Below are 70,314 nucleotides of genomic sequence, written 5' to 3' on the forward strand. Positions count from 1 at the left end.
TTATCTTGTCCATCAATGTTCCATACTTTTATTTCTCAATAAAAATGAGCGTCCCCTCTACAACACACTCATTCTTTTCTCATCTGTATCTCCCTGTGCTTTCATGATTCTCCCTTCCTCCAGGAAGCTTTCCCTGATCGCTACTGCATGTCCTTATCTCGTGGTCTTGGTGTGTAACCCCCTGAGCTGACTTATGTCAAGGCCTTCATCAAATGTTGTCACCATCTTTTCACTTAGAAGCTCCTTGAGGATAAGGATGCTGTCTTTTCATCCCCAAATGACTACTGCCTGGCTCACAGTGAGGCCTTGTGGAAGGGAGGACACTAGTGACTCAGAGGGAAGCACTCAGTTTGGGACTGGGTGAGGCTGACCTTGTGTGCCACTTGGCCAAGCAAACACTCTAGGCCACCAGAGTCACCCCCAGGCACACATTCATCTAGACAACCTGGTGCACACACACACACACCCGCCAGTCAGCACCCTCTCCCTCACACTGTGAGCCCCCACATGGGGTGGGATGGGGGGTGGGGGAGGGGTGGAGGGGACTGCCCTCCAGATGTTGTTGGAAATCCAACACGTCCCCTCCACCCCTCCCTCTCCCACTTCCTGCTCCATTTCCCCTAAATATTTACTGATTTTTATTTACATTCTTTACCCGAGGTGCCCGGCCCCTGTCAGGTCCTATTTGCTTGCCCCTGTTCTCTCCTGCCTGCTCCCCTCCTCCTCCCTCAAATCTGGAGCCAAGAGTTGTGTGTGGTTGGCAACAACCTCCTCCAGGCCCATAGGGTGTTGGGGGTGGTGAAGCCAGTGGGTTGGTAGCTCCAGGCAGGGCTTGCTCACACGCTCCGCCTGCCCCCAATCTGGGAACACTTTAGCTACCCGCCTCGTTTCACGGGGACTTCTGGAAGGGACTGATGGATGCCAGATGCCAGGAGCACCCTCACCCAGAGAGGACTCAGGAGGGAAGGAGGAGGGAGAGCTGGGACAGACTTGACAGGACAGTACTGTTCCTGGCATGCTGGGTGGGTAGTCATGACCTGGACACCCACCCTGACCCTCTTCACCCCCAGCTGACCATAAGCCTGAAAAAATGATTTTCTACACCATTCCCGGTCCCACATACACCCTTTACTCCTCTTAACCAGTTACTCAACCAATATTTATTGAGCACCTACTGTGTGCCAGGCACTGTCCTTGGTGCTGATGATCTATAAACCAACAGGCAAATTATTCTGGCCCTGTAAAACTTGCTTTCTCATGAGAGAGAATAGTGCATTTTGGAATATGTTAGAAGAATGTAAGAGCTATGGGGAGGGGGAAGGAGCAAAGTAAAGGGAATGAGGAGTGCCGAGGGTGGGGCTGGGGGAGGAGTGTGACATAAAGTAATAGCTTCAGGGGAGGTTTCATTGAGAAAGTTACAGTTGAATAAAGCCTTGCAGGAGGTGTGGAAGTGAGCCATGGAGCTGTCTAAGGAAACGGTTCCAGGAGGAGGGAATAGCCTAAGGAACACGTTTTTGAGGACTGGGGAGAAGGCCAGTGTGATCGAGCAGTGGGAGTCAGGGAAGGTGGAGAGAAGGAGATGAGGGCAGGGAGGATGGTCTTTGGTTTTTCAGGGTGAGATGGGAGCGTCTGGAGGGTTTTGAGTGATGTGACCAAACATATTAATACAACAGGGTGGTTCCTGCCTCCCTTGCACTCTTCCCTCCACCTTGGTCACACCAACTTTTTTAGCCTGCTGCCTTCTATGAAGCTTTTCTACTCCAGGAAGCCCTCCAGGATTGCTCACAGGAGCCTTCCCGGTTCTGTCTGGATAGTAGATATCCTTTGCTTTCTTTCTTCCCTTCCCCTGGGAGAGATGCTATAAAGAGGGAGATAATAGGTCCCCTGGGGCAATCCAAGAACCAGAGAAGGCGAATCACTTTGGAAGGTGTCTCGCCAATGGCCAACATCCTGCCTCCCATTAGCTTTTCTCCCGCCACCCTGAGTGTTTCATGGATGCTCTGTTTTCCTGTTCCTTCCTCCGCATGCTTCTCCTTCCCACCAGGTCTCTCCACCTCAAGTAATGACTGAAGCCTCCCACTTGACTCTGTTTTGGGGTGAGCCTGGGGAGGCCCCTTTCAAAGGTGAAGATGGAGCAAACACTGGGCTCCCAAGGCCACTGAGAAGGAACAGCAGTAGTGGGGACTGTGGTAGGATTCAGCACTCTAATTGGCACTCTCCTCCGCACCCGGTCCCTGGAGGACTGCTTGTTATGTAGCAAACTCTGTTTTCAAACAGGGACCGATTGCTTGCCAAGCAGAAATGTCTTCATCCAGTAGGGCACAGGATGGTGGCTTCCCCAATAGGGGGAGATCTTGGTCCTGGCTTGGTTAAAGCCTCACTGGGTGACATTCCCCTGGGTGCATCATTCATCTGAGTCTCAGTCATTCAAGCAGCAAGTATTTATTGAGGGTCTACTATGTGCAAGGTGCTGGGATAGCCATGCAGACACAGAGAGAGCAAAGCCAACTTGGCTCTTGCCCTTATGAAGCCTGCAATCTAATGGGGAGTAAACATCAATTAAATAGCCACACAAATGCAGTCAGAATGGCAACCATGGCTACTGTGAAGAAAAGTTAGATCATTACGCTCTGAGAATATATAGGAAGTCCCTCACCAGCCAGGGAAGTCAAGGGGCTTCCTTAAGGAGGTGATGATGTTCAAGCTGAAACCTCACAAAATGGAAGAACAGTCCAGGCAGAGAAAATAACATATGCAAAGGCCCTGTGGCAGGAGGAGGCATGTACAGGGAGCTCTGAGAAGGTAGATGTGGCTGGAGTGCAAAGAGCAAAGGGAGTGAGTTGAGTGAGGGGTGGGCGGAGACTGACCATGTGGAAGCTTCTAGGTCATTTTTAAAGCTGTGACCTAAGACAGAGGCAGCCACTTAAGCATTTGGGGACTGTGTGTGTGTGGGGGGCTGACGTGATGATCTCAGGTTGGCTGCAGATCGGGGATGAGGGGAGTGGAGGTGGGAACCCTGTTAGGAGCGATGGCAGTGGTCCAGGTGAAAGCTGATGCAGGCTTGAACTAGCAGTTGGCAGGGGATTAAGAAGGGGAGGAGGAGGATGGCGTCAAGGGTGACTCCTGGATTCCGGCCTGTAGGGTTCCCCACCTGTAAAAGAGGCTAAAACAGCTCTACTTCCTCCTGGCAATAAGTTCACGGAGACAGAATTTCTCCTCCTGGCAAAGGCACTGGGGTGCACTGTAAGGCTAGCATAAAAATACTCCCCAGCCAGACAGCCATCCCTCGGCTCCACCCCAAATCCCTTAGGCGATCCGTACCCTGCAGAACCTGGAAACGAAGAAAATGCGCACCTACAACTGCAGAGGAAAGGATTCAGAGCAGAGGCTGCCAGTAGGGCGGGAGGAGCAATGGTAAGAACCATGGGCAGGGGATGCAAGAGGAGCCGGGATCCAGGTGGAGAGCCGTGTGCCAGGAGCACGGGAGAGAGGCGGTAAACACGTGTGGGGCAGGCAGGACCTGGCGGAGATCGGGGGTGGTCCTTTAGTCCGGTGCTGGCCTGGGGGGCGGAGAGCCCAGGTGGAGGGAGGGGATGCTTTCCAGGAACCGCTGTAGTCTCCCGGGCTTTGGCCCACCTCTGGAGCCCCCGTGCATGCGATGAAGGGGCTCGAGAGTGCCCAGGACACAAAGACAGAGGGGGCAGGTACAGGAGCTGGGCACACACGCGGAAACGTTCTGGTGGGACGGAGATGATCTGAGAAGGGCTTTGGGGACTGTGAGATCTGTCAGTCCTCTGGCCCAGCTGGGATGTGCTCATTTAAACTGACAGCGCGTTGGGTGTTGGGTGATATTGCCCAACCCTTCCATGCAGCTCCCTCCAGGATCCCAGCTTGCCATCGGTTTCTAGGCCCCCAGTGAAATGATGGTGGACTCGCCACTCTGCCCCTCATTACTCTTTCCTCCCACTCCAGTTGCCAAGCCCACTGGCATTGGAAGATCTGCATACTGGGTTCCTTCTCCTCCCCCAACTCCAGGTCGATCCCACAGTGAGCACCTGTTTGGCCCATGGTGCAGGGTCTGCTGTGCCTTTGGCTCACTCACTAGCATTTGGGGAAGGACTGAATGACCCTGGTCCTCCCTGAGTACTGCTCCACTCAAAGGAAGCCCGGGGAGAGACCACCCTTGGTCTGTAAGGTGTGAAAGTTCAAGGAGAAGAGGGATTTCCTGGGCTGCAAAGAGGGACAGCTGAGAGGCTGGGATTCCAGGAATCAGTTCATATGCACCCTGCTGTGCGGAATGTCCCTGGGTAAGAGTTTGGTGGAGGGAGGGGCAGATTCCCAGAAAGGGCTAGGGACCACGACGACATATAGGCAGACAAAGGCTGTCAGCTCCACACAGCCAGACTGAACATCTGCACCGCTCTGCGAAAACAGCACCTGGCCCGCGGCAGGCGTGCAGTGAATTCCTGTGGACAGAGAGAGATTGCGGTTTCCAGCTCAGTCTCCCACTTGCTTTTCCTGAACTTCTAGTTCCCTGTCTATAAAACGGAGTAGGAATCTCTGTACTTCCTATCTTATCAGACTGTCATGGGGGACAAATGAAAGAATGATGGCGAAAGTGCTTTGTAAACAGAGTACACAGGGTCTGAGCCCCGTATGGTGCCTGGCCCACCCGGAGCCTCAGCCTTGAATAAAGGAATGGTTCAGTCCCCACCAGACTGTGAGCTCCATGCAGGCAGACACCTGGCTTGTTCTTTTTCTTTTTCTTTTTTTAAAAAATTTTTCTTGTTTTTACAGAGACAGAGAGAGAGAGTCAGATAAGGACAGACAGACAGGAAGAAGAGAGACGAGAAGCATCAACTCTTCATTGCAGCATCTTAGCTGTTCGTTGATTGCTTGCTCATTGGTTGATTTCTCATATGTGCCTTGGCTGGGGGGCTGCAGCAGAACTAGTGACGCCTTACTCAAGCCAGAGACCCTGGGCTCAAGCCAGCGACCTTGGGGTCATGTCTATGATCCCACACTCAAGCCAGTGACCCTGGGCTCAAGCTGGTGAGCCCCTGCTCAAGCCGCGACCTTGGGTCTGCCGCGTCTCAGTCCAATGCTCTATCCACTGCGCCACCACCTGGTCAGACCTGGCTTGTTTTCTGTTTGTTGGTTTTGGTATTGTCTCCCAAGTGCCTGGCACATTGTAGGTGCCTGATAAATATTTGGATTGAATGAAATAAATGAATGGTGAGACTTAATCATTCCCTTGGGGAGTTCTAGAACTTTGAAAATGATGAGAACTAAACCACAGGGGAATGAACTCACCTGGCTTTGGAGGCACCGAGATCTCAGTTTGAACCCTTCTTCTGCCAACAAGCCTGAAAGCAGCTGTTATTTCCCCTCTTTACAGAAAAGTTGAATGACTTATCCAAGGCCTCACAGCTCCGAGTAAGTGATGGGATCAGGATGAAAACCCAGGATTCCACCTCCGAGGCCTGTGCTTTTCCTGCCAGAGAAGGCTCCTTTCGTCACTGACCCACTGGGGCATGGCCTCCATGAAAATCTACTTGACAAGCTGGAATATTATTTTGGGGGAAGATGTCATAATTGCACATCATGTCAATGACTCCCTTGTTGGGGGCTTCTGAGTCCAATGAGAGGTCAAGATTCATTCAGGATATGAGAGATCCAGGAACACACACTTGCCAGGACATCCATGTTCAGGGACGAGAGCTGTTGATGAAATCTCCTGACCCACAGTCTCTGTCTTATCCGCCCACAGCCACACTTCCCCTTTGGCACCCTGGGCCAGTGCTGCTCCCGAGTGTCCCCACTGACCCACTGACCCACACCATCTCAGACAGGGACTTGTCATGTCACCGCTGCCCCTCCTTTCCCCAAATGGACTTCAGGCTTTACTTCAGTTAGTTTACTTTCTTCCCGAAAAATTTTCCATGGGGATGTTTATTGGCTGTTTACGGGTATTTCTTGCAAAAATGATTGTGTGTGATGGAGTAAGTTTAGGAAAGCTGCAGCAGGCATGCTAACCTGGCTGCACACCGGCCTTGCAGGACTTCTCAGAGCCTTTATTATACTCAAGTGGAATATGAATCTCCAAGGGCTGGACAGCTCCAGGAAAGAGCATTTTTCAAACTTATTTGGCCCCCAAGGCATTTCCTCGGGAGCCTCTCTTGGGAACTGATGTGCCCCAGGGCACATTTTGGGAATTATTGCTGTGGCTATGAAGAGTCCCTGAAGGCATTTAAACAGAGTCGGAGGATCGAATCAGTGTTTAGGAAAACTGTTGCATGGACTGGAGGAGCCAAGACAGAGGCAGAGAAGGCACTTAAGAAGCTGAATTGACAGTCTGCGGAAGAGGGGCAGGGCCCCCTACTAGCCAGGCACCGCGCCAACCACCATCTCTGTCCTCAGTGAGCTTGCAGTCAAGGAGGGAGGCCAAGGTCACGCCAGGACTCTCCTCCAAGGCAGACGATGCTAAGTGATGCGAATGGAACCACATCTCTGATCCAGGAAGACTCCTAATGGCTTACTCAACTGGCAGCCCGTGGTTCGGGTTGGCTTCCTCTCCCTTTGCTTTTCAAGAATCAATAAATGATTTGCGATTAAGTCAGGTGGCACTGCGGTGTTTTGTTTTGTTTTGTTTTTACCCTCATTGATGGGATTGATTGCTCACCCCCAAATTACCTTTTCGTGGGGTCAGCCTGCCACCTCATTGGGGCACTGGAACTCAAGTTGGGAGGCACGGTTCTAAGTGGCCACGCCTTGTTGATTTTTAATCTATCGTGTCGCCTCAGGTCCAGTCCTTTGGCACTGAGGACAGTTTAGATTAGACTAGCCTGGGGGATAGACACAGCAATACCAGCCTTCTCCCCTCTCCCTGCCTCTGCCCTATCCCACACCCACTCTGTTGCTGTAGTTCGTGCCTTTGCTTTTTTTCTCCCAGACCAGGGCAGAGGGCTTTGTGGGTTCTGTGTCTCCACAAGCCCTGAGTCCTTGTCAGGTGACTTCAGCCAGCAAAGCCAAAGGGTAAGAGAGATAGTTCAGGAAGAAGATTGGTAATTTAACTGGGAGATGAAGTACTGTCCTACAGAACAACAGGAATGTGTTGCAGAGTAGAATACCAAACTGGCTACAAGTTTAGAAACAAGACTGGAGAATCCATCGTGGGGCAGCCTCCGAAGGAAAAGCTGGAGGAAGCAGAGAAGAGGCCCCTACGGAGGGCCCTGCAGGGGCCATGCTGAGCGCTAAGAGAAAAAGCAGGTGTGTGGGGGGCAGCCAGGAGTGAGGGGACAGGAGGAGATTAAGGACAAATCTGTACTGAATGAGGCCTGTGGGAGGTGGGGGCGAGGAAGATGCACCTCCCGCTTCTTCCCTCACTACCCCCACCTCAGCCCTGGCCCCCACCAGCTCTTCCTTCAGAGCCTTCACTGAAACCTAGAGCAGGAGAGGCAGATGTTTCCAGATGAGGCCAGATGCTGAGACATGAGGAGGGGGCTGGCTCCTTAGGGCTTTGCAGGGGAGGGGGGGGAATGAAGGAAGAACAGGAAACAAGTGAGGAAGGACTGTGATCTCTAGCCAAGGCCTTTAGAGACAGGGTCTTGGCTAATTCTCACAGCAACTGGGAGGCAGGCATCGGGCCCATTTTTACAGATGAGTCAACTGAGACTCAGCACCACCATCTCAGCTTCTGAGGTCGCCCACCTTCCTGTCCCACCTCCTTACCACTTCTTTCACATTCCTGATGGACAAACCACCCGGACGTTCCCTGTAGACCCCTCTTCCCTCTCCTGGTCAGACCATAGACTCTTCCTCTTATTCCTTGGCCTTGCTCCTCTGGCCTCTCCTTGCCTCCTCTTCCAGGAAGCCTGCCTAAGGTTCTCACTCAGCTCTGTCTTGCTGGACAGTCTCTTCAATCTTTCAGCTGAGGTGTGTGTCCCACCTGCCCCCCATCAGACTGGGAGACGCTGTGAGCTCAGGCTGCTCCTCCCGTGAGATCACCTGACTACTGCTCACTTAGTCCTGCGGAGGAGATCACCTGACTACTGCTCACTTAGTCCTGCGGAGGAGGGCCAGGCTGTTCCCCGGGCAGGCGCCTGGCATGGGCTAAAGTACAAAGGCAGCCGCCTAGGCCCCAGATGAGGTGTGAGTCTTGGCTGCATCCCCAGCCCTGTAAAGAAAGATGTTAACAACCTCTTAGGGAGCTGGCCAGGGGCGATCAAAGGGGTGGGCTGGGGGTCCACTGCTGCAAGAATGGCTCTTTCCAGGTTCAGGGTCGACACCAGCACCTCCTTTCTGCCTCATCAAATAGTGTACTATTTCATCCTGAGAGGCTGCTGATTAAAGAAGAGGGGATATTGCAGCTCCTTACTCCTCCTTCCCGACGTATCCCCATCTGGGTTCTCTCCTACCCCCCCTCAGGACCCCTTGGTCTCCACCATTACCACCAGGCCCCTCCCTACCCCCCCAGGACACCCAGAGGCTGTTCTTCTCCCTCTGAGAAGTGAGAGACGGTTGGGATGGCATCAGCTGGGAAATGAGGAAAGGGAAAGGGTGGGAGGTCCCCAGACTGTCCAACAACAACCTGTGCTGCCTTCACCCAGTTGTAAAAGCCCAAATCAGTCAGCTCCACCAGCTGACTGATTCAAAGCCAGCGTCTTGGAGAGGCTGGACAGCCTGCCTGAAAGTAGGGAAGCAGAGAGGGACTTTGAAGAGGAGTCCTGAAAAGCCACCAGTCCCAGAAAGAACCTAGGGCCTGTGGGAGACACCCGGGTGGGTTAGAGGGTGGGGGCTGAAGCTGGCAAGACCCTTGATGGGACCATGTATTGTGTGAGGCTCATGGCCCTCAGATGGTTAAGCAAAACCAGTATTTCACAGAAGGGGAAACAGAGGCTCAGTGACAAATAGAGACTTGCTAAAAGTCAAACAATCACAAGACAGTGGCATAGCCAGGATTAGAGCCCAGGTCTAAATTCAGGGTGAATGGGGAGGGAGTGCAACAATGAGGTGCTTTAATTTGCGTATGATGACTATTTTTATCGAATTCTTCCTGTCTCTCCAAATTCTAACAGCTGGCCTCTCCCCTCACACTGCTCCTTCCCTGTGCTCTGGCCCTCCTGGCCCCTGTTCTTCCTCTGGAGCCCATGGACCAGCCCAGGGAGAGGATGCCGAGGGGCTGCCAAGCCCTGTCCCATTCATTCCCTGGGAGTCTCCACCCCCAGGCTTTCTCCTGGCTGCCGCTTCAGGCCAGACCATTGATTTTTATAATTAACTGAATTGCAAGAACTAGAGCCATTTGTGTGTGCCTGCCCTGGTCCCTCATTCTACCATGAGCCACCTCCCAGACAGCTGCTTGTCGGCCCTAAACAGCCCACCCCCAAGATATAACTCTTTCTTCTCATTCACATAAAATGCCAACTGTCCAGGGCCCTCCACAGGCTGAGGAATCCTAAATCAATACAGTCATGCTCAACATCAGAGCCGGAAGGGACTTTAAAAGTGTCATCTGCCCTCTACCCATGCCCGCACTTAACATCAGGACATCGAGGCCACAGAAGAGAAGTGACTTATTCAAGGTCTCTGAAGTCCCTGACTCCAATCTGTGTTCTCTGGTCCGCGTGGTTTTGCAGATCAGGCACCAGCAGCTCCTGGGGTCATAGAGATCATGGCCAGCATGACTCCTTTTAACCGGACAGTTTCAATTTGGGATCGAAGCCAGAAGAAAGGAAGTTGGAGAATAGAGAAAGAGGAGAGAGAGGGCAGTTCACCCATCTATCAAACCTTTATTGAACATCTCTGATGTGCCAGACCCTGTCAGAGAAGCTGAATTGAGTAAACAATGGCCCCTGCCTCTCAGGCAAGGGGGGTGGACAGACACCCGCTGACTGCACTACTGGGTGTGGAAATGCTGGGCCAGCAGTTTGAGCAAAGTGCTGTGGGAGCTCAGAGGAGGGGGCAGTTCATCCTTCCTGGGCAGGGCAGAAGAAGTTTCATTGAGGAGATGACATTTAACTGATCTTCAGGATGAGTAGAAGTTTATCAGGCAGAGATGGGATAAAGCAGTGGTCCCCAACCTTTTTTGGGCCACGGACTGGTTTAATGTCAGAAAGTATTTTCACGGACCGGCCTTTAGGGTGGGATGGATAAATGTATCACGTGACCGAGACAAGCGTCAAGAATGAGTCTTAGACGGATGTAACAGTGGAAATCTGGTCATTTTTTAAAAATAAAACATCGTTCAGACTTAAATATAAATAAAACGGAAATAATGTAAGTTATTTATTCTTTCTCTGTGGACCAGTACCAAATGGCCCACGGACCGTTACCGGTCCGTGGCCCGGGGCTTGGAGACCACTGGGATAAAGGACACTTCTGGTTAAGGTACAGCAGGATTGAAGGCTAAGAGGAATGCAAACCTTGGTACCTGCCAGGCAAGGTGAGCAAATCTTCTGAGACCAACAGTTGCCTGGGTGGGTGTTAAGCGGAAAGCGGCCAGAGTGGGGTTAGGAAGGTATGCTGGGACCACTTGTGGAAGCTCTTTGATGCTTTATCTTGAAAGTGATGAGAAGCCAAGGTTTTAAGATAGAAAGTGGAAGTAAAGGGTTAGATCGTATTAGAGGAGGCACATTCTTGGGGCAACATGGAAAAAAGAATTGATTGGGGGGATCCTGGAGGCCCACTGGGATGGTTCTGGAACCGTCCAGGTGAGAGAGCCCCAGGGCCTGAGCCATGCAGCTGGGGAGGAAGGGTCCGATGAAGGACCCTTCACAGCTGGAATGGACCAGATTTCACACTTGCATGTCAAATTGGATGTGAAGGAAGAAAGGGAGGAGGGAAGACTATCCCTATGTTGCTGGCTTAGGCAGCCAGTGGCTAAAGGTACCTTTTGCAGGAAAGAGGAGTGGGGGGGAGGGGTGAAAGGGAAGATGAGCTCAGATTTCAACATGTTGAGTTAGAGGATCCTATAGGACAACTAGGAAGTTGGATAAATGAGGCTAAGTTCAGGACAGAATCAGAGTCATGGGGCTCAGAGATTACCTGCTCAAGCACTGAAGTCAGCCAGACCTGGGTTCAAATTTGATTCCCATGTTCTTGCTCCAGGACCTTGGACAAGTCCCTTACCCTCTCCAAACCTAATAATCCCACCTGTAAAATGGAGGAAGTAATAGTGAGGATCAACTATTAAAAGAGTGTGCTTTATTCCAGTAACCACTTATTACTGACTTGGTCACTGGCCAGCACTGGAATTGTCCAAGTGAGAGAGGCTCAGGGCCAAGTCATCGGCAGCAGCCGCCATGTGGCATTTAAAGCTCTGGCTTCTCTGCTTCTCTCTCTACCTTCTCTGACACCCTCTGCAATCTCTACTTCCTCGGCTATGATCTTACTACTTAAGAGCGACCAGACAGAGGACAGACCCTTCCTGCCCTGCCATTGTTCAACATGGAATCAATTCTCATCATTGACCAGTCACTAGAGGCCAGCTTTGGGGCTTTAGCCTGTCACAAATGACATGAACACAGAGACCGGCAAGGGCTCAGGGAGGCTCAGGGAGGCGGCTCTAGGCACTGGCTGAGCTGACAGGTGTGATCATCCACTGCCTGGCTGAGCTGGGTCTCCTACAAGCCTCTTTGGGCTTCATCTCCTTCCCTGTAAGGAGAGTGGGGTTTGGGTGATAAGGGCTGACTTGGGTTATCCCTGAAGTTGGGTCCAGGGCTCAACTTCACCCTTTGTCCCTGGAGGGTGGAAAAAAAGGGCCAGGCTAAGAGGTCACTTACCAGGTCTTTTCTCTGGTTGAACCAGTTTGGCAGAGTGGGGTGGGGAGGCATGTCTAGGGAGCCTCTAATGCCTTCACATCATGCAAATATATGCAAATGAACGACAGTCATCTTGTCCACCCTAGCTTGCCAGGTAGGTCTTCTTAGTAGTTCTGAGAGGGAGGGGCTCGGAGGAAGAGGAGGCTGCCCAAAGGGAGGAAGAACCCCCCCATCCTACCCCCCACCCCTGGCCAGGACCCCCCTTGGGTTGGGGGGAGGTGTGAGTCTGCTTGACTAATGGGTTCATGATTCATCGCTGGGCTCTTGTCTGCGCTAATTGGCTCTGCCGGCTGCCTGATTCATGGCAGGGAGCCGGGCTCTGGGGGACCCCCGTGTCTCCCCCCCACCTCCCACCCAGGATGGCTTCGTGAGGCTTTTAGATGTACGATCTGTTCCAAGGGACTGCTGCCCGGCATCCATCACTGCTGACAAACTGGGGCTCCAGGGAGGGCGCAGAGACGCTGCACTGAGTGGCCCACTGATGCTTCCCACCCCATTCTAGCCACGGAGGGGCATCCAAAGGCAGTGGGAGCCTTAGGTCTGAGGGAGCCCCACGGGGCCATCTAGGTAGGTTCGAGTGGTTGAGGCGTGGTTTTCTAGAAGAAAAAGAGATAAAAAGCAATTGGAGATGGAAAAGATCATTGAAGGCAGGAGGAGAAACTTGGGCAAAAGCTTGCAAGCAAATGCGGGTCTGGCTCAAAGGCAACAGAGGATTGTGAGAGATAAGGTTGGCAAATGACTCAGACAGAGAGATCGGCAGCATAGTACCCTGACGTTTTGTCTTAAGTTGCCCAGAACAAGACAAAAGAGACCTGAGACTTTGAGAAATTGCTGTGAACTTTGGTAAGTCACGCAACTAGTCTGAGCTTCCACATCTCAGGACCTTTCATAGAAAACAATCACCCTTAAGCACAGATACTCTTGGGGACCTTCCTCTGCCAGTGTCTTAGTCCAGGCATCCAAGATGCCTATGAGTGTCATTTGTTACGCTCCACAATGTTAAAAAAGGTCTACCATGCTCAGTTGGTCAGAGCATTGTCCAGAAGCACACAGGTTGCCAGTTTGATCCCAAGTCAGGGCACCTACAGGAACAGATTGATATTCCTCTCTCTTGCTAAAATCAATAAGTAAAATATATTTTTTTAAAAAGTCTACTGTTGCCTGACCAGGCGGTGGCGCAGTGGATAGAGTGTCGGACTGGGATGCAGAGGACCCAGGTTTGAGACCCCAAGGTCACCAGCTTGAGCGCAGGCTCATCTGGTTTGTGCAAAAGCCCACCAGCTTGGAGCCAAGATCGCTGGCTTAAGCAAGGGGTTACTCAGTCTGCTGAAGGCCCATGGTCAAGGCACGTATGAGAAAGCAATCAATGAACAACTAAGGTGTTGCAATGAGCAATGAAAAACTAATGATTGATGCTTCTCATCTCTCTGTCCCTGTCTATCCCTCTCTTTGACTCTCTCTCTGTCTCTGGGGGAAAAAAAAAAGGCCTACTGTTATCGGCACTCCCAGGTACAGGGATTGGTGTGGGCTCCACATGGACAGGGACACATCTCTTCCTCTAGAGCATCTCACCACACAGAGAGATTTTCAAGCTCTTCAAGGTCCCTAAATCCTAGGTCCCACCCCTGGACTGGAGGAGTGTAGGAGGCCATCCCTCCAGGCTGCATGGAGGACAGCTGTCCACCCTGACTGTCATAAGCAGGGCAGAGGCTGGTCAGAGCAGTACTGGGGACTGGAAAGGGCCTGGCTGGAGCTCCAGAGATACCTCCTGTAGGAACCCATTAATGAACAACTGTCCTGCAGTCCCTGCAGAGGGAAGTCTGGGCTTGCAGCAGGAGATGAATGGAGAACAGTCTACAGCGAGGCACCTGCAGCCTCTCGGCTCCTCCGGCCCAGAGCCCAGGCGTCATCTCCACTCCTCCCTTTGACCCTCAGCCACAGCCAGTTGTCAGCGGAGCCTGCTGGCTCTCATTCTAAACCAAAACTACATCAGAACCTTCTCTCTGTCTCCACTGCCGCCAGTGGCTGTCGGGCGGGCACTGCAAGAAGCCAGATCTTGCCTCCCTTCCCGGCCTCGCTATGGCACCTATAACTTCATTCTCCATGTGGCAATCAGCTCTTTATTCAGCCGGCTATTTATTTATTTATATTTTGGAAAGAAAGGAAGAGATAGAGAGAGAAAAATCAATTTGCTATTCCACCCATTCATGCATCCATTGGTTGATTCTTATACATGCCCTGCCTGGAAATCAAACCTGCAACCTTGGGCTACTAGGATGACACTCTAACCACTGAGATACCCAGCCAGGGCCAGCTGGCTCTTTTAAAAACATAAATCAGATCTCGTCACTTCCCACAAAAACGTTCTCACAGGCCTTGGTTTGGTAGCTCAGTTTGTTAGAATATGATCCCAGTACCTTAAGGTTGGGGATTCAATCCCCAGTCAGGGTACAGACGAGAATCAACCAACGAACGCGTAAATAGTAGATCAACAAATCGATGTTTCTCTCCCTTTCTTCTCTCTTTAAAATCATCAATTATTAAATTTATTTTTTTAATTAAAAAAAAAACCTTCTCCTGGTTTTCCATCACATTTAGCAGAAAACTGAACCCCCTTGCTTTTCCTTACAAGGCCTCTGGCTACCGTTCTGACCCCATCCCAGCCACTCTGGACACTGCTCACTTCAGCCTTCTTACTCTAGCTCCAAATCTACCAAACTTTTGGGCCTTTGCACCAGCTGTTTAAGGGACTTTGTACCAGCTGTTCCTTCTGCCCAAAATGCTCCCCCACCCTCCGGTTCTACATATGGCTGGCTCCTTCTTGACCTTCAGGTATCAGCTCAAATGTCACCTCCTCAGAGAGGCCCTCCCTGACCACTCCATCTGTTGCAGCCCCCAAGCACTCTCTATTACACCAATCTATTGTATTGTGTTCAAACACTTCAAACTACCTGATCATTTCTCATTTACCTGTTTAAAAATCGGCCCTCCCCCACAAGTCCTGTCCCCTGAGCCTTCCCTGCACTGGCCCTAGTTTTTCAGGGGTGTCTGGCTCTCTCCCAGAATTTGGAGGGTTGACTAAAGTGTTCAAAAGGCAGGCCTTGCTACCAGCTTTTCCTGATGAAAAGTTTTCTTCTCTTTGTGTGAGATGTTTGTTTCGCCATTCCCTTTCCCTACAGTTGGACGCTGTCCCTCTCCTGTGACCAGCCCAGCTTCTTCACAGGCACCTTCTCTGTCCCTGTCACTGCCTCCCCCCAGCAAGAAACTTAGGGCCAGAGCTGTGGTGGAGGTGAGGTCACCAGAGTGTGGTTCACCCTACCCCCCCCCACCCCTCACTTCAAGGACCTGTGGCTTTATAATGAGACAGCTGGTGGGGAGGGGCATCCCAACAGTATTCAGGAGTCTAGCACCCCCCCACACACACACACCACCATACCCTTCCCCTGACCCCAGGGAGGAGGAGCAAAAGGAAGCAGTGTTAGGAAAGAGGATTTCCCTCCCAGGGGGGAAGGCAGTAGAGAGCGTGTGGCCACACACCCCACAGGGCCACTACCCACTAGGCCAGGAAGTCCTTCTAACCTAGTGCCCATCCACACTGCTGCAATTGGAGCTCTCAAGTGACCTGAGTGACCCTCATCCTCCCATAGGATTTACTTCCCTTCCCCCACTCCACTACCAAGAAAACCGTGGGTCAGGTCAGGAGAGAGGAGGCCAAGTTCATATCTTCAGGGCATAGAGCCCAGGGCCAACAGGGAAAGGCTCTGACTTACAATTAGCAGTTAACCAGACTGGAGAAACAAATCCTCATTTTCCAGGCGGAAAAACTAAGGCCTGGAGGGTTGGTTCCACCTGTCTAAAGCCCTTCCCACCAAGAGGATTCCCTGAGATTCCTGTGTATCCTCTGTTTCTTCTTCTCTCCTCCTTCCTTCCTTAGGAGGGTTGGGCTTCCTGAAGGAAGGTGATGAACTTTGACTCTGATGAGAGTCCCTGCCAGCTCTGCCCAGTGCCCATACCTGAGGGGAGCTGCTTGCCTACTGTAGCCAGCTCAGTGGGCACTTTGTTCCTACTCTGAGCCTCAGTTTCTCCATTTGCATGGTGAGTCTAAGGGTCCTTTCCAGCTCGGCAGCTTTTTGTTCTGTGAGGTCCATCTAGCCAGGGAACTGGGGAGGGGTCAACACCCGGACAAGGGGATGGGAAGCGCCCCCAGAGGGGTGCAGGCGAGACCGGCGCACCGTTCCGAGACCTATTACCTTGGCCTCTCTTGTCTTCCTCATTGTATTTCTTCACTGACCCTCTTCCACCATGGGCCGAGGCTGCTAACTGGAAAAAGAAAACAGGGGAGGGCAATGGAGGAGAAGGGCAGGAGAAAAGGGAGGACCCCCTCACAGGACCTCCCCATCCCGCTCTAGCCCTCTCTCCCTACCCGCGCCGTCAGCTGAGGAAGGAGGCCCAGCCCAGCCTGGGGGGCTACCCCTTCCTGGGAGACGCGGGCACTTAGGTTAGAGGCTCATGGGGGAGGCACAGCCCCTGCACTCAGGCCCAGAGTGAAAGCAGAGCTCTTCCCGGCGTAAGGCAGCTCTCGCCCCCCCGAAGTCTGTGACACCAACGCAGCAAGACTGATGCTGCGCCAACACCAGGAGAGACCTGGCAGCTGCCCCAGCTCCTGGGGCTCAGAGGGTGAAACAGGGGTCTGAGACCACCCTGTGCGCGAGCCACTAAGGCTGTGGGGGGTGAGAGAAGCCCGTCGCTGAGGGCACTGGGAAAGGGGTAAGAACCCCAACAGGTTGTATTTCTGAAAAATGCACCCGGATCAAGAATATTTTCCCAGCCATTCTCAGTGTGGTTTTAAATGGAAAACATAGCCCATGAGGGCAGAAGCATGTTTAGATGAAGAGAGCCCCTCCCTCCCCCACCAGCCTAGAAGCTTTCTTTCTGCTGAAGCAAACATGTGATTATATTTATTTCTCAAGCCTGGGAGGCCTGATTGTCAGCCCTCCCTTCCGCCCAGCTGGGGGCACACAGACCTAGGCTTCACCACCAGTGGGTTCATCTCCCAGGACCTTGGGGGTGGTAGAAAGGTGCTGGTCTTGGAGGCGGGAAATCAGGGTTCGAGCCTCTGCTTTGGGTGACTGGAGTAAAGCTGGGTAAGCCTCAGTTTTCTCCATCTGTAAATCGGAGGCGATCAGACCTTGCGAGGTAGCCAGTCTCTAACATGGTCTCCATGAACCTCACCTCCTGGTTTTCATGTTCTGAGTCCCCTCCCACTTGAACAGGGCCAGGGGGGTATAACCAATAGAATATTGCAGAAATAACAGTGTGACTTCCAAGGTCAGGTCGTAAAAGATAAGTGGCTTCCTTCTTGTTCTCTCCCAGATCACTTGCTTGAGGGGGATGCCAGTAGCTGCCATGTTGTAAGGACCTTCAAGCAGCCCTCTGGAGAGCCCCATGTGCTGAGGCACCCAACCAACAGCCAGCGTCGCACCAGGTGAGTGTACCATCTTGGAAGTGGATCCTGCAGCTCCAGTAAAGCCTTCAGACAACGGCAGCTCCAGGTGACATCTGACTGTGACCTCCCAAGAGATCTCTAACTCGAACTACCCGGTTAAGCTGCTCCCAAATTCCTAACCTGCAGAAACTACGTGAGATAATAAATGGTTGAAACTGTTTTAGACCTCTAAGTTTTAGGATAACTTGTATGCGGCAATAGATATATAATATACCCCAGCTGTCCCTTATCTTTCTGGCTTGGACCACACCAGCACCTGCCTTCCACTCCATCAGCCTTGGGTCCCTCTGCCCCTTTTTTGCACCCTCGCAATGCTAGAACAGGCCTTCTTTAGCTATTCTCACCTGTTAGTATTTCTCAAACTTGCTTGAGCTTCACCACTTGGGACCCTTGTTTTAGTTCCCCTAGAGGATATAAGTCACCCCAGTGAGTCTTATGAGCCAGTAAATCTTGAAAATTCTAACTTATATGTAAATCTTCTTACTCAGCTCCTAGCACACAGTAGTTACTAATAAATATTCATTTTTTTCAAAAGTTCTGTTTCTGCCATTATTTTCTCATGAGACATCTTATAATAAGCACACATGTCACATAGCATGTTCTGTGCTAAGCATTCGCCTATTTGATTCTCACTCCTCTGAGCTGGTCAGTGGTAGAAACCTGCGAAGCTGGGATTTGAACCCAGCTCCTTCCTGCTCTAAAGCCCACTTAAGAGCCTATTCTTAACCACCTCCCCACACTGTCTCCCATGTAAAGCCACCATTATTACTTGCTGTGCCTGGGGTCCCTCAGGCCTGCCTTCAGACCTTTCTTGTCTCTGTCATTCCAGCTCATCCCTCCTTTGCTGCATTGCAATTCAATCCAATACTCAATCGGCTACTTGCTTTGTGACAGGTAAGCCTACTGTCTCCCCACCCCTGCCTCCCCCAATTTCACACAGCTTTCCCCCACTTCGTGTCCTTCCTCGAGGAAGCCTGCCTGAGCTGCCCCTCCATCCCGCCCCACCCCCCGTTTCTCTGTTCCTGGGTCTAAGCTGGGGCCGCAGGTGCATCTGTGTGGACACCCACTCACCTCCACCTGCCCCAACGTAAAGGCCTCACAAGGGCCAGACACTGCACAGGGCTCACTCTGTTCAGATGCAGTTCGATCAACCCTTTGATTTCTCTGAGCCCCAGTTTCCTCATTCCTACACTGGGCATCTAAAACCTCCTTCCCGTGGGTTGTGGTGAAGGTGAGATGAAATTCAGACTCTGAAAAGCACTTCACAATTTGCAAAATGCTGTGTAAATGTGAAGGGTTAGTAGATACGAGATGATTCCAGCTCTGCCTCGGCCCGCCCACCACCTACACACGCTCACACTCTTTGCAGCAACCCAAGGGTTACATTCATTCTCCCCAAACACCCGAGTCTATGTTAGTGCCACTCTACGACCTGGAAGGCTTTTTCCTTTCATCTCTGCCTGGTGGCTTCTAGTCACCCTTTTCATCCCAGCTCAGGTATCACTGCCTCCGTGAAGCCTTCCCTTAGCAGGTATACAGCCTTCCGTCCACTCCGTGGGTACCTCTATCATTCTCGTCACCCGCTGTATCTGCTTATATATCTACCTCCACCTCCCCCAGTGGACCATCCTATTCACCTGTGTATATATGCACCTAGCAGGCCCTCAATAAATGCACAGAAGCTTTGCATTCCCTGCTAAAAATTCCGGTCCTACTTAGTAGCTGTTTGCTGCTTTTCCTTGCTATACGCAAACACTTTCTCTCCCAAATAAGCCCTTTATGACTCACTCCCTGCTTCCCTAAAAAAAATTCTTCGATTAATTACCTGTCCTCTGCAAAAGGAACCAAAACGAGGCGTGACTGTGGTCTGGCACCCAGCCTCTCTCCTCGGGCCTGGGCCAAACACAAAGGCATGGGGAGGGGTGCAGGCGGGCGGGAGGCTCCAGCACCCCACCCCACCCATGGGGAACTGGCTTTGGCTCCACTGTTGTGGTGATGGGGGGGGGTGTCAATGTTTGGTTTTCTGGCATTTCATTTATGCCTTGGAAGTTGCCTTGGGCTGTCAGGGGACCAGGGGAGGGGAGCCAGGCTGGTGGCAGGGAGTGTCTCCATGAGCAGTCCCCACTGGCTTCCTCCCTGCACTGAAGGCAAGATCAAACATCAAATACAGTTGGCTGGTGCCTGGACTAACGGAGCTGGGCAAGCATCTTCCAGATGTGTACAGCTGTTTTCTGCCACTCTCCATCCAGAGTCTTGAGCTAGGAGACCCAAGTCAGCTGCTCTGTGGGTCCCAAGTTCCCAGGTCTCGGGGCTGGAGAGGCTGGTCTCCCCCTCTCCCACCCATGACCACAGTTCTCCACTGATGAAGACTCCATCCTCTCCTTCTATATAAGGATTCTCTTAATGTACTACCAACTGGGAAGTCCTTCTTGCTGTATAGCCTGCATTCTTCCTACTGCAAGAGACTATCTCCTGGGACTGGAGGAAGGTAGAAGAGGAGAAACTCAGGCAGAGAGGCAGGAAAGAGAAAAGCTTGAGATGACTCGACAGGGGGAAATGTGGGGAGATAATGAAATATGTGAAGCTGAAGTTAATTTGAAAATGGGAGCGCTTCGCTTCCAGGCACTCAGCCGTCAGAGAGGATATCAGCCTCTTAGCCGCCCAAGTCCCTCTTCCCAAATGCTATAAGCTTCTAATAAGGATGTAATACAATTGAATTTATTACAAAGTTAATTGTTTACAGAAATTTACCCAGCTGCAGACATGGGCTGGGAGGAATGACCTAGTGGGAATATGGGAAAGCTGGAGGAATAGATGAGAAGAAAGGAAAGGAATGGGGAACAGAGAGAGATGGGCAAAAAGGAGAGAAAAGAGAAAGAGATGAGGGAGGAGAGGGCACAGCAAAGATGAAGATGAGAACGGGGAGGGAAGGTGCCTGGAGAAAGAGTCAGTCAGCCATGTGAGAGAGGGCTATGTGAAGAACAAATGGCTCCATCAGCCCCTGCAAGTACCCAAACCTGAGAGTGAGGGGCTACGATGACAGCTCACACCCCCAGGTAGCGGCCAGGTGGAACACCATGGGCGGGGCTTGGGGGAAGGCAGAATTTCCAGACCTGGTGCAGAGACAGAGACGCTTGTGGTGCAGATATGTGGAATGCATCTGCAGATGGCTTGTTGGATTGATAAGAGCAGCGGGCTGATTTCTTTGGCAGAGTCCTAGCTGGATCTAGAACCATCCGGGCCCCTCTGTTCCATATCACATTGTCCTTCTCCTTGGCTGTCCATTGCCTCACCCCAGCACACACAAACATATAGAGACACGTACTCGTTCACATTCATTCAACAAACATGAGGAACTGGCAGGTGTCAGACACTGCCTGGGCACCGGGGAATCACCAATAGGGCTCCCATTATTAAAGAGCTTCATCATCTAAGAGGCAGAGGCAGGGACAGATGTAGACATAGGACTTAATTGACTATAGACAATTCTATTGTCATAAAATTGGACAATAGGAGGAACCACAGAGCCTGGCATGCTGTAGGCAGCTAATGACTATTTGTTGAATGAATAATGTGAACATATTGCTGGGGAGCAGAGTGGAGAACAGGGCTCACTGTCTAGGGGAGCTGGCCACGTGGCACAGATGGGCAACATTCAGACAAAGCTCAGGTGACTCTGAGCTCCTCGATGGCAGGGGCCGTGCCCGGTCATCCTTGGATCCCAGCACCTAGCTAGCTCCTGGCACGAAGCAGGAGCACAGTCAGTACGTGGTAAATGAATGATGCATTCGTCCGGAGCATTTGGGTTGTCAGTCCAGAAAGCCATCTCGATGGAATTAAGCAAAAAAAAAGAGAATCTATGGCTCAACATAACTGAAATTTCCTGGAGTAGGTTTAGGGTCCAGGTCCTGGCAAAGCTGGGTGCTGGTGTTAATGTTGTCACTGAGAACCTGTTGGTTCTGTTTCCTTCTTGTGTTGGCTTTATTCTCAGCCAGGCTCTTCCCAAGGGATAGTAAAAAGGCTTACGATATTCTAGCTCAGCACCCCAGCATGGAAAAAGCACTTCTCTCCCTGTAGTCCCAAATCAAACCCAGAGCTGACTCTCACTGTGTAAATTTAGTGATATGCCTCTCCTTGAACCAATCACATGGCCAGGGGTATACACTAATTCACTAGGCTTTGATCACATGACCATTCCTGGAGTGGGTAGAGGGGGCGAATGAAGGTAAACTCCCCACAAAAGAGTTTGGAAGAGGAGGTTTCACATGAGTTAAAAAGGGCAAAGTGATGCTGGCAAAAGATATCCATGACAAATGAATACATGGTTGACTGGACAAATGAATTGGGCCTTGAAGTGTGAATAGGAGTTCACCAGGTAGAGGAGAAGAAAGAGGGTTACCTTATATGTATGTGTACACACACAGAGTTTGATTTCACATTCTGTTTTATATTTGTTACTGGCTGCCCATCCATGTCTGTCCATCTGTATGTCTGGAACATCCTGGAAGCCCCAAAGCACAGGAGCAATGTCTGCCACACTCCATCTGGGCACTGCCCAGGCCTATCCATTTAGACACTTAATCAAGGCTGTCCAGGCCCCGCCCTCCTCTGCAGGCAGGGTGCTCTCTCCCTCCTTCCGCGGATCTGGGCTAGGCCAGGCCACTGTCCAGTCCCGCGGGAGGGAAGGGGAGCTGTGAGGAGCCAGAGACATGAGGCAGAGATGGTGAGGAAGCCCCTGCCCACACTCCTCTGTTCATCTGGGGATTCCTCCTGGCCTTTTTAAGGCATCAATAAGTCCTTAAAAAGTCATTTGTGAATTGTAAACATAATAATCCAACATTAAAGGAGAATTTTTAAAAAAGAAAAACACATACAATCGCTCCCTTCTGGTCCTTGAGCACATGGCATATTGAATTTAGATAGAGTTGCGATTTCACTTTTTTTCTGCTTATTACTCTCCCAGTGCCACCCCTTGCTTCCTAATTATAGTTTTTATTGACTACATAAAGTTCATAGAGGGGCATGCCTTCTCTGCCTTCCCTGATCCACTATGGGTGGTGTTTATGCTGCTGTTGGTTCCTCTGCTCCTTCGTTCACTCCTTTAGCCATGCATCCATTCACCCACAGGCCCACATTAGGCAAGGAGGACCCCCGAATAGACGCCAAACATATCACTCCCTTCCCCAAGGGCTGAGTACCCAGAAGGGGAGAGGCAATCACTGACCTTTGCTGATATGCCACAAGGGATAGCAGTGTGCCTGAGGTTCACATGGTCAAAATGAAGGGCTTCCTGGAGGAGGTGATTTTTATGCCAAAGTGTAAATGACAAGTAGGAGGGAATGAGACAGTTCCAAAAGGGAATACGGTGGATGATGAGGCTGGAGAAATAGACCGGGGTGATGAGCATCACTGGCTTCAGTATTTCCTTTGGCCGAGTTCTTGTGCCTCTCTCTCCTGCTGCCCTGTCTTCGTTTGTCTGTTTGAGCATTCAGGCAGCTCATTCATTCCTGCTTGCCACCTCCAGTGCAGGCACAAGGCTGGGTGCCATGGGGCCCGACAGGGACCTTCCGGGGGGCCCCAGTGGGGCAGTCTGCAGCCCACTCTCAGACTCTGGGAGTGTATGCTACAAGTGGGGGAGGGGAGGAATTGGGGGACCGAGGAGGGAAGGAAGGGGTGAGAGGGAAGTTACTTTCTATTTAAGAAGAAAGGCAGCACGCTGTCTCCCTGAGCTCCAGAGTTGGGCTCAGATTGAGGGTCATAGCTCCCCCATAAAGCTTGGTGACTCTCTATCTCTGTTGCTGGTCCACTGGAGGGGGTTCCTCTGAGGAGGACTGAGATGGGAGAAGGATCTCAAAAGGCAGAGGAAGGAGAGAAATGCCACGGGGAAATTACACGTTTCCGAAGAGGCCTGGGCCATGGTAATGAGAACCAGAGAAGGGCCTAATGAAGATCAGATTGCCTGGGGGCTGGCTCCCAGCAGCCCCCTCCCCAGCTCACCGACAGGAGAGGCCCAGAGGCAGGATGTAGGTGAAAGGGCCCCTCTCCCCACCTGGTTCATCCCCTTAATCCCAGCTGGAGCAGGAGGACCAGGTGGGCTGGAGCAGGAGGACCAGGTGAGCTGGAGCAGGAGGCTGGGAGGCAGCGGAGGTGATGAGAGGCCGAGTCAGACCCCTAGGCCACGAGGTCCACAGGCAGCCACTCCACTAGCAGGTCACCACCCGCTCCATGCATGGAAGCCTCTGCCCTCGACAGGCCAGGGTGGGGTGCTCAGAGGAAAAAGAACCTGGCTGCCCCCACCCAGGGAATTCCCAGCCTGATGGAAGACACAGTTCAGGAAGCCGCCGGTATGGGGCAGAGGCCACAGCCCTGCTCTCAGGGACCCCAGTCTGGTGAGCAGTGTGGCTGGTGCAAAGGTTCGCCTTCCTGGGGGAGAAGGTGTGTCCACCTGGCGACACCCACAACCAGGAGTCAGATAAGGAAGATGAAACTAACATTGCTATTAGGATCAGTACCTCTATTAGTACCGCTGGTAATAATAACAGCCACTTCGAACTGAGCACTCGTTTTCGCCGGACACCTAGTTAAGATTTTTGTGTGCATTTAACCCCCTTTAATCTTCATGCCAACTTTAGGAGGACGAAAGGGCAGATGTTACAACCACGATGCTGATGAGTAAGCCAGAGCTCAGAGGACAGACATCAGCTGCCCAATATCATGGCAGTCAAGGGAGCCCACCCAGGACTGGCACCCCAGGCCTCAGCCCCGGCTGGCCCTGGGATCTGGACCCCAAGTGGACAAGGCCCACTGAGTCAGAGCCACTCTCTCCCCTCTCCTTCTCCTTCTGTCCATCTCCGTCTGTCACTAAATCTCTGCTTTTCTCTCCTTCTCTTGAGCTCAGGCTCTCTTTCTCCTCTTTGTGCCTCGGCTTCTGTCTCCTTTCTCCCCTTCTGTCTCTCTCTTCTCTCTTCTCCTCTGACTGCATCTCTGTCCACACCTCCCCTGTCCTCTACTCGTGTCCAGCAGGGCACTAGGTCCAGAAAGAAAGACAATGAGCAGATGCCAGGGGAGGCAGGGAGCCAAGAGCTAGGGCCTGCCTGCTGGGGGCTGCTGGGCACTCGGGTGGGGCACACAGGCCACACGATTTCTCAAAGGATGCCAACAGCTCTGGGTGGGGAAACACGCGAGGATCTGGCCGTGAGGCAGCAGGGCATGTGGCCCGGGGGCAGCTGTCCGGTCTCCGCGAGCTGCACGGCACCAGGTCAGGGTGCCAGCGCTCCTCCCAACCCTCTTCTCTCCTGTCACTTCCTCCCTATCCTGCCCCTTTTTTTTTTTTTTTATCTGTCTTCCTCCTTTCTCCTCCCTCATTTTTCTCCTCTCTCCTCTCTTCCTTTATCTTCTCCCCTTCCCATTCTTTCCCTGTCCCCGCACTCACCCAGAGCTTGCATTTTCTCTTTTTTTCTCTCCACCCCCTTCTCATCCCTCCTCCTCCTCCTCCATCGATCGATCGGTCTCCCCAGCTCTAGCCAACGCAGAGCCTTGGATGGTGTTCATGGTCTTGCTTTAAATTTATTGCCCAGTAAAGGAGGAGGCAGATGGAAGTCTCCTCCACCCCACCCCCAGCCTCTGTGTCTCCTCATTCCAACAAAAGCCAATCGAGACCCAAATGTCGTCCATCAAACGAACCAATATGAGGTTATTTATAGTCTACCTCCTTCCAAGGAAGCTGAGTGTTTTTCCTCCTCCCCTCTCTCTCCTCTGCACGGTCCCAGCTCCAGGAGCAAGGGGGCCAGTCCAATCCAATATCTGAAAAGCTGCACAATGAGGTTCCCATCCCTCAGATTCTAGGGTAGGGGAGCGTAGAAGTATCTTGATTGGAAATGAATTAATTAGAAGTGAGGCTCTTTAAGTCTCCGAGTTGGGTTATTTATAGTGTTCGGTTAATTTTGATAATTAACACTGGGGAGGAAAAGACAGTTCCGGGCAAGGCAGTGCCCGCCAACAGAGACACGCTTCCGCCCTGCCGGCTACCCCTCCCCACGCTGCTCCATTTGGGCTATCAAAATAGGCTACTCGCTCCCTGCCGCGGAGCCCCTGGTCTTGCTAAGGAGAGCGAAGGACAGAAGGTTAAAGGCGTGGGGGCTGCTGGGGTCACAGCTGCTTCAGACAAGTGGGGGGGGGGACTCAGGCTGTGGGAATCCAGGTGTCAGGTCCCATCCATCTAGTGTGTCAGGTCAGCACCCTCTCATCTCTCTGCTAAATTTCCTTCCGGGAGAAGCACGCGCCCGGCTGCTAGTCTGGGTGTTGGTGCGTGAACTGGGAGAGTGAGGGAGGAGACACCCAAGGTCCGGGCACAGACGTCCATTCTACTGAAGCAGCCGGGGAGAGAGAGGCCGGAGGACCAGGTTGATGGGTTCCAGAGACAGCCAGGCTCCAGTCACCAAATTTGGAATGAGAAAAGGTGAAACAGGAGCAATTCTTGGAAAAGTAGGAGGTTTTGACTTGGAGCCTGCTGCCTATCCCTTGGGGACAGGATGGGCATTTCAGCTGGAGAGAATGACCCATCACCAACAAGGACAAGGGGCCTTCTGTGTACCCCAAAACACAAGGCCAGCTCCATCTCTACCCATTGGCTTCCTGCATCCCTAATGCTGCCCCTAACTGGTCACTCAGCAGTTCCACGTGCACGGCTCCCTTCCAGCCCCTGTGTGCAGACTCCTCTCCTCCCTGTCCTGGGGGGCCCTTTCCTGGGCCAGAGCCCCATGCATGTGTGACCGCCCCTGGGAGCCTTTCTGAGTTGGTGGTTTCCCTCCCTCTGGCCCCCTAACCTTGTCTGGAGGAACTCACAGCGGTGGGAGGGGAGCTGGTGGTGAAGATGAGGCTGGAAGGACGTGGGGTGGGGGTCTGAAGGGCCCTGAATGCCTCTCTGCAGAGTATGGCCCCTCCCCAAAGCTGATGGGAACTGCTTGCTTCCTGGCCTGGGGGCTGGGTGGTGGGTTGGTCTCTGGGCTGCCCCCCAACACTAGGGTGATTCACTAAGAAGGGATCTCTTTTCTTCCTGTAGTTAAGGACCAACTCCTTATTCCCCAGTGGAGGGCAGATGGGACCACCCAGCACAGGTACAGAAAGCGGTGGGATGCCTTTCTTTCTGGGCCCAGGTGGCCATTTCTGCGTTCTGCTTTCCGAACGGCAGGGCACAGAGGTGGTGCGGAGCATGAAGCTCTTCAGACACAACCATCCTCTCTTACACGTTGGAGGGAAACTCTGCCCCATGGCCTGCCAAGGGCTGGGGCCAGACCGGAAATGGGATCGGTGGCCACGGGCCAGTGGGCTCCTGGTGTTCCTGCAGCCCGTGCCACCTCCCCTGCCCTTCCCTCCTTCCCTCCTTCCCTCCCCCACCCCTGTGGATGTTCTCAGTGTCTCAAATCCCTTCCCCTGCCACTTCTCTGAACTTCTGATCTCTGGCAGAAGGGAGGAGAGAGAAAAAAGGGTCAAGTCCTCCAGCTGGCCTCCTCCTGCTCCCCATCTTCCCATCTTTGTAATAAGCATGCCATGTCTCTGTCTCACCCCTTTCCCAGGGCCATCCCACCCCTGCCCTGCATGGCAGCCCTCCCAGCCGTTCCCTGGACCTGTGGTCCTCCTGTGGGAAGCCTGCCTGGGCCGCTCACTGCCCCCAAGTTCACCCTGATGTGTGTAGGTACTTTGGGCCACTCCTGTGTTTGCTTCTAGGTTGTCTTGGAAGTTACATATCCAGTTCTCATTTTCTATCCTGAACTCCTGAATCCTCAGTCATACCCGAGCCCTTCGTGGGGACAGTGACCTGTTCCCACCCGAGACTGGGGACTCCCCAGCAGGGAGGGTCTGTGGACATGGCACTCCTTTGGCTCCCCGACCCACTCCTACCCTCTGTCCAGGGCGCAGACCTGCTTGCCCACCGCTGCCCCTGTTCTGGCTCTGTCGCCAGTGTCCAGAGGTCTTGGGCATCCTGGTGCCTTTCATGGACAGGGCATGTGGGCACAGGGCAGATCCAGACCAAAGCCCTGACCCCAGGCCACCCAGGGCCAACCGGCAGACATCTCTGAGTGCCCCCCCGCCACGGTTCAGCCCAGGGGCCTTTGGGGAGCCGCTATTCTGTCTCCAGCTTCCTCTGAACGAAGAGCACATTTTTAATTAAAGTGGAAAAAGAACTGAAAATCTGTTCGCATTTAATCATCTTGACGACCTTTTTGCTTAAGAGTTTCCAGCTGAGGGGGGATGTCGGTGGGGAGGCAAAGGCATTTCTCGGAGACCGGTCCTGGGTCGGGCAGGAGGGAGAGCCTCTTACAGGGATGAATAATGGAACAGGAGCGGAGGTGGCTGGGCTCTGAGTGCCGACTCAGCGCTTCCTCCACCAGCTGGCTCCTTCAGGAGGTGGCCCGCCTGCCCAAGCCTGCCTGCACCTGCTGCCCCTCCCCCGGGGAACCCTCGGCTAGGCCGGGCTGGGGCTGGATGAAAACCTGGCCTCAGACTTCCCAGGGAGAAGAAACAGTGGCCGTCTGGGAAGAGCCGTCTCCTTCATGTCACAAGCGGGAAACGCCCTAAGAGGCGCATTGGTGGTCCCAGGTTGCACAGGGAGCTGGGCCAATGCTGAAGGGAGGCCCCCCGTCCCTGGCCTCCTGGCCCAGAGCCTTCTTCATCACACCCTGCTGAAACTGATTTAAAAAGTCCCTTCTTTGCTTGACCTGGGGTGGTGCAGTGGATAAAGCTTCAACCTGGAACGCTGAGGTCACCAGTTCGAAACCCTGGGCTTGCCTGGTCAGGGCACATATGGGAGTTGATGCTTCCTGCTCCTCCTCCCCTCTCTCTCTCTCTCTCCTCTTTAAAAAAGAAAAAAAAAAAAAGAAATTCCCCTCTTTGGAACATGTCGTGCACTTCTCTGAGCCTCAGTTTCCCCAACTATAGATGGCCTGGGGGGGTGACTTCCACTTCCAGGTCCAGGACTTCCTGCCAAGAGTGTGAAATACTGCTATTTGATCAGAGAACCCCTTAGACTAGAAGATCCCCAAGGTCATGGCCTGCCACCCCCCTCTTCACTCCCTGGAGAGTGTGGGAAAGGACAGTGGCACTGAAGTCCCTCTCTATGTCCCAGGCTCGTCTCTGCGCTCCCCTGGAAGAGGAAACTGCAGCCCTCTCCTCTTCAGAGTAGGGGGCCTTCCAGGGCAGGGGCTCTGCCTCCTCCCAGGACTGGGCTGTCTCTTCTCTCTCCTCAGACAGAGGCATTCAGCCAGCAAATGGAGTGGATGTGACTGAGAGAGTTGGTGCAGGATAGCTGGCCCCTCAGGCCTATTCTTAAACATTCAGTCCTGCCTGACCTGTGGTGGCGCAGTGGATAAAGCGTCGACCTGGAACACTGAGGTCGCCAGTTCGAAATCCTGGTCTTACCTGGTCAAGGCACATATGGGAGATGATGCTTCCTGCTCCTTCCCCTCCTCTCTCTCTCTCTCTCTCTCTCTCTCTCTTTCTCTCTCTCTCTCCCCTCTCTAAAATGAATAAATAAAATCTTTAAAAAACAAAAAATACCTTAAAAAACGTTCAGTCCTGTCTCAGGGTCTCTGGCCCAACAGATCGAGCCCTGACATGGGGGACCGGGAAGGAATCCTCCCCTTCCAGTCCCTTCCCTTTCTGAGCTCTCTTGGGGGTCTTCGCTTGACTGGGAAATTTAACAGACTGTACATCTCTGCCCTTTGCCCTCCCCTGCTAGAAACCAACCCAGACAATTGCACTTGACCCCACTTCCCAGACGAGCCAGAGCGAAGATAAGCTGGGGCCTGGGACGTCTCCTCCCCCGGCGATTCCCGTGGGAATTGTGCTGAGCCTGAGGACGGTCACAGCTCTGGTGCTTATCTGCATCAGGAAGGCCCTAGATCCGAAGCCCCGGATCTCCAGTGCCGAAACGTCATCTCACCCCTCATCCGGCCTCCAGCCTACAGGCCAGAAGTCACCAGCAGCAGCAGCATCAAATAGAACGAGAGTCAATGACATTCTTCTAGCTCTCTTGACTTCCAGTGCATGCTCACTCGGTGCCTCTCTGGCTCCTGGAACTACGTGAGGCTGGCATCTTATGCCCGTGCTGCACAGGAGGACACTGAGGCTCAGAGCAGGGGAAGGGGCTGGCCTGAGGGCACACAGCGAAGAAACGCTGGCCTGGCCCCCGGGGTCTTCGGATGCCTCGTCTTCCTCTTTAAAAAAAATTATTTTTAATTTATTGATTTGAGAGAGAGAGGGGAACAGAGAAACAGAGAGAGAGAGAGAGAGAGAGAGAGAGGAACATCCATCTGTTCCCGCATGTGCCGGGCAGCGACGGAGCCGGCCACCTCTGCACACTGGGACGATGTTCCAGCCAGGGCCGATGCCACACCGTCTCACCTTCCCACCTGCCGACTTCACAGGGCTCCAGCCTTGGTGTCGCCCTACTCCATGTTTCCTTATTGTGTCTTGACTATTCTTAGATGCAGGATAAGAAGTGAGAGAGAAGACGGAGTCCCTCAGAACTGCAGGGCAGCTCTGCGACCCTGCAGGGCTGGGAAGGACCCAGGTTGAGAGCCAGGAGGAATTTCCCAGAGGAAATCTACTTGAGGGGATGTGTGCCACGGAGACGAGGGCAGGGGCTGGACCGAAAGGCTGGGGACGGTGGCCCTTCAAGTCAGAAAGGAAGATGGCTGCCCTGAGGTACGGGGCACCTTATCTCTCCCCTCGTGCCCTTACCACAAGGCCTGGAACTGTCTCCATTCAAGCACTTGGGTATAGCATTGCCCTCTCTGGAAAAACTCTTCTCCAAGACACAAAACCTGGAGAAATTAAGTCCCTGACACCTACGTGAATGAATTGATCAAATCTTATGATTCCTTGGCAAGAGGTGTGGGTACAGAATGGGGCACAGGTGGGAGGGAGGTTGGCCTCTGAAGGAAGAGAATAGACAGCAAATGAGAAGACGGGAGTCTTTGATCAACTCTACTGTTGTGTCGAAGGAAGAGAGAAGGCAACTCCCATGGGAGTAAAGCCCACAGAAGGCCTGGGAGGTGGGAAGGCTGACGAATGTGGGTCAGACGGGCCCCCTTCAGGGCAGAGTGGAGGCAGGAAGGGAGCACAGGCCTCAGGCTGGAGCAGACGACGTGGGGGAGGACACAGTGCAACTGGCCCACTTTGATGCTCCAGTTCATCTAACTGGACTCCAAAATTGACTCATTCCTCCCACCCCCTTTACTGCTAATGCAGCTCCAGGATCAAACCACACTGACCCCAAACCAGCCCGAGCCCCACCCTGTCCCCCGCATTGGTCAGGTCTCCCTTGTGGCCCAGAAGGAGCCAGCTCCGAGGTAATCACTGCATCACGCTTCAAAGCCACCGAGCCAGCTCCTAGTGGGGGACAGCGGGTTTCACTTACCTTGCCTGGCTGCCTGCCCAGGGCAGATGGGATGCAGCTGGGGGCAACCTGGCCCCTCCCCGCCCCTCTCCCCCTCGGAAAGTGTTGTCCCCTTGCCCATCTTCCCTCACCCTCTCTCTGGTTGGACGGGAGAACCAGTGGTAAGGGAGGTGATCCTCCCGCAGCAGGAAGAGTGATCGCTCACTCAGAGAGCTTAGCAATCACCCCTTTGACAGAAAGGCAGAGACCACTCCCTGGCTTGCCTCTGCCCAGCCTAGCTAAGCCCCCCAAGCCCAGGTTCTGGGATGCATGTCAGGAGGGGCGCCTGAGTGGCAGCACCGAAGGGCAGAGTGCAGCCTCTCTGACATGCAGGTTCTATCTCCCCAGCTCGCTGGGGTGAAGGCTGGAGGGGCTGGAACGGGGATGAGGAATGACTGGGTCATGGGGGTTCACTCCAAGAAGCGTGACTATGGGGGGCCTAGTGCGAGACAGTGGCCAGGCATGGTACCGCTGCTTCCTTCCGTGGGTCCTTGGGCAAGTGGCCTAACCTCTTTGAGCCTCAGTCTCTTCATCTGTAAAATGGTGGTCCTAACCCCTCCTTCATGGAAGTTGGGATTACAGGAGATCATTGTGCGACTCTCCTGGCCCATTAAGACGTTTTTATTTCTGCTGTCCCATTTCTGCTCAGAAGTGGGTTGGGGCTGCAGGCTGGTTCCCTAGGGCTGCACACAGGGAGCTGTGAGCAATGTTCTGCAGACAGCCTGAGGTCAGGAGTCCCCGCGGATAGGGATAACAGGGAGTGTGTCAGGAGCCTGCCTCCCTGAGGGACAGGGTGACAGAGGGGTGGGGGGATGGACAGGAGAGAGGCAAAGCCATTTTAACTCCTGACAATGCAATGTCAGGAGTGACTCACCACCCCCACCCCCAGCCCCACATAGACCTGCAGTGATTCTCTCCACCCTTAGGTCCAGGAAGCTGTCATGTGTGTGTGTGTGTGTGTGTGTGTGTGTGTGTGTGTGTGTGTGTGTGTGTGTGTGGTGGGGGTGGGGCCCTCTGTGGGTGCCGCTCTGCCATGGGAGATGATTCGGGGGACCCTGCCATGAAAACGGCTGCCTGCTTGACACTGCCTGTCGGATCCCCTTTGCCGGTCAGTTCCTGAACCCACTCCCGTGCCCATCTGAACCAGTGGTGGCAGCAAGTGCTGAGGATTAGGGAAAGAGGGCTGGGTCAGGGAGACAATTTTGAAGGACATTCATGTTTGAGGCCAAAAGTCACAACCATTAGGGAGTTAGGACCAGGCAGGCCGTCGTTACAGGGCCTCTGATATTGTCCCAAAGAACATGGTCAGATCCAAGTCCAGTGCACATTAGGAGCAGGAATTTCTGCCACTGGTGATGGTGCAGATAAAGGAAGGCGGGCATATAGTATGTGCTCAATAAATATGTGTTCTATGAGTAAAATGTGTTGGAGTCTCTCCTCATGATGAACATTGTTACCTCGTTTGTTTTTTACCGTGCCTGTTCAAGACAAGATATATTTTTTAAAAATCCCATTTTACAGATGAGGAAGTTGAGGCAGAGAGAGATGATTTAACCTGCTTAAGACCACACAGGAGTAAGCCATGCGGGGTGGGGTGGGCTGTAAGGCATCTGTGCCTGGGTCGAACTCTTAGCTCAGGGCTCTCTCCTCATGCGTTGCCCAGCCACCCTCCCGGCAGCACTCAGCGTTTCATCGTGGTCGGGGCTGTGGGCTTGATCATAGAAATACTGCTAATAATAGTAACAATTGCTGTTTGTAATTGTTCGAGTAAGACTTAAATGATCAGGACCATGAAAATTATTAATAACCCGGGCGCAGCCTGGTAGCATGGGTCATATTAAATTGTGTCGAGATGGATAACCTTGGCAATAATAGTAACTGGGATCATAAATTAATAACAGGAGTATTTAAATTAATGCCACACCGTGGGCACCCTTGGTAGTAAGCATCTCAATGCTGCTGTTAGTACTAATGTTGCCCCTTCCTGCTTTCCATGAACTCAGCTGAGAGGAAAGGCAGGGCCATAAAGGCAGAAGGGGCGGAGCCTCGGCCAGCCTGTCCCAGAGGAGGGATCCTCAGGGATTTCTGGAGACAGCTAGAGGCCAGACCTCTTGTGCTTGGCCTTCGAGGCAGTGCCTCATCCACATTCATGCACAATGTCCTTTCTGGGGCTTTCCCTTGGAATTTGTTGGCTGCACGGGGGGAAAAATCCCCCCCCCAAAACAAATCAATTAGTTCCAGCTGATCTAGGAAATCACCTATCAAATGCCAGCGTGTCCTCTTCATAAGTGCACTGAGCTCTCCTTCCCATAATGTGAGAGATTAGTACTATTTTTTTCAAAGTTGAAACTGCGGTCCATAGATGGCTAAGATCAAGGTGCTGGCATGGACTTTGTAGATGTGCCCCCCCACCCCCCACCCCCCCACACACAGACATGCTGTTCTGTGCTCCAGGGCCTGCATGTCTTGCAACCAGGAAAAAGTGGGGACAGGCAAGGGGGAGCATCGGGATGGGAGGGGGTGCTTCCCACCAGAGACTGCTGGCACACGCCCTGGGTTGCTGGGCCTATGATTTGGACCCACCAAGGTTTCGGGGGCATAGTGAGTGTGGGATGATTACACAGCACGTGGATGGGTACTTGGATGTGAGTCCATCCAACCACTTTCCATTTATTTCCTTCTACAGACCTTTATCAAACACCTACTATGTATCAGGCGTTCAGATAGGAAACCATAGTTCCTACCTGCTGGGAGCTCATAGCTAATGGAAACACTCAGTCTAGTGAAGGCATATTGCTGAGGATACATCTGTGTTTGTATGGGGGTGAGTGGGTATGTTCGAGTGTGTGTGTGTGCACTTGTGCAAGAGACTGTGCACATGAGGACTTGTGTGGAGGTAACTGCACATGTACATGCGCCTGTGTGAATGTTTGTTATGTTATGAGTGTGCGTGTTTGTTATGACAACATGTGAAGTGAGTGTGCATGTGTGCTTGGGTCACGGTTTAGAGCACGCAGGTCTACATGAGTGCACAAGGATGGTGTAGGCACATGTGGTACATAGTACATAATGTGAGCTTGAGAGTGTGTGTCTATCTATGTTTGTGTGCACACTTGTGGCCCCTTCAGACCCATCTTTTGAGAATTCAAATGATGACGGGATGGACTCCACATTGAATGACCCCCAGGTCAGGCCACCTGCTACCTCTGCCCTTTCCCAAAGCAAAGGCCTTTCCTTACATTGGGAAGAGGCAGAGGTAGGGTTAGGGATATGAACCAGAAGATGAAAGGCAGGGCGGGCAGGGAGCAGGGCATCAGGGCAGAAGCCAGATGCTAGGGATGAATAACAGAGGAATATAGGTAAGAGCGAATTCTGCTGGTGGGCGCAGCCGGAGGCGAACGGGAGCCGCCCCGGTCCGGAGCCCACGGCATCCGGGACAGACGCGCCCTAGCGCAGGCCAGGCACTCTGGGGACCGAGGCGAGGTGTGGGGAGAGGCTCTGAGGGCCAGAGCGCAGAGAAAGGCAACCCGGCTTGCGGACGCAGCTCCCCGCACACCCGTCCTTCCCCTCCTCTCGGCTCCCCGAGGCCGCGGGGCGGGCGGGCGCGGTTCCGGGGGTGGGCGGGCTGGGCGGAGAGGAGGCGGGGCCGCCGCAACTGCCTTCTCCCAGCCGCTCCCGCCCGCAGCCAGAGGGAGCGGAGCCTCGGCCAGCTCCGGGGGGCAGGCGCCGCAGCGCAGCCCTATCCGTCCGTGGAGCGGACCAACTGGAAGCCGGGTGCAGCCGCGGGAGGAGGACGGTGGGGGCAGGTGCCGGCTGCGCCATGGACCGGCCGCGCCTGCTGCTGCTGCTGCTCCTGGGGGTGAGTGCTAGACGGAGGGGAACCCGCACCCTACCCGGGACCGGAACCCCGATGGGGTCAGGTTTCCCAGAGAGAAAATACGGCAGAGCGATGGGTCCCAGATACTGGGGCTGGGTGGCGGGAGAGGAGCTCCCATGCCAGGATCCACGGGGGAGCGCCAAGGCTCTCAGGGCGCAGAGGAGACCCTGAGAACCCGGGTGGAGATGCGGGCCAGAAGTGCGCACGGATGCGGTACTCAGGTACCCGGGGGTGTGTGTGAAGGAGCTGGGAGGGTCTCTGAGGAGGGGGTCCTTGGGCTCTTGGATGCCTGGGTACTTTGGAAGAGGGCGCTTGAATGCCAGGATCTCAAGAGGACTTTGCCCCCCCGAGCATCTTGATTTCTGGAGGGTTGTGGGACGGAATCCAGGCTACAGAGAAAGGAGGAATGGGACCGGGACTAGAGGTGTGAGAGGTGAGCGGGCCTGGAGACGAGGGGATGGAACAATGGGAAAAGAGGTTGGAGAGAGGGAAGGGACCCGCATCGGACAATGAGGACTGGCCAGACAATGGGGGGGAGGGGCGTGGGAGGGAGAGCTTCGGAGAGTGGGGGTCGTCGGTTGAAGAGAGAGAAGTGGGTTGAGGAGGACAGAAAAGGGACGGCAACGAGGGAGGTAGAGAGATGGAAGCAAAATGAAAGAGGACGGATAAGGAAGAGCGGACCCTAAGGTGGCCGGGACCCCGCGGGTCCGCCGATGGACAATGAGTCCAGAAGAGAGAGCAAAGGAACGGACGTTTCCAGCTTCTGTCGCGCGCTCTTCTCGCGGCCTCGCCCAGTCGGGGAACTGCGCTGGGGTCCGAGGCTGGGAAGGGAGCGCCCACTTCGCCGGGACGAACCCGTTCCCCTGATTTCCACCCCCTCACCCCTCACGACCCACAGTCTGCTCCAAAGCGCTTATTCTTTGCGGTTTGAAGCAGCGCGGCGGACGGGAAGGGATGGAGTGGGCGTCGTCCGACCAGGTCTGGCTGCAGCGAAGTCTCAGGCTGCAGAGCGCTGGTCCGCTCCAGGCTGGGAACGTCCCGGCAGCGCGCAGCCCAGGGTCGCGCAGGCGGAGGCAGCCCGTAGGGGGCGCTGCGTGCGAGGGTAGTGCCCTCCGCAGCAGCGGGCGCCCCGGGGGCTGAGCGCCCGCTCCTCTTTAAGTTAAGTGACCGGAGCGCGGCACTCGCGGTTCGCTCTGCTCCAGCGCCGGGCGCGTCGGGATTCCCCCTGCACTCCCTCCAACTTTCGGATGAGGGTGCTGAGCACCGAATGAGACAGAGGCGCTCGGACGCCTCGGATCCCGTCTGGGCAAAGGACTGCCTGTCCTCTTTAGTATCTAAGTCCGCCGGTAGTTCTGACAAGAGATTCAGGATGTGTGACCTGGCGTGTGGCCACGAACGGAGTGCCCTGGAAGGTTTGGCAATGGAGGACATATCCTAACTCTCCCTGCCGTCTTCCTCTCTCTTCTGAGCAGCGCGCTCCAGATCCCCGTTTTACAGATATGGAGACTGAGGCTCTGACAGTTTAAACAATTTGGCTAAGATCCGACACGCAAGTTGAGCCAGAGTCCTAGCTCGACTGTCCCTGATTCCCAGCTCTGTACTGCCCGTACCTTTTAAGGAGGCAGCCGGGCGTCCCAGCTTGGGATGAGAGCTGCGTTTCCCAGCGGGGCGGGCTTGCCACCATCTCGAGGCAGGCCAGCGGTGGAATAAGGAGGCTGGCCGGGCAGAGACCTCCCGGGGCGCTGGCCCCCTGAGGAAGTTCAGCCCCTTTAGGAAGACAGCCTGGAGCTGTCGGTACCTGTGGCTTCGTCCGGGGTTTAGGAGTGACTGCGCACACGTCTGCTGACTAATGCCGCGGGTTAGAGATGCTTCCCCGTTGAGAAAGGACTCGGGGCCGCGGGACTGGAGCGGACAGTCGTGTGGATCCTGGAGGCGCAAGGGGTGGGCTCTGGACCCGGGCTAGAGGTAGTGTCTCCCCGAGTGGAGAAGAGGCGAGGAAAGCGGAGAGCTGGGCGTGGAGGGCCTGGGGACTGGGGAGGTGGTCCCCGCGCAGAGCCTGCCGCCAGCAGCCCCTGCCACTCTGGCCGCCGCCTGGCCGCTGCTCCCTGCCGGCTGGCTCCGCGCTCCGCGGCGCTCCGAGTTCTTCCTGGGCCGCAGCGAGAGAGCTGAAACCAGAGCGCGTCCCGACGGGTCCGCTGGCGGGCCGCGCCGGTAATGGAGGCACTTTGTCATTCAGACGTCTGTAACCGGAGCCGCCGGGCTGGCTAATGCGCCTAATAGGGATGCAGGGAAGGCAGCAAATAGGAGCACGCGAGCGGCCGGGCGGGGCGGGCGGCTCCGGGAGGGAAGGGGTGCCCACCCGGCTGTACCAGCCGGATCCCACTCACCGGCACAGATGCCTCCCTCGGGGTGAGGGGTTAGGGGGCGGGAATAATAAAACTGGTTGAGCGCCTACTACGTGACGCACACTGCCCCGGGTAATTTCTCTTGCGTTATTTAATCCTATGAGGCCCCAGCAGAATAAATCTAGTTATTCCCATTTTACAGCTGAGGGAGTCGAACCTCCCAGACCTTCAGGCAGGAAACCCGGCTCCTCCAGTTAGTGAGTGTGGAGCCTTTGGAGCTCAACATGTTTGGCTTGGAGCTTCCTCTTTCCTCCGTCTGCCCGCCCCTCTCCCTTCTAGATCACGGAAGGACCAGTGGCCCCGAATCACTACTGACCCTGGAGGTGACATCCGTGCCCTATAGCCTTGGCACCACAAATCTGGAATTGAGTCCCTTGGCCCCACGCAGTTCCCGCCCCCCTCACAGTCTTCATTAGCACCATCCTCAGAAATTAGCTCGTCTCCTGCCCCAAACTGCACCCCTGTTAAGGGGGGGGCACGTGCCAGTGCCTCCCCTAGGCTTGCAGCGACCTCGGAAGACCCTCCACATATCTGAAAACTCTTAACCCCATGGCGGTCGCTAATGCCCCCATTCACCGAAGGAAACCTTGCCCATCCTGTTGAGAATGGTTAGGGTTCATCATACCGAAGCATTCATATTCAAATTTTTAAAACTATTTTGGCATGTTTTCTATTTTGTTTAATTTAAAATTTTTTTAAATTCTTAGGTCAATGTATCTAAGGGCACTTCCACTTTTAGTTTCTTGAAAGCCTTAAAATGGCAAAACTAAAACGATTGCAAACATCTTCAAAAATTGGATGAAATCATTCCAACTGGAAATGAATACGTGTAATAAATGTAAATTTCAGGCAACTGCATCTATCATTTTGGTAAATCGTCATTTTGGAGCAATTAGCCTGGATCCTAGTCATCCCTCCCGGCTTCCCAAGATTGCCCTGGCTCGGACCAATAGAAGGTGGCCTGCATCAGGCCACTTAGCAGAGTAGCCTCTGGGGACTCAGTTTCCCCATCTGTCAGAGAGAGGGGAAGAAGGCAATCCCTCTAGTCTTTCCCCCTCAGCAGCTTGGCTTCTGGAGTCACTGTTTGGGGTGACATTTCCTCTCCCTTGTGGGATTGTGGTTCCCCACAGAAATCAGGGACCACGTCTCACTGGAAACTCTTATTTCAATGCTCAGTAAATAGTTGTTGAGTTACTTGACTTTATGGAGAGCAATTGCCCATCCTCCTTTGGTCCCCATGCTGTCCTCAGACTCCCTGGCATCTAAGACCTTCTTCCTATCTCTCCTGTCCCTACTCTCCCATGGTTTCCTCTTTGAGGGGATGGCTACAGTCTCCTCTCGCACTACCTCCCACCAGGCCCCAAGCTCACTTTGCCTAAGACAAGACACTGCTTTGACACCTGCCATTTATTCAGCTCCTACTACACACCAGACGGATTCGAATAAATTATTTCCTTCAGTGTTCACAGCAACCCTGAACGGTAGATACCCAGTGTTTTAGGAAGGGAAACTGAGGCTCAACGAGATTGAGAATGTACCCAAAGCAACATACTATTAAGTAGCAGATCTGCAATGTTTTGAAATAGGAAACATAAAACAAGCATAGGAAACACATGGTCACTAATTACATGGCCTTGATTCCAAATGAAAGACTTGGGAGAAGAGAGAGGACCACGGGCGGCAGCAGGGGGAGCAGGCCCTTGAAGAGGGGCTTGAGCAAGGCGGCCACTCCCCCCAAGATCACTGTGCAATATACAGGTCATATATCGTGGAAAGGTACACTTGAAACCTACATGATCTTATTAACCAATAGCACCCCAATGAATTTAATTAAAAAAAAATAAAACAACTTGCTAACTTAAAAATAAAAATAAAGACCCTGGAAAAGAGAAAAAAAGGCTCCCAGTGGGGACGAACAGCTCAATCATTTAATGTTTACAGCAACCCTATGAGGCAGGTACGGTCGTGATGACCTAATGAGAAGCTACTGAGGCAGAGAAATTCAAGACTGGTCCCAGATCACCTACCTCTAAGTGAGTAATGAGCCAGGATTCGGAGCCATAGAGGCCGCTGAGGACAAAGGCAGTATTGCTCACATTTTTTACTCAGAGAATTGTCCCTGACTGGTTCATATCCTACTTCCATTGGTTTTATGTACTATGTAACTATTGGTTACATAGTTTCTAAAGATTCAATTAGACCTAATAGATTGGAGTGGTGAGGGAGGGGCCACTCAGGTCACTCCCCAGTAGCAAGAACACTTGACAACTGATATCTTGACAAGAAGGGAAGAGACAGGAAAAGTATTTTAAAGAGCTGACAGGAGAACTCAAAGAGACGAAAGTGTGGTAATTTGGGATAGAGAACACAAGGATCTCACTGCATAGCAGCCTGGAATAGTCGCTGGTGTAAATATTGAGTCCCTGAGTCATGGGGAAACCATGAAGATATGTTCCAGAGCCAGAGAAGGGTGCAGCCACCACGGTTAAATGAAAAACAATAGGTGATTAGAGCAACAACTCCTTGACTTTCGGGAAACCCAGAAGTCATTCCCCAGGGAGTTCTAGTTAAGTGAGGTCCCTATTTTGTGCCAGGTACTGTTTCAGGCGCTGGGACAATCACAGGCGGGCCCTCGGGGAGTTGACAGTCCAGTGGGGGATCCTGTCAAGTGTCAGAGCAGACAAGAATAGTCAACTAGGAGAACGTGTAATATAGGGCAGCTTCAGCTAATCTGGGAGGGGTGGGGGAGGGGATGCAGGCCCACTTCCTTGAGGAAGTGATATTTAAGCAGAGCCCTAAAGGATGAAAAGAAATTCAAACAGACCTTCTGGAATCCCACTTGCCTCCTGGGGGAAAGCCTGTATCTGGGACTCCACCCCACCCCCTCTAAGACTTCTGGTGTGCAGATGTTCCCAGCACTGTGTTTCTGCCACCTGGGAGGAGAGGGTGGCAACCCCCAAGGTTGCCCTCTTCTGCTGCCGGCACCTTCCCCGCTCATCTCTTGAGGACCATAGGCTGTCTCCAAGACTACTCCAGTTTGTTTACCCCCCTTGCCTCCCTCTAACCCTGGTGAGATCTCGGGCTATCTTAAGGGACAGAGGGAAGGGAGTGCTCTTGGTCACGATCTGGTCAATGAGGAAGCAGAGGAAGGTCCACAATGAACTTGAATGCTCTCCTCTGCTGCCGGGACTGAGAGCTCACACATCCTCTCAGTATCAAATGGGAGCTGCCTAGTCTGGGGCCAGGGAGTTTTACTAGACATGAAGATTTTTTTTTTTTTAAGGCACAGAAATATAAAGCAAGCTGCCAGCAGCCCCTCCCTCTAGGGAATCTGGTGCTAAATCGTTCCATCCATGAGCAAAGATGCCTTGGCGGCAGGAATCTGACTCCCCTTTCCCCTGGTTCCAGAGCAGTTCCCACTGGCTGATGGGGGGCAGGGAAGGGGGAACTGGCGGCTGGAAATCAAACCCCGGTGGAGCAGGGCTGCTCGCTGGTGAGGGCTGCCACATTCTTCTCATCATTGATAACAGGAGACCCTTTCTCACAGCTTGGTGCCACACTCCTGCTGATTGGCTGGTCTTTTCTCTGGCCCTGAGCTGTAGCCATGTGGAGAGATGGAGTCTCAGAGAGGGAGAGCGGGGCAGGTGTCAGGATTTGAACCCAGTATCCCACTGCTCTGCCTTCTGTTCTTGTGTGCAGTTACCTCCAGTTGGAGATATAATATGTGGGTGGTAGGAAGGGCCTTGCTAGCCTTTGTTAGAAAAAGGCTCCCCTCTGGGTAGATGCAGCCCTGCAGGTTTGTAGCTTAGTAAGTGGCATTTAGTCTAAATCTCAGCCTCCAGTCGCCCCGTTGGCTGGAAGACCTGTGCGAGCTACAGCCTGTCCAAGCGTGCATGATGTCCCTGTCTGAAGGCCCTCTGCTGGGCCTCAAGCCACCTTCACCATGTGTCGTCCTTGAGATTCCAAGAGTGGCTGTAACCCTAAGGTGAACTCTGCAGAGGGTCAGTGAGGGAAGCTCTGACCTCAGACCCCCAGCAGCCTGCAGGGGTGCACTGTCCCCCAAGGCCCCTCTTCCTGCCAGCTTTGATGTGCCTAATGCCTCCCTGGCGAGCTTGTCCAGGCCCAGGTGGTTCCAATAGAAGGATTTAGGAGGGGTGTTTGATCCCTCAGAAGACACCCCCTCTCTTTTCTCTTGCCAGTCTGACCTTCTGACCCACCCTCCCACCCAGGTGTCCTTTGGAGGTGCCAAGGAGACATGCCCCACAGACCTGTACACCCATAGCGGTGAGTGCTGCAAAGCCTGCAACCTAGGAGAGGGTGTGGCCCAGCCGTGTGGAGCCAACCAGACCGTGTGTGAGCCCTGCCTGGACAGTGAGTAAAGGGTGGCAGGTGGGGAGAGGGGAGAGGAATGGGAGGGAGGGGCCTGGGGCTGGGGAGGAGCGTGCCCAGCAGAGGCCTCACAAGTCCTCTGCCTCCTGCCCACCACTGTAGGGGCACCAGACGTGGGTCTGATGCAGGATAGGAGGCAGAGACAGGAAGCTGTGAATGGATGAGAGAGGTGTGCAGAGGAAGGAGGGGGACCTGACAGGGGATCTCAGGGGGCAGCCCGTTTCCAGTCCCCAAGCAGAGACGCCTGGTAGAAGAGTGTGGCCAGGTGGGAGGAGTAGCTGATACTAAGACAAGCTAAAAATATCATCTGCACTGCAAAATCAATGGCTGCCACTGGTGTTTTAGGGGGGGAGGGGAGGAAGATCAAATCCTGGCTGCCCTGGAGACTGACCTTGGGGGATCCTGGGAGGGTGTGGCCACCCCTCCCCCCAGGCCAACTCTTCTCCAGCTCTGACTAAGGAAGCAGAGCTTTCCCAGGCCGAAGGGATGGGGGCTGGAGTACTCTGAGGATGTCCTTGGGCAGTGATGTCAGGTGGCAGAGAGGAGGGGCACTGTGGCCATTCCTACCTGAGATTTCCTTGGGAATGGGAGGGAACCCTGTCTGCCAGGGCTGTTGGATGAGGGAGGCCATGGGATGGTGGGTCTGGGGTCTGAAATCTGTGCGCCTGAGTCAGGAGTCTGGGCTCTGCTGATGCCCCCAGCCTCCATTGCTGCCTTCAGGCTATGGGCTCAGTACTCTTTTCCGGACCCTGCCCGGAAACCTTTTCTCACTGCCAACAGTCAGATGTTGGCACTCAAAGCCCCATGGAGGGGCTGTGTTAACCATACCCAGGTTATTCTATAATCGCGCTGGGAGCAAGAGTGCAGAAACTGGGAGCTCTGAACCCACTGGCCAGCCTAGTCTTACCTCTGGCCGCCTCCTCACCACCACTATCAAACACCTGCGCACCCCTCCGTCCTTCAGGCAGCCCCAAGTCCTTGGTGTTCCCAAGCATACTATTTTCCTATCTCTGTGATTATGAATCCTATAACTCCACCCCCCAGCAGAGGGATGCCTGGGACTGAGTGGGGAGAGTAGACATCCTGTAATGCCCTGGCCATCTGGCCACCTGCCCTGGTCCTCACCTAACAGGGTTTCCATCCCAGGGAAGCGTTGGCCAACTATTGCCTACCCTGGAACCTCCCAAGATCGCCTCTCTCATTTCCTAGACTCCAGCCCAGGGCCTTTCCTCCTGGACCCTAAGTCTCCTAGGATGGGACCCTACTCACCTGCTGTCAAAGCAAGAGGTGGAGTAGAAGAGCCTGGGAGACGGAGGTTCTGGCATCTCTGGGGAGGAGGATCCTTGGCAAGCTCAGAGGTAGTGGCAGGAATCCTCCTCCCATTTCCTCGAACTGTTCCCCTCCTCCTCCCCCACCCCGCGCTCCTCACCAGCTGCGTTAACAGGCCCCTTTACAAGCCCGCTTTATGGAATGGAGACCCAGTGGACCTTCCCTCTATCCTCAAAACGTTTCCCCAAGGAAACCCATTAAGTTCCCGCCTTCATTCTCTGCCAAAAAAAAAAAAAGACCACATTTTCCCCACCCACTAAAGCCCTCTCCCAGGAGTTTTCTGCTAATATTCTGTATTTTTCCTTTGAGCAGGGACTTCCTTTCCCCTCCTGGATAACTATACCTCCCCCCTGCTACATGCCAAACAGATAGGAGTCTCTTGTTTTTTTTAAATTGGAAATCCTGCCTGGGCTGCTTATGTTTGGAAGTTCTTTCTGCTGTCTGACTATATCCCTGCTACTGAAGTTCACCATACTTGTCATTGCCCACCCCATTTATACTATATATATGTATAGAATATATACATATACTATACATGGGGCCCAACCTTTATAGGATCCATGCTGTATGTCAAGTGCTCTACAGTGAAATTTCATTTATTCCTCAGCACAACCCTGTGAGTGGAGATATTATTCTCTATTTTACAGAGAAAGGAAAAAGCTCAGAGAGGTTAAGTATAACACCAAGGGTCACACAGCTAAGTGACGGAGGCAGCTTTGAATCCAGATCTGCCTGATTCCTAGGAAAAGAAATACAGGTGTCCCTGGGCCAGAACTGACTCTGTCTTCACTTCTCCCCCAATTTCTTCCCCTTTCCCTTCTGTCTGGCTTTCCCCTTCTTTGTTTCTCCACACCCTACCACCACCACCAATTTGTCTCTTGGTGCCTTTAGAGAAGGCAGAGATCAGACCCTACAACAGGCCTTGTTTTCCCATCAGTGGGGTGCTACTCTCTACTTCTGCTCCTCTCATTCTGAGCAGACCTCCCCTGCTTCTCAGTTGCTAAATCCCTGCTCTTCCTCTCCTTGGAACAAAGATGCACCCTCCTGAATTCGACTGGCACGAGTTCTCTACCCTGGGCTGGAAGGGGTGAAGATCTGCTCTGTGCCTTCTCTTCTGTGCGCAGGGAGAGAGCCCTGGCATCCCAGCGTCCCTCCCCTGATTCTGGAGCTCACACCCATTAATTAAGACAGCATGAATTAAGAGTGAGCTTGGATATCTCCCCTTTATGCCGTTTGAAAGGGCAGAGGCTATATGCAAGTCCTTCTTGCTTTCTAGCTTCAATCCTTCCTGCTGTACCTGAACTTGCTTGCCAGGATTCCCATCCCCACCCTCAGAGCCAAGCCTTTTAACAGTGTGGAGGAGCGCCAAGGGTGGGAAATGATGCTGTCTAACCCTAGTTACTCCCATGCAGGCCACACCTGAGCCCCCACCTGTGGCAGGGCAGCTGGTGAGAGGCTCCTCGGTGAAGGCCCCGTGCCTGGGCTGGGTTCACTACCCAGCTTTGGCCTGCGGGGAGAGCTGGGTGGCAACCACGCTCAGATTATTCCTTAATCTTGCTGGGAACAAGGGCACAGGGCTGGGAACTCTCTAACAGAATTTGCCAAGAACTGTATCTGCACCGGCTGGGTTACCCTGCGAAGCCTCAGAGCCATCGCTTCCCGGGGCCTGGAGCATGGGGCTTTTGGTCCCCTTCTTTCCTTATGTGGGCTTTCAGAGACCTGGGATCAGCGACTAGAGGGCAGTGGGTGGGAATCAGTGAGGGGGTGAGGCTGAACGAGGGAGTCGGCGTCCTGGCGGGGAGTGGGGCAGGGAGGGAGGACCCGCAGCCCCTGCGTCCCAAGTACCCAAAGGCAGGCGACTAAAATCTGGGCTCGCAGCTCCCCACATCCATTTGCCCTCAGGCGTGACGTTCTCCGACGTGGTGAGCGCCATCGAGCCGTGCAAGCCGTGCACGGAGTGCGTGGGCCTGCACAGCATGTCGGCGCCCTGCGTGGAAGCCGACGACGCCGTGTGCCGCTGCGCGTACGGCTACTACCAGGACGAGGCGACCGGCCAGTGCGAGGCGTGCCGCGTGTGCGAGGCGGGCTCGGGCCTCGTGTTCTCGTGCCAGGACAAGCAGAACACCGTGTGCGAGGAGTGTCCCGAAGGCACGTACTCCGACGAGGCCAACCACGTGGACCCGTGCCTTCCGTGCACCGTGTGCGAGGACACCGAGCGCCAGGTGCGCGAATGCACGCGCTGGGCGGACGCCGAGTGCGAGGGTGAGCGTGCCGCGGGCCGGCTGCAGGCTGGGGAAGGGCGCCCCCTGGGGGTCGGGAAGGGAGAGGCCTGGCCTTGAGCCGGAGGCCACCCTCCCTGAACTGATGGAGGAGGTGGCTCCGGATCCCTCTCTCCAAAGGCCCCCTTTCACTCTCTCCTCATTTGGGCTAAGTGTTTGGAAAGCCATCGTCATCCTCCCAGGCCGCAGCTACTACATTCTGACTCACTTACCAGGTTTTTATTAACCTGTGACTATCAGCTGGGGATTGGGCGGGTTGCGGATAAGCAGCTGGAAAGAGGTCACTGTAACCAGAGCAGGGAGCAGGACGTACTTGACCCTTGAGGCAGTCCTTCTGAACTGGAATAGGGGCTTGAGGAACCTCAGGACTTGAGAATCTTTGGCACTGAGGCCTGGTCTAGGCCTATGGTGGGTTATGGCTCTAGGACCTAAGATGGAATCCGCGTACCATGTCACTTACTATCTGAGTGATGTTAGTTAGGGAGGTCACTCCTATCTTGGACCTCGGTTTCCTTATGGTCAGTGGGTTATCAGTGTTATGGGTTAGAGAAGGTGGCCGGCCCACTTCAACTTGTGGTATCCAGGGATGGGGTCAACAGCCATTTTTACGGTTTAGTCAAGGATGAAGTTGGACCCAGGGAACACTAAGGAGGTTGTGGTCAGGGGCTTTTGGGGTGGAGGCAAAGGGGAAGTGGCAGGAGCCGCAGGATGAGAGGCAGGTTGCACGGGAGGCCACGGTCCTCCTCCCCCAGGGTGGGTGGGAGTTGGGTGTCCCCACTTTAGCCAGGCACAGGCCTGAAAGGAGATGTGATGATTCCTGGGAAGGGAGGAGGAATGACGTTTAGAGCAGAGCAGTTTTGGTTTCTAGTTAGTGACATCTGTCTCCACTGCAGGGAGAGGTTGACAAGGCCTTTACGTTCTCTTCGTTACCCTGTGGCTGGGTGTCCATTTAGATATTTCCCTAACCCCCAGGCAGCTCAATGCCTCCTGTAGGGAGCCCCAAGTTTGATGGGAAAGAGACAGACAGCCTTTGCCTCAGTCTGATGAGAGAGACAAGGCCCCAGCCGTCAGTTCCCAGCTCTCTCATTCTGGTGGAGGCAGCACAGCCTCTGCCGCCAGTCGGTCCCCAGTCACACGGGACAGACAGGTCCCCTTTGTGGAGACCCTCCAGTGTGCCACTGGCTCCCACACAACCGTGCCTTCCTTCCACCTCCTGCCATCTCTGGCTCAGAGAGCTCAGGGTGGAGAGGGCTGTTAAGTTGGGCTGAGGCCAGGTGTGTGTGTGTGTGTGATGTTTCCTGTATTGGGGTGGGGGTGGAGGTGGCAACGAGGATGGGGTACAGAACATGGTGGTTCTGGTGGCGATTGCCTTGGGCCAGGAAACAGGCGAGTGGCGTCAGCAAGGAGGGAGTTTCAGCAGCTGGCAACAGGCAGGTATGCAGCACAGTTCTGTGGGCAAGTCCGGACCAGCTGGTGGGGACTTAGTCAGGGGCGTGGCTAGAGCAAAGAAAGGGGGGAGGGGTGGGCTCTGCCTTGTCCAGGTGTTCACAGATTCCTCCCAGCTAGCACCCCACTTTCCCAGCCACCCTGAAGGAGGGGGGTACCCCTGAGGGCTGTGTTTATCCTTGTCCCTCTGCCCCTCCTTACTCTACCCTCTGAAGGGTTAAATGTCAGCTCTAGGGCACAGGGAGCATTTCAGGAAATGGAATTTGATTCATGGTTTGATTGCCCCCTTCCCCTCCCGTGCATTGTACTTTCTTGCATATACATTTCAGGTGTCAACATGGTGACTCACCCACCCTTGAGGCAGAAGCCCCCCCCCCCTCCAGTGCCCCAGTGAAATTTGGTTTTAGGAGGAATAACCCGGTTCCTTTCTCCACCCCCTAGTCTGACAGCTCCCATTCCGGAAGCGGCTGTCAGGGCCTGCCAAGGGCTTAGTGGGTTGGAATGCTAGTGGACATGGCCACATCTGGATCTCATCCCCCCAACCCCCATCAGAGGGTATGGAGAAATGTGGGGAAAGTGCCCTGAACAGTTCTGTCCTCGGCCGGGTCTGTCCCTCGCCTCCCTCTCCCACTGCTCTAGAATCTCTATGGTGGCCCGATTTGCCACCACACGTCCAGCCTACGGGATGGGGTCAGCCCCAGGGCTCAGGCTGCCTCCCCAGCTGCCCCAGCGCCCCGGCACCACAGGAGGAGACCCTCTCCGGTCTAATGCCGTATCTGGGGCTGCCACACACAGAGTTCTGTCTCTCCCACTTCCCACCCCGCCCCTCCCACCCTCCCCCAGGACTGAGATGGGAGGTGGTGAGGCAGGGAAGCAGATGGCAGCCCCCTCCCCAGTGCCAGCCAGATAGATTCCAGATTCACATCTTGGGGCCCTACCCCTCAGAAGGTGCTGAAAACAGGGCCCTTTGGAGCATCTTAGTCTTGAGCTGAGGAAGCCCAGAGACCAGGGGGCAGCTTTACCTCCAACTTGGGTGGGCAAAGCGGGAGCTGGGCGAGACTGAGCTGAGAAGCGAAGGGCCTTCCCATCACCCCTTGGCACGCCCTATCTGCTTTCCCTCCTTGCCCTAGGCGTAGGAAGTGAGGACGGATAGGGTAAGCAACTTTGCCCAGACAGGTACCCCCAGGTCGTGCAGAGCCCACAACCCCAGGAACTGCCCCCAGCTGGGAGGCAGAATGGAAAATCCCACCCACTGGTGCCAGGAGGTAGCTGGGTCCCCTGCCAGAGAGGCTGGCTATGCCCAGCTGGCAGGAGAGGACCTAGGTGGGTGGTGGGCACAGTCTTCTTCTCCCCGAGGTGCTGGGCAATACCTGCTTCATAGGCCCTCTCTGCACCGACAGCCTGCTTCCTGCCCAAAGGAGGGTTTGGGCGACTTGACACTCTCTTCTCTGGGTGGTAAGATCAGATGGTGTGAGGGCCATGCCGGGCAGGAAACAGGCTCGCCACTGTCCAAGGACTGGCTGGAGGGAAGCGAGCCTGCCTGGCACCCCCACCCTGCCCAGATCTAGAGCTAGGACATGAGAGGCTAGAAAGGAGGCTGAGGGCCAGCTCTGGAGAGGTGGGGCGGGGCAGGGTCGCTCTCTGCCCAGACCTGAGTATCCTCATCCCTCCTTATGGCGGGGGTGTCTGGAGCATTTGAGGCAACCTAGGGCCAGAGAGGTTACACTTCCCAGGGTGATTCCAGCTCGAAGCTTTGCGGGACTCTCTCTTCTTTGTGTGCATATGTTCATGCCAGGCTCTGGGCCCCTGGGGGGGGGGGGGGAGGCAGAATAGATTTCTAGGACCACAGCTTCCCCCGAGATGGAAGGGAGCTTGGAGACCATCTTTCTTCATATCCCCATTCTATGGACAGGGAAGTAGAGGCACTGAGAGTTGAAGGGACTGCTCCAGAGTCACACAGCAAGTCAGTGACACAGCCGAAGGAACCCTAGGTCTCCTGATTCCCAGGCACTTGATCTCTCGGTCGTCATAACATCATGCCTGCATTCCCAGCCCTCACCCATAGGTGTAACAGCTGCGCGCAGGAGCACCTGGAGTGGGCTGGAGACTCAGGAAAAAGCACTGGGTGGGTCGGATCATAAAGGGAGGGGTCGAGGGGAGTGGTCACTCAATCCTGTCACCCATCCTCCCAGAACTCCCTGGCCGCTGGATTACACGGTCCACACCCCCAGAGGGCTCAGACAGCATGGCCCCCAGCACCCAGGAGCCCGAGGTAGCCCCAGAGCAAGACATGGTGGCCAGCACCATGGCAGATGCGGTGACTACAGTGATGGGCAGCTCCCAGCCCGTGGTGACCCGCGGCTCCACTGACAACCTCATTCCTGTCTACTGCTCCATCCTGGCCGCCGTGGTCGTGGGCCTCGTGGCCTACATTGCCTTCAAGAGGTGAGCAGGGGGGGTGGGACAGAAAAAAAGACCTTTGCTTTCAAGGGCTTTACTGTGACCTTGACCTGAAAATGCACACACGCTTTTAACTCAACCCCAAACCAAGCTCATCGTCACTCACCATCCACTGCCCGCTCCAGGCATGGCAGATCAGCAGGAGGAGGGAGGGCGACTGTCCCTGTCCCGCCCTGGTGTCAGCACTGCCCCATTCCCACGCTGCTCCCCTCGCTGACTCCCCGGCCCCCAGCTGCACACAGAAGGCTTGCTTTACCAGCTGCCCTGTCCTCATTCACCGGACCCGTCACCCACACAGTTACCTACATGTGCATGTGTCTCTTCTTTCCCATGTCACACTTCCCATGTCACACTTAGGAAGCTGTGGCACCCACATCCAGAAATCCAGGATGTGCAAAAACTCCCAGAAAGCTTTTTAAATGTTTACCTGCATTTCTCATTGTTTAAAAAAAAAACAAAAAAAAAACATCAAAATAATAATGCTTGTTTGGGAAAATGCAAACAAGACTAATGTCTTGTAAAGCAAAAAGCAAAAGCTCCCTTTTTTCTCCCCAAAGCCTGCCCCTCTCATCATTGAAATCTGTCTGGATCCTTTCCAACCATTTTCTGTCATTTATAATCACGTACATAAAACTTTATAATTATACGTAAATACGCAAGTATATATACATATATTTTAGCATGAATGGGATCACACCATACATATTCTACAACTTGTTTTTTCACTAATCTCTCTCAGGAGAGCTTTCTTTGGGAAATATAGATTATCTGATCATTTGTAACCACTCATTCAATAATATGGATGGATTATAATTCATTCAATCAGTCTCCTATGGATGGACACTTGGTTGGTTTTCAGTTTTTTTTCTCGGTGCTTATAATAGCAGAGGAAGTCTTAGTACCATGTGTGTTCTGCACATGTGTGTGAGTATTTTACAAGGGTAGATTGGGAAAAGTGGAATTCTGGGAAGTCATTTATTTATGCGTCATTCATTCCATAGACATTTATTGAACATGCAGTGTGCACCAAACCCTGAGTGCCCCTCTGCCCTCACGATGCTTTCAGTGTAGGCCAAGGGCAGCCATGTAGAGAAAGAACCTTGGATCCTGTGGTGGGGGTTATAGTTGGGTACCTACCATGCCCCTGGCCCCCACACATCACAGCACAGCTGCCTGAGTGCGGGTCTCCCCCCTGAGGCTGGGCACGTCCTCTGGCTCCAGGTGGAACAGCTGCAAGCAGAACAAGCAAGGAGCCAACAGCCGGCCTGTGAACCAGACACCCCCACCTGAGGGAGAAAAACTCCACAGCGACAGCGGCATCTCTGTGGATAGCCAGAGCCTGCATGACCAGCAACCCCACACGCAGACAGCCGTGGGCCAGGGTGAGCAGCAAGGCCTGGCGGGGGACTGAGGCAGGGCGATCGGGAGCGGTTAGACTAGACTGTAGGAAGGACTGCCAGAGGGGCTGGCTACTGGTGTCTCTGGATAGAAGGATGGGAGTTGGGCTGACAGAAGGGTGGGGGAGGTCCTTTCCTGGGGCGTGACTTGGGAAGTGGAGGCTTTGACAAATTGGAGCATCCAGACTCATCAAGCTAATTGTCCCCCCTAGGGCTAATTACTCCCCCAAGTGGCTGCAATTAGCCTCCTGCCCTGGACCCCTGGGGAACAAGTAGTTAATTATGTCCCCTAATTGGCGGCCCATAGCCCAGCTCCAGGACACTTGCTGCAGTTGAGTCTGGGACTGAGAAGTCCTGTCTCCTCCTCTGCCTTGATTAATTGCTGGGGGACACAGAGGGGGTTGGGTGGCAGGGAGAGTGTCGAAGCTATGGGTGGTGAGGGCACGTGAGTCAGCATGCACCGTGCCCCTCCACAGCCTGACCCCTCATCCAGGATCTCATCTTGGCCATTCTTCTGCCCATAGGCCCTGGGGGCTTCCCCAGACCGAGAGAGACATTCCTTAGCCCTCCTCCGGTCTTATCCCAGGCGCCCAGGCCCACCATGGGGGGAAGCGGGACTGAAGGGTAGTGTCTGACTTCTCCTGGGTCCTTGGCAGCCCTCAAGGGGGATGGAGGCCTCTACAGCAGCCTGCCACCAGCCAAGCGGGAGGAGGTGGAGAAGCTGCTCAACGGCTCTGCGGGGGACACCTGGCGGCACCTGGCAGATGAGCTGGGCTACCAGCCTGAGCACATAGACTCCTTCACCCACGAGGCCTGCCCAGTCCGCGCCCTGCTCGCCAGCTGGGCCGCGCAGGACAGCGCGACACTCGACGCCCTCCTGGCTGCCCTGCGCCGCATCCAGCGAGCCGACATTGTCGAGAGCCTTTGCAGTGAGTCCACTGCCACGTCCCCTGTGTGAGCCGACCGGGAGCCCCTGCCTTGCCCCCACATTCCGATGACCAATGACCTGATGCTCCAGCCATCCCCATGGGCCAACGTCAGAGCTGAGCTCCTCCGGGCAGGGCCATGGAGCCTGGGGGGGCCCCCAAACCACAGCCCTGTCATTGGCCCCTTGTGGCCCCATCGCTTCTGATCACACTCCCTCTCCAGCGGCCTCTCCCGCCCCGTCCCTGCCCCCTCACCATCTCCAGCCTTCGGCTCCTTCTCCCTGCACTTCCAGGTGGCCCTGCCCTCCCACGACAGCAGGTGTCACACAGGAGGGCTGACACCAGGGGTGGTGTTGGGGATGATGACAAGGCCCCAGAGACTCAGAGGGAGAGACTGAGGACCCAGAGCCATGGACTCTACACTGTGAACTTGGGGAATGAGGGAGCATCATCGTGGCCTAAACCCTCCCCTCACCCCCGTCCCGTCTCCCCTCTGGCCTAAGGTGAAAAGGATCAGAAGTGTGTCAGAGCTGGGAGGGGATTTTCAAATCTAGTCTACCCCCCCCTTGTTTTACATACAGGACACTGAGGCCCAGAGAGAGGCAGTGACTGTCCCAAAGCCACCCAGCAAAGGGTCGGCCAAATGTGGGCTGGCCTCCTCCTCTCTGAATAAGGGTGCAGGCCTCAGGTTTGCTTAAGGGCTGGGAGAAGGGGGCCAAGTGACCCTCCGGGAGATGTCCTGCAGCCAAATCCAGTCTACCCTTTACCATTTCCAGACCTGTTCTGCCCCCATGGAGACAGGATGCTTTACCCAAGGTCTGGTCCATTGATCCATTATGACCTGAGTCAGATTTGGGCTTTGAGGAAAAGGGGGCTCTTTCCTTCTTCCTGCCCTTCTCACGCATGTCAGTGTGACATCTGTGAAGTAGCCCAGTCTGTAGATGCCCTCCATCCCAGCACAGACCCAGAGCCAACCTAGGCAGTGCTGGGGGTCAGGGTCTAAGGACGCCCCACCTGCAATACACACACACACACACACACGCACACGCACACGCACATGCACACACACACGCACATGCACACACACACACACACGCACACGCACATGCACACACACACGCACGGTGGGAAATCTTTTCTCCAAAAGTTCTTTCTTTTGGACTGGGACCGGATCCTGCCCGGGGCAGCTGCCAGAGAAACAACACAGGGAATTGAACTCTGCTCGCTGCCTTCCCTCGCCCCCGGGTTTGGCGGGCCAAGGACGGCTGAGGCTTGAGCTGGCGCCTGTCTTCCAAGGGCCTGCGCACAGAGGAATGCTCCCCCCCACCCCGGCTTCCCCATCCCTGAAGCCATGGGTTTGGCTGGACCCTGAAGGTTGTGATGAAGAAAAATGGACCAGTGTGGGAATGCAGCAAGAAGAAGTTGAGTTAAACTGTAGCCCCTAGATGGTCTGTCCAAAGTTTAGAGGACCCTACAAAGGACAATTTTTTCCTTAGCTTGGTTCCAGGAAAGGGCCTGGAGGTCCCTCCTGGCATGTTCTGTTTTGCTTGATGTTGGACTGAGTGGCTCCCCCCTCTATCTAGCATGAACGAGCCCGGAGCTGGGTGTGCACTAACAGCCACCCCTCCCCCACCCAGGTTCTCCCAACCCCCTGTGAGGGACTGGGAACATTGTATGTAGATGGCATTTCTTGGACCTCGATCTGTGATAGGAGGAGGAAACTCACCTGCTGGCCCCTCGCCTGTGCACCCGGAAGTGGGACAGAGTCTGAGTGTATTTATTTTCCTCCCCCGCAGTTGGGGAGGGGTTGGGGGTGGCAGGTATGTTTTAGCATGTGTTTGGTTCTGGGGCCCCTCCTGCCTCCCGTTGGGCCGAGATGGAACCCTCTTGGCCCCCTAGCTGGGGGCTGTGAGCTCCAGACTCCCCGACACCTTTCCCTTGCATCCTGTGTAATCATTTCTTGGGCCCTCCTGAAACTTACACATAAAACATAATGATGAACATTAAATAGCAAAGAAAGAAAATGAGTAGAGTGATTTTCTGGAAATGCACATGTTTTGAGTTGGCAGAGGTTGTACGTGTCGCAGGGACCCAGGTATAACTTTCAACTCAAAGTTCCTGTCCTGTTTCCCCCTGCACGCACACCAAATGGGAAAGTTTTAACAGAAATTCAGCAAATTCACATGTGTAGTAGCCAGGGAGTTAATTTATGTGGGATAGGAAAGGAGTGGAGGCCCTTTGCCCCCAGATCTTGGAGAGAGAAAGTGAAAACGGCCAAGCAGGAAGCCGGCCAGCTGTGAACTTGACCAGATGTCAGAAGTGACACTGACCACAGGGGAGCCAGAGGCTTGCTAAAAGGGCGGGGTCACAACCCTGCAGCCCCCAGCCACCCACATGGCCTGGGAGAGACTCTCCCCAACCCCCAACACAGGCACACGCACAGGGTCTGGCTCCAGATGGCCCGGAGGAGGCCTGGCTAGCCGACCAGCAGTTAGGAAGGCCCTCCCTTGTGGCTCTCTCAGGCAGGTCCCAGCTCTGGCTCCTGCCAGCCTGGCCTCGAGCCCCGCCTGGCCCAGGCCTGGGAGCTCCCCGGGCTGAGGGGTTCTGGGCCCTAGGCCTGTTCCCTTCTCCAAGGTGGCCCGGCTGTTCAGCCCCTGCTGATCCCTTGGCCAGATCTTCTGATGAGGCTGGCTTAGGGTTGTCAGGAAAAGCACAGGAGGCTTGCTCTTCCCAGAAAGAAAAGCAAACAAGCCTTCCTGGTCTCAGAATCCTGGGAGGGACCAGCCAGGCCCCAGATATTGGAGAGAGAAAGGGAAAATGGCCATGCGGGTAGCCGCTGTGAGGCAAGAGAGGGAGGGACAGCTGTCTTCCACCCTCCACCCCCGGCCAGGGAGAGCCGGGAGGAGGGTGTCTGCGGGGGCGCAGGGAAGTAGGAGAAGTGAGCCTGGCGCTTGGGTGACACCCAGTGTGCAGTGTGATGGGGAGACGGTCTGTCTGAGGGAGCTAAACATCGATGGGGAGACAGTGTCCCAGATTTGTTTCCGCTAATCTGATGACAGAGCCCCCATTCTGATGGGGAAACACCTCTAGTTCTGAAGGAGAGCCAGGCGTTGCCTGCGTGGATGAGGGAGACACAGTCCCTGCCTTCGGCGACCTTACATTCTTGAGGGAGAGACAGCAGCCAGACCCTGGATGGTGTGCAGTGCCATTGCTGGGGGTGAGTGGGAGGTCCTGGCCCAGACCCCCCCTACCAGCGGGTAGGGAAGCTTTGCTAGAAAAGGGGCATAGAAGCTGAGTCCTTAGAGATGAGTGGGATCAGTAAGCTGGGGAGGAACTGGCTCAGCAAAGGCCCTGCAGGGAGAGAACAGCGCACACAGGGCCTGGAGCCTGGAGAGGGAGCGGAGGCCCTGGGGCCCGACAGAGAAGGGCTTCGGAAGAGCCGGAAGAGCCGCGCTTCGGCGTCTGCACTGCGGCCTCAGAAGCCTGTGGACGCGCAGAGCACAGGCTCTGGCCGCAGGGTGCAGGGTGCGTGTGCCGCAGGACAGGCCGGGAGGTGCAGGCGCGCCCCGAAGTAAAGCAGGGGCTCCATGGACAGGCTCCGGGATGGAAAGCACGGGCTCTGGCCGCAGTGCGCAGAGTGCGCGTGCCGCAGGACAGGCCGGGAGGTGCAGGCGCGGGGCGAAGTAAAGCAGGGGCTCCATGGACAGGCTCCGGCGTGGAAAGCACAGGCTCTGGCCGCAGGGTGCAGGGTGCGCGTGCCGCAGGACAGGCCGGGAGGTGCAGGCGGGGGTGAAGTAAAGCAGGGGCCGCAGGGGGGCCAGAAGAGGGTGTTGTAAAAAGTTCCTTAGAGCACTAGGATTGGGTGAGGAGTACCAAGGGGACTGATCCTGCCCTAGGGCTCCGGGGGGTTGCGGGGCAGAGAACCTTGAAGACATCGTACCGGAGATTTGCACACATACACACCACCACCACCAAACTGGAGAAACTCTGTTCGCCCCCCTTCAGCCTAACTGCCACCCCGTTTTCTCCCATTCCCCGACGAGGGTTCATGAAAATGCCTCATGGGCTTCCCACCTACAAAGCGGCCTCCAGGGCTGCTGAGGCCCCTGGCAATGCCTCCGGCCACCGTCCTCCCCACTCTGTGCTCCCCCAAACCAGCCGTCTCACAATGCTTCCAGCTCCGAAGATCCCTCTAGCCACAGGGCTCTGGCACATCGATCTGGAACAGCCCTCTGTCTGGAACACGCTTTCCCCTTCTTTTCCAAGTTACCTCCCGGTTCCGTGCTTCCTTGTGGAAGCTCTCACCATGTTCTGGACCCAAATCAGCCGTCTTGGTTCCAGGTTCAGAGAACACCATGTTTCACTCCTTTGCTTTAGACCACTTATCTTCCTCTGCAATTAGGCACCCGTCTGAGTGATTATTTGGTTACTGTGAACTCCAGGAAACCAGAGACAGGGTCTGGTTTAGCTCACTTTCTGATCCTCGGCACCTTGCCTGGCATATAGCTAGCACCCAATAAAACTTTGCTGACTGAATGGAGGGCACTAAAGCAACCTCGTCCAATAGAAATCGAATGCAAGGGACATACGTGATTTTCAATTTTTTTAGTAGCCACATTACAAAAGAAAAAAGAAGCAAATGAGGTGAACTGAATGATATATTTCATTTAGCCCAACATTTCCAAAGTATTATTTCAACATATAATCAATATTTTTAAATTATTAGTAAAACGTTACTTTTTTTCCTTGCTAAGTGTTCAAAATTCAGGGTATATTTTATTCTTACAATACGTCCTGAGTTTGGACTAGCCCCACACAAGTGCTCAACGGCCGGCTGTGGCCGTGGCTGTGGCTGTGGCTGTCACACAGGCAGCTCCCGAGCTTCGGGCCCCCCAGAGTAGGGACTCGTGAGACGCGCGCTCCCTGCCCCTCCCTGTGTCATCGGTCTCCTTGGGCCTGAGGCCCGTGGCTCTCCCTTCCCACCTCACCCCCACCCGCAAGGCCTCTCTCCTCTTCACTCTTTGTCTCTTCCATTCTTGGGAGGATGAGACCCTTTATCTTCGCTGGCCCATCAGAGCCCCTTCTCCTCCCCTAGCGCCCTCCTCCCCTCTTTCATCCAGGGCAATGAAGCCGAGATGAGACTTGGAACAATGTGAAAAGCCTCTTCACCCAGTGGGGAGGGGGGTGGTGGGGGCCACTGAGCTTGTAACCCCATGTTCCAGGGAAAGAAGGGGCGGGGCCAGAGCTTAGGTCAGGAGAAGACATTTCCCATGATGCTCCTGGGGGCGGGGGTCTGCTGACCATATGCCTGGGGGACGCTGCTCCTCTGATAACGCAAAGCAGATTCCTCCCTGTATGTGGTGGCTGGTGGGTAGAAGGCCACGGGGTAAGATCGAGCCCTCAGGAATCTGGGCACAGAAGAGCGGAGGCCAGGAGGGCTCCTTCGGCCTCGTGCCCCCCCCTCTCTGACTCCCCGCATGTTGACCCCTCCCAGTTATACGAGTTCCTCTTCAGCAACCCACCTGCCCCGGGCCCTGCCTCAGACTCCCGATCACTCGCCAGCTCCACCAAAGACCCCCAGTTCTCAGCACAAATCCTTGGGGGTCTCGGATGCAACACTTCATTCACATGGGTGCTCAGAATTCTTCCCAAGGCAGACCCCGAGGGGGCTTTTCATCGCCACTCGTAGGGTGCTTCTTCCCAGGTTTGTCTGAAAGGGCTCCCCATTTCCATGTCTCAATTCTACCTCTTTCCATACCCCAGCCATGTCAGAAGAGAGGCCAGGAACATCTCCCGAAGGCCCCATCATAAAAGAACATTCAGGAACATTCCAACTCTCACCACCCCCCAGTCCCTCCGAAGACACAGTCCTGCCTTCTTCCCACAGCATCCGGGCACTTCCCAGTTCCTGTGCTCCCTTCCCGGTAACCCCTCCTCCAGCTGTTCCCAGCTACATTCCCGAAGGGCTCCTGGGAAAGGTGGGTTTGGGTCTCCTCCCTGTGCTGACTGCTCCCTTTGGAAAAATCTGAGAATCTTCCCATCCCCCTACCAAATTCTAATAACATTCAATCTGGGGGTCCGTGCTGAGAAGTGCTCATACTTTCTGGCCTGGGCCTGGGGCTCTGCGTCCATATTCCAGCGACCATATTCCAGCCCTACCTCAGGGCCTAAGGCTTCAATCAGCGGTCCAAATGGTTCTCATCTATTCCTACAGGACTTCGATGCCAGCGGACCACAGCAGATATACAGACCAGGGGCCCAGAGCAACCAGGCTCCCGCTCCTCAGCCTTGGAACCGAGGGAAGTCCACCACGACCTCCCGGAGGTTGGTGCGGAGATCAGGAAGCCAGCCACCAGGGAGCCCCCCTATTCCCCTCCTGTGTACCAGTTCAGATTCTCTGTAATGCAAGGGGAAAACCTAACCCAGGGTGGTGCAAAGGAATTTACTGTCTATCAGAAATGAAGGGTTCACGGGGTAGGGCTGGCTCTAGGCCTAGCTTGATTCCGAGGCTCAAACAACATCTCAAGACACAGTTTCTCCCTCTCCATCGCTTGCCTCCATTTTCTCCCATAGATAATTCCCTTTACCACATAGTGGCAGGAGGACTGCAGAGCTCGAGGAAAAAGCCTCAAGTCCTAGAATTTCAGCGAAAGTCTTCAGGTGCCTGAGCAGGCACTGGCGCAGTGGATGGAACATCCAAACAGGATGCTGAGGACAAATCCCAAGGTCACCGGCTTGAGCACGGGCTCACCAGCTTGAGCACAAGGTCACTGGCTTGAGTGTGGGATTATAGACATGACTCCATGATCACTGGCTTGGGCCCAAGGTCGCTGGCTTGAGCAAGGGGTCACTGGCTCTGCTGGAGCCCCTGGGTCAAGGCACATAAGAGAAAACAGTCAATGAACAACTAAAGTGCCACAGCGACAAGTTGATGCTTCTCATCTCTCTCCCTTTCTGTCTGTCTGTCCCTGTCGTTTCCTGTCTGTTTCTGTCTATCACTCTTTCTCCTCCGTTAAAGTCTTCAGGCATCCTTGATTCTGAATGGCCCATCCCTAGGAATGGTGATCACTGATTGGTTAAGGTAGACGTATTTTTCCAGGGCTCCATTTCCAGGGCTGGGGTATGCCCTTTCTGAAGATGAGGACTGAGAGTGGGGGAAATTGAAGTACAGTTATGAAAAGGCCCTCCCCCAAAACAAACATCTGGAGCCCTATCCTAGATCAACACTTGGGCTCTTTCCTCCTCGTCAGGCAATCTGAGCAACACCCCACCCCCAGACCCAGATGTGTCTTCCTGGTAAGAATCACCGTGAAACAGCACAGACCTAGGGTATAAGAGTGTCCAGGACGCTCTGGGGATCTCAGCAGGAAGTCCTCATGGGGGCAGGGAGCCATGGAGGGTCCTGGACAGGGAGGCCTTGAGCTGAGTTTTGAAGTTTTGAAAGATGAACAGGATGTGGATTGTGGGGATGGAAAATCGGTGGGGAGAATATTTCCAGAAAAGCAAACAGCTGGAGCAGTGGCACAAGAGTGAGGAGTGAGGAACGGTTAACAGCATAAATAATAATGGGAACGGGGTGAAAATCAGGCCAGGTCTAGCAGGGGCCAGAATGCCGTGCTGAGCAATTTGGACTGAATGGGAGATACTGAGGTTGTCTGAGCAGTTGAGTGTGCTGGAGGGAGGAAGGAACTAGAGGCAGGAAGATCAGCTGCGAGGTTGGTGCCTCACGCACAGAAACTAGAAGTGGGGAGGAAAAGAGGGAAGCAATTCAGGGACATTAAGAAGGGAGAACGAACTCGTCTTGGCACTGGGTCAGGTGGGAAATGGCAAGGCAGAGAGGGGTCTCCGTGACGCCCAGTCTCCAGCTTTGACAGCTGAAGGGAGACAGAGCCCGGGAGGAGGAGCAGGCTTTTGTTCAGGATCAAGAATCCCCTGTTGAGTTTGAGAAGTCTGCGGGACATTCAGGAAGTTTTGGGTATATAAGGCAGGAGCTCAGGAAAATTCCAGGGCTACAGAAAATTCCAGAGAATGTTTCATAATCATCTGCCAGCCACTGCATGAGGTCGCCATGGGACAAAGGGAGAGAGAGCCCTTGAGCTGGGCCTGCTTAGATGACCAAGGACAATGAGGAGGCAGAGATGATTAAGAAGGGCCAGTCAGTGAGTTGGGGGGCCTGGATCTTGCAGCATCAGGGAAGCCTACGAAAGGAGCAAGTTTCCCTGAAGAGGCAGCAGGTGATTCTCAGTGCAGGTGCTGCAGGGAGGGCTGGGACGGAGGAGGCTGGGGAGAGCCCCTGGATTGGGGTGCAGGAGACAGACAGCAGTGCTTGGAGGAGAGGGTGGCAGGTGAGGTGGTGGAGGTGCCCTAGTATATGAAAAATTTCTCCTTGAAGCTTCGCCAAGAGGGGAAGGAGATAAGGCATGTCCTGGGATGAGGAGGGACTTCACTGGGGGAAAGAGGAACGAAGATGGGATCTCCATGGTCACGGAGCTTTACGGTTTCTAGCTGGATGGCTTGAGCCATCTCTCTCAACTTGGATCCCACAGCGTAGATCCACCAGCCCAGACCCTCTGTGTGAAATGCCACAGCCTTGAGGTCCAAGGCAGCTTAAAGAGGGTCACCTTTGGTCCTCAGGGTCCTACCTCTCTTATCTTAACTGTCTTGTCCTCTACGCCCCAGCCATTCTTCAATCCAGCACACATTCCTCTCAGCGCCAGTGGTGCAGGATTAGCAAGAACCAGTGCCTTGTTCTCAAAGAGCTCAAAGTTCAGTTAAAATGGAAAAGGAAATTGTCTGAAAATCCAAGTGGGATTAGATTCTACCAGAAGAACCACAACCTAGATCCTCTGTCAAAATACCAACTCTTTGAGACCTCACTAAGCAGCCCTTAGGCCCCGGGAGTGAGAGCCTCACTCTATCCCTTTCAGGGGAATGGGCTGAGAGCCAGGGCAGGGCTGAAGATGCTGCCGGAATCACAATAGGTTCATGCGGAAGCCACCTTGGCAGCTCTGGGCATCAAGCCCCGCCTCTTCCTGGGGCAACACATGGGCTAGGCATGTGCCCAGAGAGCGCCACATGCTTGTCAGGCCGGAGCCTGCCTCATGCCTCTCCAGGGAGGCTGCCAGAAGCCCTGGAGCACGGCAAACCCAGAACAGGGACTCAGGTGAGGAGTGGGGGCTGAGAGGCGAGGCTGCAGTCCAGGCCTGACTGTGGCACCCTCACCCTCACCCCCACCAGGTGTCTGACTAGTCAAGGGACAGGGGAGGGAGCATGGGTGCCAGGCGGAGGGGTTTGGCTCCCCCATCTGGGAGCATGATGACGCTTCTCCCGGCAAGAGAGAAGTCTGCTCGGCAGACTGGCTAGAGGCTGACCACACTCAGATTTGATGCCCAAATGCCAGGCAGCCCTCCATCAAGAAAGAGCCGCCATTGAAGACAAAGGGGCAGCCACAGTCCAGGCCTGGGAGGACGTGCCCCTCAGGACTGCAGTGAGGATAAGGGGAGGGTAGTGGGAGCCATAGCCTAATACCCTGGACTCTGGGCCCTGGTTTGGCCTCAAAGTGGGAGAGGGGACCTGAAGACCGAAGGGGACCCTAAGGGACAGGAGCTAACCTCAGCCACTGAAGTGGGCGAACCAAGCAAACCAGCACCGATTAACTGGGCCTCTAGAGACACTGCTTAAATATAACATTTAAACTTTACAAAGCATGTTCACAGCTGTAATTTCATGACTGTCTCAGTCCGACCAGAAAGCTATCAGACCCACTTTATAGATGGGATAACTGACACCCAAATATTTGTCCAAATAGTAAATAGAGAGCCAACCTGGGAGCCATACTGTCTCCCCAGCCCTCTCATCCCGTTCTTCCGCAATGGCAGGCCGAGTCTGTTGCCACTGGGCTGACGGTGGAGGGGGTTGTGCTGGGCGTGGGGTGAGGATGAAGGGCAGGACGAGGGGAAGGCTAGGGGAGGCAGGAGACAGGGGGTGGGGACTGCAGTTCACACGGGGGGGACGGAGGTTGAAGATAAGCTGACCCCACCTGGGTATTTCTAAGGTTTGTTCCCCTTCTCCAGTCCCCTGCCGTCTCCTGCAGAGTGGCAGGCACAGCTGGGACCCACGAAGGGAAGAAAGGGGATCCCAGTTGACAGCCTGGTGTTTTAACCGTGATGCCGCCCCCAGGACCCCCTCCCCTCTGGTCCCAGCCCCCCACCCAGGCTGAAGAAGGCTGGCGCCACTGGGGGCCTGGCGCAGAGCCACACAGGCCAGGCCCGGTGGAGGGGGCAGAAGGCCAGCATCTCCAAGTCCCACCTGGGGGACCTGGCCTGGACCCCTCTGCCCGTCCCCAAATGCCCACCCCCTCCCTGTCCATGGAGATTCCTCAGAGCCTGAGACTGCAGTCTGAGATTCAGACCAGTCTGCTCTTTCAAGACCCCGCACCCCCTCCCGACCCTGGGCTCTGCCGGGACCCTGAAATGAGGGCTTCAAGGCCCACCTGCGAGAAGTCTCCTCCTATTTTTGCTGCTGGTTATTTTGACCCCATCACCCAAGGACACAAGTAGAAAGGATGCGAGCTTAATAGTCACACGGTCTTGGGTTCAAACCCTGGCCTTGCCAATTCCTAGCTCTGGGATCTTGGGCAAGGTAATCATACATGATATTGAGCCTTCGTTTCTCAGATGTAAAATGAGAAGAAACAGCAGCTCCCTTGCAGATCTGCTGTAAAACTCAAAGTCTTAAGGGTAGACCTAACACAACCCTGGGTCACATTGGGTATCTGAGTCAGTCATCCTATCCTGGCATTCGGGGTCCCCGTAAGGATCCCACCCTGCCCTTCCAGCCTATCTTCAAACCTGCAGTCAGACTGGGTGTCCCCTGAATACAACCCATACTTCCTAGTGGGGCCTTGACTGCTGCACCTGCTGCCTGCGGAGTCTTCTCCCCGGTCCTACATGTAGCCACATCCCTTTCCCAACTCTTCCTGGAAGTCCTCCTGGAACTCCCTCTCATATTTCCTCAGCACTTTGCATAGAAAGGACTCCATTCCGTTTTGAGTCTCTGCTTTATGGCTTTTATTAAATTATAAGCTGATTCATCTCTGCAACCCTCCTTATCGCCCCTGTGCCCCTCCCCCCAGCCCCTGTTCACAGTCATTGCTCAAGAGCCCACGGGATGCTAACTGCATTCCTCTCCATGGAGCGCATCTCCCCGCAACCTGCGTGGGCCCACTTCCACAGGGAGCCTTCACACCACCCAGCCAAGACAGAGCGCTGCAAATCAAGAAGAACCGAAAACAGACTGCACTCAGACAGAAAGATAGAGGCTGGGAGAGTGGAGAGAAAGAAGTATATTAGTGGGGGACCAGCCCTGTGATTTAATCCAGCTTAACACGGTTTGGCAAAACCATTCACATTGTCCCTCTGACTCCAGCCAGACCAGCAGCTCGCGCCTTCCCCACTCTTGGCTGACAATGTTGGGAAGGGGAAGCCACCCACAGACACCAGTTGTGAGACAGACACAGCCTGGGCCTCCCAGCAGGCGCTGGAGGAAGCCTGTGGGATGAGGGGAAGTAAAGTCGGGGGACGATGGCTGAGCTTGGCTGCAGCTGACACGGGGCTGGAGACTAATGCATCCGACACCTGTCTGCCTTCTGGGCTGTTCTCCCCGCACACCACCCCCACTCCAACCCCTTCTAGATTTCTAGTAAAGTCCCTTCATTTCACCTGAACTGTATGCTCCTTGAGAACAAGGGACTGGCTCTTACTAATTAATCCCCCACCTCCAGTGTTGTGCATCACAAACGACTAATAGTATAATCATCCCATTGCAGTCCTGGCTGGTTAGCTCAGTCAGAGTGTCATCTGGAAACGCCAAGGTTACAGGTTCAATCCCTAGTCAGAGCATATATAAGAAATATCCAATGAATACATAAATAAGTGGAACAAATTGATGTCTCTCTCTCTCTCTCTCCCTTCTACTTTCTCTAAAATCAATCCTTAAGTTTTAAAAAAAAATCATCCCATTGCACAGGTGAGGAAATTGAGGCTCAGAGAAGTATATGACTCTCCCAAATTTATACCATGGCTACACAGCCAACATGGGAGTCCATTTGAAATCTTGGGCCCCCAAATACTCTGGACTCTTCTCAAAATCCCCTGGGGATGGAGGATCTCAAGGGCAAGATATTATCTGCAAATTCCCAAGCTCAGCAAATTCTAGGATTCAGGAGCAGAAAACAGGCTCCTTACTCCCCACCCATAAACTCCCAGGTCCCTCGCAAAGTGACTTCCTGGCTTAGAAGGCACTGAGCAAAGTCACTCATCACTGCCCAGAGGAACTTCTCTCCCAGTTTTTTTTTTCCTTTTTTTTTTTTACAGAGAGTCAGAGAGAGGGATAGATATGGACAGACAGGAACAGAGAGAGATGAGAAGCATCAATCATTAGTTTTTCGTTGGACACCTTAGTTGTTCATTGATTGCTTTATCCTATGTGCCTTGACCGCGGGCCTTCAGCAGACTGAGTAACCCCTTGCTCGAGCCAGCGACCTTGGGTCCAAGCTGGTGAGCTTTTGCTCAAACCAGATGAGCCAGCACTCAAGCCGACGACCTCGGGGTCTCAAACCTGGGTCCTCGGCATCCCAGTCCGACGCTCTATCCACTGTGCCACCACCTGGTCAGGCATTCTCTCCTAGTTTTGCAACAACCTCCAACCTCTTCACCTTTCTTTTCTGCCCTGGTTCCACCAGGGAGCACCCCAGCTGGGGTGGAGGGAGGCAGCCAGTAATGCATGTGGCCAGCAGAGTGGGGGTCTGACTCCCAGGTTCCAGTCTTTCTCAAACTCGGAACCGTCCCTGTATAAACAGAAAAGCTCTGTACTATCCCTTCTGCCTGCCTTAGGTCTAACCTCAGTGTCTTCTGCTATTTAGAGAAGATAAAAAATTGCTTGGAGCAACCCTTAAGAAGCCCATAAATGGATGGGCAAGGCATAATTCTTGTCTCTGGTCAGCTCCCAATCTGATGGTGGAAACAGGTTACTCTAGGAGGACAGTAGAAAGACAAAGGGCAGTGGGCATCGTGCAGGGGGCTAGGGGGAGGCGAAGGAAAGCAACGTGCCTGGGCAGGGCATGGACGAGGGAGGGGAGTACAGCTAGGTTGGGGGAGAACTCTTGGCCGGAGGAAAGGCCTGGGGGAGAAGAGAGACTTGTGTGGGTGGCGTGGAGGCCGCCTGCCAGGACTTGCAGGGGGAACTGAAGTGGCCAAATGCGTGGAGAGGGGACAGGACCCCCGGAGGCCCCAGATCCTGGACTGGGCTCCAACAGAGAAACCTAAGCCTGTGGGCCCGCCCCTTCCCAGTCCTCCAGCGCTAAAAAGCCCATGACGTTTACGACTTCAGGAGGGTAGAGAGCCTGAGAAACAATCGCAGACCATATGGATTTGTTTCCTGGGTTAAAAAAAGAAAGAAAGCAAAAAAAACCCTTCTAATTAGGCCGGGAAAAGCCATTGGCCTGTCTCAAGGTCCCTGGATTCAATTATCACCAAGCCCCCCAACTCGAGCCGCGGCCCTTCCCACCCCCTCCACGCGTGGGGCTCCGGGTGGTGCCCTGCGAGGGGTGGCCCACGGGAGACAGCAGGTTGTGGGGACCAGGGCCAGGAGCTGGTGGGGAAGTTGGGGGGGGAGGCTCAATATTTTTACTCAAGTCGATTGACCAATATTAAATTCCGTGGCAGCCGTGGCAAGTCCTCAGTGCCCGCCCTCTTCTCTTCATTCCTGGGAAGGATGAGGTCTTGGGACAGGACCTCTCTGAAGTCCCTTCCTATCTCTGACAGGAAAAACTTCTTGACTTCAGAGAAAAACAAAATCTTTGGACGAGGTGAGAAGTGGAATTATAGGTGTTTCCAAAAAAAAAAAAAAAAAAAAAAGAAATCCAGTAAGTGAAAACAACCCATGACAAAGTCCCTGCTCCTCCACCTGTGCTCTCTGGAGCCTCTGAGGGCTCTGTCCCCTCAGTCTATAAACAGTTCCCCACTTCCCTCATCCTATGAACACTTTCCCTGAACCCCGCCACACTCTCAAGCCCCAGTCCTTCCGCCCTCCCTGCCAAACTCCAGATTCAGGGAATCCCCCCTCCTCCCCCCCCAGCACCCTGGTCCCTCCAGCCTCCCAGCTCTCTCCCACCCAAGCTGGCCTCCCTCCTGGGGGGGTTCCAGCTGCACTCCCAGGCCTCACCCTCTTAACCTCCCTGAGCCTGCGCTCTGCGGGCACCGCTTCTGGGGAAAACACAACACACCTCCCGGAAACAGAACCGGAACTGGAAGACCTGTCCTTCCTGCGCTGCCCTGACACCAAACTCCCTCGCCCCCAGCACCTATGCTCACTTCCCTAGGCCCAAAGCGTCTGGGGCCCCTAATGGGCCATGTACTTCTCTAGGCGAAGCTGTCTTCCCGTACCACACGACCCACTGCCAGGGCGGCTCCCCACCCCTGCTCTACAAGACCAGTGCTCTAACCACTGAGCAATGGAGCCCACTTGTTCCCACACCTGCTCTAAATAGCCCAACTCTGTTCATCAGCACCACCTCTCTCCAAACCCCATTCTCGGATTGCCGGTTAAGACACTGCCTTTTGCATGTTCTACCAACATCTCAAACTCAACATGTCCAAAATGCAACAAGAATTCCTACTTTATCTTCACCCCTCCAAAACCAAAGCAGTAACAAAAGTTCCTCCCTCAGTGCTCTGTTCTTTTTTATTATTAATAATAAACTTTATTTTGTAAAGCTGTTTTTTGGTTCTCAGCAAAATCCAGTGGAAAGTAGCCTCCCCCACTATCTATCAATATATCCTGCACTCCAGTGGAACATTTGTTAAAATTGGTAACCTACACTGAAACATTATCACCTAAACCCCTATTTACATTAGCGTTCACTTTTAGTGTTGTACTGTCTATGGGTTTGGACAAATGTATAATGACATGTATTGACCATCGTGGTATCAGAGAGAATAAATTTACTGTCCTAAAAATCCTTTGTGTTCCCCCTATTCACCCCACCCACTCCACTTCCTGGCAACCACAGATCCTTTTTCTGTCTGCAAATTTTTCCTTTATTCAGATTATATATAGTTGAAATCATACAGTGTGTAGTCGTTTCAGACTGTTTTTTTCACTGAGTAATGTGTATTTAAGATTCCTCTATGTCTTTTCATGACTTGGTAGCTCATTTTCTTTTTAGTGCTGAATAATATTTCCATTGCCTGGATGTACTGCAGCTTATTAATCTACTCACTTACTGACAGACATTGTGGTTGCTTCCAAGTTTTTGGTGATTATGAATATAGCTGCTATAAATATCTATGTGCAGTTTTTGTGTGGATTTAAGTTTTCAATTCATTTGGGTCAAGACCAAAGAGCACAACTGCTAGATTTTATTTTAAGTAAGGAACTATCAAACTGTCTTCCAAAATGGCTGTCCCATTTTGCATTCCCACCAACAATGAATGAGTGTTCCTTTTGTACCACATGCTCCCCAACATCTAGTGTATTGATGTTTTAGATTTTGGTTATTCCAACAAGTGTGTAGTGCTGTCTCGTTGTTTTAATTTGTAATTCCCTAAGGATGTATTAATATTTAATATTTTCTTTTTTGAGAGAGAGAGAGAGACAGACAGGAAGGGAGAGAGATGAGAAGCATCAATTTGTAGTTGCAGCACTTGACGTTGTCCATTGATTGCTTCTCATACATGCCTTGACTAAGGGGTTCCAGCCAAGCCAGTGACCCCTTGCTCAAGCCAGTGACCTTGGGGTCATGTCCATGATCCCATGCTCAAACCAGCGACCATGCTCAAACTGGTGAGCTCGCGTTTAAGCTGGATGAGCCTGCAGTTAAGCCAGATGAGGCCACACTTAAGCCAGTGATCTCAGAGTTTTGGACCTGGGTCCTTCCTCAGCATACCAGGTCAACAATACAACCACTGCGCCACACCTGGTCGGTCAAAAGTGACTGACTTTCATTTATTAACCCTGCTATAATTAGTTATTAGTTACAGGAAGGCAGTTTGTAGATTGTTTCAGATTTTCTATTTAGATGATCATGTCGTCTGTGAACAAAGACAGCTTGATTTCTTCCTTCTCAATAACTTTTGTTTTCTTCTCTCATCTTACTGAACTGGTTAGGACTTCCAGTACAATGTTGAAAAGCAGTGATGAGAGGGGCATCCTTGACTTGTTTCTGATCTTAGTAAGAAAGCTTTGAGTTTCCACCATTAAGTATGATGTTAGCAATAGGTTTTTTGTAGATGTTTATTATCAAGTTGAGTAAGTTTCCCTCTATTTCTAATTTACTGATAGTTTTTGTTTTTATCATAAATGAGTGTTGAGTCTTGTTAAATGCCTTTTCTGTACCTACTGATATGATCATGTAAATTTTCTTCTTTAGCCTGTTGAGGTGATAGATTACATTAATTGATTTTCAAATATTGAGCCAGTTCTGCTTACTGGGATAAATCCCACTTGGTTGTGGTACATAATTCTTTTTATACATTGTTGGATTCAATTTGCTAATATTTTTGAGGATTTTTGCATCTATGCTCATGAGAGATATTGGTCTGTGGTTTTCTTACAGTCTTTGTCTGGTTTTGGTATTAGGGTTAATGCTGGTCTCACAGAATGAGTTAGCACATATTCCTTCAGCTTCTATCTTCTGGAAAAGATTATAAAGAATCAGAATAATTTATTCCTTAAATAGTTAGTAAATTTCATCCATCTGGGTTTCATGCTTTGTTTTGAAAGGTGATTAATTATTGATTGAATTTTTAAAATAAATATAGGCCTTTTCAGATTGTCTGTTAGTACTTTGTTTTGAATTGATGACACTTTCACCCACGGAGACTTAGTTAGAAACTTGGTGATCACTGATTCCATTCACTCCATTTATAACTGCAAACCAGATGGCAGCTACCTTAATTAAGGTCTCCCTCCCTCCAGAGTAACTGAGTATTTGGGATCCAGGTTCCTAAAGACTGAAAAGGTTGTTTCAATATTACTACTCACCAGCTGTGTGACCTTCAACAAGACACTAAGCCCCTCTGATTTCAATTTCCCTAGCCATAAAATGATGAGGGTTTGTTGTCACAGTCACACTGTATCATAGCACACTCCTGGGCTCCCCAGTGAACAATAGTTACAAAGCCAAATGCTCTGTTGGTAGTGGTTGTTGTTTTAACAAGGATCCACTTTTAGACAAATCACAGAAGGCTTGTCTATGGTTAAAACCTAGAAATTAAATGTTAATGTGTTGATGTAAAAAATATAGCTCACAGTAGCAAAGGAGTAGAAGAAAGAGAAAAGAGGTGGGGACCAATGTTCTTACCTCCAAAGTGGAGAATCAGGAGATATCACATATGGGGGGCTAATCAGTAATAGACATAACCTAATGTGTGATGTTCGATATTTCGGGGATGAGCGGTGGAGGGCTGAGAACAGACCTAACCATATTCAGGAGAAGAAGAGAAGCTGGTAGATTAAGAGCTACATTCTCATCAATCCTAACAGGCAATCAACTGGTAACATCTAAAGTTGACAAGTCAGGAAAGAGTAAATAAAATATTTTAAAATAACAGTATAAAAATTAGAGATAAAAGCAATCACCAGAATATCTAAAAATAAGAATGATTAAAAGGTTTCTCTGGGAAGCAGGACCCAAGGTGAGAAAGGAAGAAGCTTTTCCCTTTAATCTCTTCTGTGCTATAATTTTTAAATTATATGCATATAGTACCTAGTTGAAATAAAAATGTTTCAATAAGTTATTTTAGGTCAACATTTCAACATAGAATTTTTAAGAGATCTTTTTACCTTCTTTTTCAAGTGCAAGGAGGGGAGATAGTGAGACAGGCTCCCACATGTGCCCTGACTGGGATCCACCCAGCAATCCTCATCTGTGGCGATGCTCTGCTCATCTGGGGCCATGTTCACAACTGAGCTATTTTTAGCACCTGAGGAGGAGGCTCCATGGAGTCATCCTCAGTATCTGGGGCCGATGCGCTTGAACCAATCAAGCCCCATGGCTGAGGGAGGGGAAGAGAAAGAGGAAGAAGGAGGATGAGTGGAAAAGCAGATGGTTGCTTCTCCTAAGTGCCTGGGAATTGAACCCGGGCCATCGACACACTGGTAGACGATCTACCACTGAGCCACCTGGCCAGGGCTTGGAAGATTTTTTAACCCCTGGCTGAATAGCTTGGTTGGTTACAGCATCATCCCAAAGCACAGAGGTTGCTGGTTCAATCCCCGGTCAGGGCACAAACAGAAACAGATGTTCCTGTCTCTCTCCTGCTCTCATCCTTCTTCTCTCTAAAAATCAATAAAACAAACATTAAAATTTTTTTTTAATTTATTGAGGTATAGTTTACATATAATAAACTTTACATATTTAAAGTGTGAATTTGATCGTTGTGACATATGTACACACCTTTGAAACTCTCACCTTCACTCAGCTTCTCTAGGAGCCCTTGGGGTCTGCCTCAATCTTTCTCCTTGGGCCACAGGCTGACACTGGCCAGACTGGAAGCTGGGGAATCTCAGGGCCCAGCTCATTGTGTCCTACCTCTCAGGAACTACTATCCAAAGCTCTTTGCCTTGTGGTCCAGTGCCCTGGTACCCTCGTTTTACATGTTCTGACTATTTTTATTGTTTGGGGAGAAAGAGAACAAACACAATCCCTGTTGCTCCATCCTGAGCAGAAGCTGCAACTAAAGAACTTTAAAATCTCTTCCAGCTTTAAATCTTGCAAATAATTAAGACTTCTGACTGCTCTCTCTGCTCTACACATCTCCCTGCTAGGTCTAAGGGACCCTGCCAGGGCACACGGGGCAAGAACACGCTGGGCAGAGCACAATGCGCAGAACATGGATGGGGGGCCGGGTGTGTTTGAGGACGTGTGGGGAGGAAATAGAAGAGAAGCGAGCTCAGGGGAGAGACAGTCACGTGGCTAGAGGAAGAGAAAAGCAGAAAGAAGAGTGGTGGGACCCAGAAGGGCCCAGCAAGTTGCTCCAGTG

General features: G+C 53.4%; 1 protein-coding gene across 1 annotated transcript; it reads left to right on the top strand.

Annotated features, from left to right (window-relative positions):
* Nucleotides 1-34,464: 34,464 nt before the first annotated feature.
* On the top strand, nt 34,465-53,281 carry NGFR (nerve growth factor receptor). Its single transcript, XM_066263895.1, has 6 exons — nt 34,465-34,622; nt 41,275-41,416; nt 44,666-45,025; nt 48,681-48,933; nt 50,170-50,330; nt 51,002-53,281. Exons 1-6 carry the CDS (start codon nt 34,584-34,586, stop codon nt 51,301-51,303), a joined length of 1,257 nt encoding a protein of 418 aa, XP_066119992.1. The 5' UTR covers nt 34,465-34,583; the 3' UTR covers nt 51,304-53,281.
* Nucleotides 53,282-70,314: the final 17,033 nt, after the last annotated feature.

The sequence above is a fragment of the Saccopteryx bilineata genome, chromosome 2 (genome assembly GCF_036850765.1).
Source record: "Saccopteryx bilineata isolate mSacBil1 chromosome 2, mSacBil1_pri_phased_curated, whole genome shotgun sequence".
In the NCBI taxonomy this organism is placed as follows: Eukaryota; Metazoa; Chordata; class Mammalia; order Chiroptera; family Emballonuridae; genus Saccopteryx; species Saccopteryx bilineata.

What these genes read in the sequence shown, in the direction of transcription:
- NGFR (XM_066263895.1), top strand. Translation starts at nt 34,584, where the DNA reads ATGGACCGGCCGCGCCTGCTGCTGCTGCTGCTCCTGGGG. An exon ending in GCCTACATTGCCTTCAAGAG is followed by an intron (nt 48,934 to 50,169) that starts GTGAGCAGGGGG and finishes CTCTGGCTCCAG; the next exon opens with GTGGAACAGCTGCAAGCAGA. An exon ending in GCAGACAGCCGTGGGCCAGG is followed by an intron (nt 50,331 to 51,001) that starts GTGAGCAGCAAG and finishes GGTCCTTGGCAG; the next exon opens with CCCTCAAGGGGGATGGAGGC.